Here is a 72089-nt window from a genome sequence, read left to right as displayed (position 1 = left end):
CAAGGCATCTGCTAACTCGGTGATTCAATCACCCTCCCATTTATGAGATTACGGAGAGCTGCTCCTGGCTTTCTGGCAACGAAATGGCAGTCACTGTGTGGTACATTAAGACAGTCCATTCAGCCCATCAAAGCTGCTTCGTCAATCAATTATGTTTAATCCCGGATCACCTTTGATGCCCTGACGAATCAGGAAATTCTTTATCTGCTCTTTATCTCCACATGCTGGACACCAGTTATCCATCAACCTGCTCCTCCCACTGCTTTCTGCAGAAACTGTACAAGCAATCAAGTAACCTTGTGAAAGGTAAACAATCAGCAGAGGAACCATAACATCATTCTTTCGAGTAGTTTCACTCTCTCTCTCATTGCTCTGGAAGCCTCTCCCTCTCTCTCTCTTAAAAGCAGCACCGTTTATAGTGTCTATTCTGGACCCCTTCCCATACTAGGGTGACCCCCAACACCCCCTCCTTTTAAGACATTTTTACGGGGGGAAAAATTTCAGGTTAAATGTGAATTACAGAGTTTATAACAATACATGAGTAATCATCAGATTACAGAGTAAAAAGGGTACAGTTTCAAACTTAACATCTAAATAAATAATCGGCTATGATGTTGTCAGTACCTTTGGCATGTCTAATTTCGAGGTCACATTCTTGCAATATCAGACTCCAATTCAACAACCTTCTGTTCTTATTTTTCATATTAACCAGATACACTAAGGGATTATGATCTGTGTAAGCTATCTGTGGCTTGTGGGCAGGACAAATATAAACTTTGTAATGTTGCAAAGACAGAATAAGTGGCAGTAACTCTTTTTCCATAGTGGAATAGTTTTTTTCTGGTGTACATTAAATTTCCTGGAGAAAAAGTCACTGGGTGTTCAATGTCATCTGCACCTTTCTGCAATAATACGGCTCCAGCAGCCTCGTCACTAGCATCTGTTGCTATGGAGAATGGTTTGGAAAAGTCAGGAGCTCTGAATATGGGATGATAACACAATATAGTTTACAGTTGCTCAAACAATTTCCCCACAGCCATAGGGTGCTCTTCCCACATGTCACTCCGGACCACTAAATCATTGATATAAGCCCCTGTGTTTTCTAAACCTCTAATTACCGAGTCAATCATCCTTTTGAATGTTCCTGGAGCATTTTTCATTCCAAAAGGTTAAACATTATATTCATATAGCCCTGAAGGTGTGACAAATGCTGTGATTTCTCTAGCCATTTCAGTCAAAGGAAATCACCAATATCCTTTCAGCAAGTCAATTTTTGTAAGGTACTTAGCCGACCCCACTTTATCAATGCAATCATCTACTCTCGGGATAGGATCAGCATCTGTCTTTGTGATGGCATTGACTTTCCTGTCGTCAGTACAGGATATCACGTTACCGTCCGATTTCGGCACAAGAACACAAGACGCTGCCCACTCTGAGGTAGATCGCCAAATGATACCAGCTGCAAGCATGTACTCAATTTCTTTTTTCCACCAGCTTGCTTTTCTCCAAGTTCATTCTGTCGGGATGCTTTTTAATGGGCTGGGCTGACTTGACAGTGATGTCATGCACTGCCGTCGTGCACAGTCTGAGAATATCAGGGAATAAACCTTTATGCCAGTTAATTAAAATCTTCAATTTTTTTGCTGCTTTGACTGCAAATGTTGAATTTTCCCATCAATATTTTTCAAAAAACATCAGACTTTCTGAGTCTTGTGAAAACTACAGGGAGTTCAGTAAAATGATTTTGTCCTCCAGTACTAGCCACGACAAACTCCTCCGTTGTCATGACAGTACTCACTAGTGCGAGGTCGGAGTCATGATAAAACCTAATCACATTTACATTCTGACCTGACCATTGCTCTCTGAGTAAGGCCAAAGGAGACACAATATGCTTAGCCCTCAACTCTGTAACTATCCCCTGGAATGTTCTTGATGTAAATTTACTACCCTGGTCAGATTGAATTTCTTTAGTTAGACCTGATAATTGTTTCTTACCTTGATGTTCTGCAGGGACACCATTCCATGGAACCTAGATACAGCACACATACTCGTAGCCAGCTGCAGTCTTTGGCAATAGACCCATTCAATCCATGACCCTGGAAAATGGTTCACCAAAAACAGGTATCGGCCTAAATGGTGCTTTTGGGATCTCCTGATTAGGTTTTCCTGCACCCTGAATGATATGGCAAGTCCTGGACAAGTTCACAACCTTCTTCCTTAAATTAGGCCAGTAGAATTCCTTCAACAATTTCATTTATTGGCTTTCCCACTTCAAAGTGATCACCTAAAGACATACTATGAGCCATGTTTGAAATTTCAACCCTGTAAACTTCCGGGACCACCACTTGATGTTCAATAGACCGATACTCATCTGCAAGCACAATAGGTGGTCTCCACTTCCTCATCAACACCCCATCTCTATGATAAATTACTACTGACTCTCTCTGAACCTCCTCTTCTGTGAGAGCTCTCTCCTTTAAAGTCACAATTTCTGGATTTTTATTTTGCTCCTCTCTCTGCTTTTCTGCTTCCTCAGCCGCCAGTTTCTGCTTTTTTTTACTCAGAACTCATGTTCTTACTTCATTTTACCTGCCTGAAGCTGAACCTCAGCCTCAGTAAGTGATTTACCCTCAGCAAACATCTCCAACGCCTCCTCTTCGAATTTCCCCTCGGCTACATTATGTTGTGTTTTTAACAGCTGTACCTGAGCCCTCCTCGTGCGAGCGGTCACTTTAATCTTTACCTTACAAGCAATTCCCATCACTACATCCCTCTTAGCCTCATTCAAAGCATCAGGGGTTGGATCCACCATAAAGATAGTAACCTCAAATCCATTTCTGCTGTTTTTCCACACAACCAAATCAAAATAAGGGAATGTACCCCATTCAATTCAAACAATCCCCCACACAGTTTTGTTCAAAGCCCCGGACATATGCCCCAATTTGGGATGCGTCCACAGGGACGGGGTTAAAGAACCAGCAGAAATGAAAAACACACTGGAGTCCGGTATTGCTATAAACGAATAATGTTTACTAGTAAATTACGCAATACAGTAATATAAATGCAAATATATCAAACAGGTTAGCAATGATATAGATATATATGTATGTGTAGAAATAGGAACAAAACTAGGCTCTTTCAAGCCCAGGGGTAATTGGATACAATCTTACGATGATGAAGAGAGTTCAGTTCACTTCATCATATTTAGTTGAGTAACGTTGGAGGGAGGTAGAAAGAGAGAGAGAGAGAGAGAGAGAGGGGTGACAGGTGATGCCGTTGATCTTCCCGTTGTCTTCCGAAGTCCTGTTGTGGTCACTGACTATGACCATGATTCATACAACCGTTCTTCAGTGGTGGAATTATCACACAGGCAAGGGTGGACACAAAAATAATTCCCCACCGGTCGCACTTTTCACACTGTGATCCACTGATTGATTTCCCTGAAATGATCCTCCAAAACTCCACCTTCACGTGGGTGCACAAAGCTCATTCAGTGTCCGACACAGTGTGTGTCTCGTGGTGTGTCTGTCTGTGGCCCGGCGGATCTGCTTCTTATCTCCACATGCTGGATATCGGCTGTCCATCAACCTGCTCCTCCCATCACTTTCTGCAGAAACCGTACAAGCTGGCAAGTACGGTTGAAAGGTGGAAGGTGAACAATCAGCAGAGGAACCTTAACATCATCATTCTTTCAGGCAATTTCTGTCTCTTTCTCCCCCCCCCCCCCCCCTCACTCTCTCTCTCTCTCTCTCTCTCTCTCTCTCTCTCTCTCTCTCATTGCTCGGGATACCTCCCCCTCTCTCTTAAAAACAGCACAGTTCATAGGGTCTCTTCTGGACCCCTTTCCAAACCCCTAACACTAACTTCAATAATAAGTATACCGTCTTGGATACTGTTGCTGGGGACGGTTGTGTTTCCGACACCGAGACTGGTCCCTCAGCTCAGAGGGGAAGGTGGGAAAGGACATAGTACATAGAACATAGAACATAGAACAATACAGCACAGTACAGGACAATAGGCCCACAATGCTGTGCCGACCCTTAAACCCTACCTCCATATAACCCTCCAGCTTAAATTCCTCAATATACCTGTCTAGAAGTCTCTTAAATTTCACTCGTGTATCTGCCTCCACCACTGACTCAGGTAGTGCATTCCACGCACCAAACACTCTCTGTGTAAAAAACCTTCATCTAATATCTCCCTTGAACTTTCGTCCCCTTACCTTAAAGCCATGTCCTCTTGTACTGAGCAGTGGTGCCCCGGGGAAGAAGCGCTGGCTGTCCACTCTATCTATTCCTCTTAATATCTTGTATATCTTTATCGTCTCCTCTCATCCTCCTTCTCTCCAAAGAGTAAAGCCCTAGCTCCCTTAATCTGTGATCATAATGAATACTCTCTAAACCAGGCAGCATTCTGATAAATCATACCTGTACCCTTTCCAATGCTTCCACATCTTTCCTATAGTGCGGAGACCAGAACTGGACACAATACTCCAACTGTGGTCTAACTAGAGTTTTATACAGCTGCATCACTACCCCACAACTCTTAAGCTCTATCCCTCGACTTATGAAGGCTAACACTCCATACACTTTCTTAACTACCCGATCTACCTGTGAGTCAACTTTCAGGGATCTGTGGACATGTAGCCCAAGACATGCTCCTCCACACTCCCCTGTATCCTACCATTTACTTTGTACTCTGCCTTGGAGTTTGTCTTTCCAAGGTGTACCACCTCAGACTTCTCTGGATTGAACTCCATCTGCCACTTCTCAGCCCACTTCTGCATCCTATTGTGTCTCTGCAATCGTCGACAATCCTCAATACTATCCACGACACCACCAACCTTTGTTTCGTCTGCAAACTTGCCAACCCAACCTTCTACCCATATATCCAGGTCAGTAACAAAAATCACGAAGATAGAGGTCCCAGAATCGAGCCTTGTGGGACAATACTAGTCACAACCAGCCAATCTGAATGTATTCCATCCACCACAATGCTCTGCTATCTGCAGGCAAGCCAATTCTGAATGCACCTGGCCAAACATCCCTGGATCCCATGCCTTCTGACTTTCGGAATAAGCTACCATGTGGTATCTTGTCAAATGCCTCATTAAAACAATTTAAATCACATCCACTGCACTACCCTCATCTATGTGCCAGGTCACCTCCTCAAAGAACTCTATCAGGCTTGTTAGACACGATCTGCCCTTCACAAAGCCATGCTGACTGTCTCTGAGCAGAACATGATTCTTTAAATGCCCTTAGATTCTAAGAATCATTTACATACATAAGACTTACTGGTCTATAATTACCCAGACTATCACTACTAACTTTTTTGAACAAGGGGATAACGAGGACATAAAAATCCTAGCCAGAGGCTCAGCAATCTCTTCCCTCGCCACGTGGAGCAGCCTGGGGAATATTCCGTCAGGCCCCGGGGACTACTCCGTCCTAATGCGGATATTCTCCCTTGATATCAACATGCTCCAGAACATCAACCTCACTCATATTGTCCTCATCGTCATCAAATTCCCTCTCATTGGTGAAAACCGAAGAGAAGTATTCATTGAGGACCTTGCTCACTTCCACAGCCTCCAGGCACATCTTCCCACCTTTATCTCTAGTCGCTCCTGTCATCACATAATTGAAGAATGCATTGGGGTTTAGAAGGGGCAGATTTTATTGAGTGTGTCCAGAACGGGTTTCTGTCACAGTATGTTGACTAGAGGGAATGCCATACTAGATCTAGTATTAGGAAACGAACTGGGACAGGTCACAGATCTCTCAGTGGATGAGCATCTGGGAGACACTGACCACTGCTCCCTGGCCATTATCATTATCATGGAAAAGGATAGAATCAGACAGGACAGGAAAAATTTTAATTGGGGAAGGGCAAATTATGTCTATAAGGCTAGAACTTGCAGGTGTGAATTGGGAAGATGTTTTTGCAGGGAAATGTACTATGGACATGTGGTCGATGGTTAGGGAGCTCTTGCAGGATGTTAGGGATTAATTTGTCCTGGTGAGGAAGTTAAAGAATTGTAGAGTGAAGGAACCACGTTAACAAGTGAGGTGGAAAGTCTAGTCAGTTGGAAGAAGGCAGCATAGGTGAGGTTCAGGAAGCGAGGATCAGATAAGTCTATTGAGGAATATAGGATAGCAAGAAAGGAGCTTAAGAAGGGGCTGAGGAGAGCAAGAACGGTGTATGAGAGGGCCTTGGCGAGTAGTCTAGAGGAAAACCCCAAGGCATTCTTCAATTATCCGAAGAAGAACAGGTTTACAGGAGTGAAGATAGGACGGAATAGAGATAAAGTTGGGAAGATGTTCCTGGAGGCTGTGGAAATGAGTGAGGTGCTCAATGAATACTTCTCTTCGGTATTCACCAATGAGAGGAAACTTAATGATGGTGAGGATGATGTTCTGGAGCATGTTGATATTAAGGGAGAAGAGCTGTTGGATTTGTAAAAAAAAATGACGGTTTATGGGTCGGCACAGCATTGTGGGCCGAAAGGCCTGTATTCTGCTGTATTGTTCTATGTTTCTTAGGCGACAAACCTATCAATCACCCCTGCAGATGAGCAAGATCCGTATGCTCCACGGCCGCTGGGCAAAGTGTGTAAATGTAGGACGGGACGATGTTGAAAATTAAATGTGTTCGGTTCTCTAAAATTGACTCTTTCTACATCAGGCCAGGAACTTATCAATCACCCCCCGCCCCCCCACCGTACAGCACATCGCCGGATACTGCTGCAGGTTCACTCAATCTGACAATTTACACAGGTACAATTAAGTGGCAATTATCATTCATCAAAATCTAGTTCTAAGAAATAAAGTCATGTAAGTGTAACACCCTGATTAACATTCTGTCTGCTATGCTGTAGGCATTTCAGTTTATCAATTTTGTGAGAGAAGTCTGTTTTAGTATAAGCTTGTAGGGTTTGATCTGAGATAAGGGGATTTACTGTACAACTTAAGAATGTAGTGTCATCCAGTCAGGATGGTAGAATTGATAAGGGTTCTACAGAATGCTGTGAGGGCAGCTCTTTGATGGTGGGAGCTGGGAGAATGCAGGAGGGAAGATGGATGAAGACGCCGCCCCTCTTGCACAAGGTGCTTTATGCAAATGAATGTCTTCAGGAGGAAGGACCAATACTCTGGTATTCCAGCCCTTCCTTTGGTAACTAGGTGCTTAAGTTAACATTCGTAAATATACTTCTTTATAATTTTTTATTCAGTGTGAGAAATGTTATATCTTGCCAAAGGACGATTGCCGGGGGTAGAAAATCACACAGCATTCACACAAACCAGTGGCTGTGGGTGGGCGAGCGAGCCATCCCAACCTCATGGACTTTGCGGTACCACAGTTGTATCACGCTATACGTGTGAAGCCTGACAAAGGTGAGTTTCTCCCCACAGTGTCCAGTGGTTGTTAGCAAGTATTTTAGTTGACAACCCAAATCTCCTCATACTCAGAGTGTAATAAAGTCCCTGAATTGTATTCTTTATACCTATACAATATTTTGTGTCCATGTTAGGGCATCAGAGATATTGACGCCCAGGAACTTTAAATTGCTCGCTCTTTCCACTCCTGACCTCTCGATGCTGTTTGACTTTGCTCCCTCTTTTTAGCCCTTCCTGAACTCCACAATCAGATCTTTGGTCTTGCTGAAGTTGAGTGCAAAGTTGTTGTTGCGGGACCACTCAACTAACTGGTATATCTTGCTCCTGTACGCCCTTTCCTCACAGACCTAAATTCTGCCAACAATGATTACATTCACAGCAGTTTACAGTTAATATTTGAGATGTCCCTAGACACATAGTCATGAGCATAGAGAAGGTAGAGCAGTGTTAAGCACACAAAATTGTGCTGTGCCGGCCATTACCCTATATTTTCCATAGGCATAGGGCGATTCACAGGTTGTTGATCAAGCTCCCCTTCGGGCCACCATTCCCATTCTAGTACCCAACACCATTCTATTTACAAACACTTCGTCCGCAGGCGGCAATGCCAATGTTTCTGTATGTTCACCTGGATAATGGGGATGGACAGTCAGAATCACTGCATACATCCACTGTCTACGCCCCATGACAGTGTATTCCTGGTCCCAACACCCCTCACCACCATACCACCACCTCTGGGTGACATTGCTCACAGTCCGTCTGAACCTCTTGCACGGCCACGTCAATCTGTCCTCTGTACTATTGAGAACTGTGCTACAAGGTTGATCGTTCACACTGTGTAACCCATCCATACTCCTCCACACCTATCGGTCAGAACACCCCAGTTAGTCTATTCCGGACTACGAGGATCAATCCAGCCTGAGCAGTCTGCCTTAAAGAAAATGGAAATGGACGATCTTGAAAGAGGTTCTGGAGAGGAAGAGGAAGAGTGTGGAATGGGGAGAAGCTGATTGGGAGTAAAGGAGGTGGAGGAGAAAGAGCTGGTGGGAGAGACCATGCAGGAAGGGGACCGTGTTTTGTATGGTATTCAAAACAAACTTTTCACTCACCCTCCATATCACGGGAACTGGACATGTGCCCCCCTCAGTTCAATGGCTGTCATCGCTGGGAACTAAGCACAACCGCCGTGATTTCCCACTACTCTCAGCCTGTCACCTTTCCAGAAATTAAATTAATCCCACTGTCTGTTGTGTAATCATTAACCGAGTCTCCGCTTTTAACCTAACCAACATCTCCAGCAAAGTGTTCTGTCAAATACTGAGTTCCTGTAGGTGACATGAAGGCGATGTGGAGGGCAAAGAGCGCGACAGATATCCATATTAACAGACTAATGCTGAGGGATATGTGTGAGAGAGAGGGAGAGAGAGAGAGGAAGAGAGAGAGAGAGAGGGAGAGAGAGAGAGAATAAGGAAAACAAGGGAGCATTGATGAAATAGTTAGAGGCTGGAGGGACAGTGGGAAAGAGAAGGGAGGAAGCGCTGAGAGCGAGATATTGCAGTGTGCGTTAGACAGATACAGTGAAGCGCAAAACCCAGAGAGAAAGGGGAAAAGAACAATAGATGTAGTATGATTTCTTGTCTCTCATACCTAATGATTACAATTTCTCTGAGCTCTCATCTCCAGAGTTCACAGTTTCACTGCAAAGAACATGAGTGGTCCGCATTCCCTCTGTGTCACCTTGCTGTACAAGGTGTGTGATTGTCCGGCGCCTGTACATACCGAGAGATAACACGGGATATTGATATAAATGAGAAGAAAAACAACTCATGATTTTAGTGTCTCCAGCCGCAGGTTTTGCATCATCCAATGGAGCTATCTTGTGCAAACAGAAGCTCATTAATTCACCGGGAGACACTGCATCAGTAGCACCTATACTAGTGGATCCAGAGAACAGATGAAGCCACCACCTACTTTGCCTATTGGGAAGACTGTTTCTGAAGCACCTGGCCATTCTGCTCAAAGCTTCCAACTCAGCATGAACCACATATGCAAAGCTGACAAGGCATCTGCTAACTCGGTGATTCAATCACCCGCCCATTTATGAGATTACGAAGAGCTGCACCTGGCTTTCTGGCAACGAAATGGCAGTCACTGTGTGGTACATTAAGACAGTCCATTCAGCCCATCAAAGCTGCTTCGTCAATCAATTATGTTTAATCCTGGATCACCTTTGATGCCCTGACGAATCAGGAAATTCTCTTTTTTTTTGCTTTCAATATTTCCACGGACTTGGCTTGCACACCTGTCCGTGGCCGAGCATTCCACAGATTCACCACTCTCTGGAAAAACAATATCCTACTTAACTTTGTTCTAAAGTGATCCCTCTCAAATCTGAGGTTGTGTCTACAATTTCTGGAGACTCTGTATATGAAACATCGTCTCCACATCCACCTAAACAAGTCTTTTCAACATTTGGTAGGTTTCAATACAATCTACTCGCATTCTTCTAAATTCCAGTATGTACAGGGCCAACGCTCTTAAATCTTAACCCTTCTTTCCCAGAATCATCCTCGTAATCTGGACTCCCCCCGATGTGAGCGCATGCTTTCTGAGATACAGGGCATAAAACAGTTGACAGTATGCCATGTGCAAACAGTGCGGACTGTTGCTTATAAGTATTCAGCTACTCTCGCTGTTTTTATATTATATTCCACTTTGAAATGAATACCAACATTTGCCTTCTTTACGACCAGCTCATTTCTGAACATTGTATTCAACCTGCCAATTTTTTCCCATTCTTACAAATTTTTATATCCTTAGACCATAAAACCATTAGACAAAGGAGTAGAATTAAGCCATTTAAACCAGTAAGTCCTTCTACAATTTCATAATGGCTGATCCCAGATCAATTCAACCCCATACACCTGCCCTCTCATCATTTCCCTCGATGCCCCACTTTCTTTCTGTAATCCCATTGCTTCTTCAGAGCTACATACCCCTCCAACTATCTTCATAACTTCTGATAACGTTGCTGCAAAGCCATCAATTTCTTTATCTAAATCATTGACAAAAGTATAAAAAGTAGGTTTCTAATGCTGGCCTCTGGAGAACACTACTAGTCACTGGCAGACAACCAGGAAATGCCCCACTTTATTCCAGTTGCTGGTCCCTCCCTGTCAGCCATCCCTCTAACCATGTCAGCATCTTCCCTGTATTTCCATGTGATTTTATCATGTTAAGCGGCCTCATGCGTGGCACCTTGTGAAATGCCTTCTGGAAATAAAAGTAAAGGATTGGAGGGTTGTGAATGTTGTTCCTTTATTAAAGAAAGGGAGTAGAGATAGACGAGGAAATTATAGACCAGTGAGTCTCCATTCAGTGGTTGGCAAGTTGATAGAAAACATCCTTGTAGACAGGATTCATGAATATTTGGAGACGTATAATATGATTAGGAATAGTCAGCATGACTTTATCAAAGGCAGGTCGTGCCTTATGAACCTGATTGAAATTTTTGACCATGTGACATTGATGAAAGCAAGGCAGTAGATGTAGTGTATATGGATTTCAGCAAGATACCCCTTGCAAGGCTTATTGAGAGAATAAGGATGCGTGGGATCCAAGGGGACATTGCGTTGTGCATCCAGAGTTGGCTTGCCCACAGGAGGCAATGAGTGGTTGCAGGTGGGTCACATTCTACAAGGAGGCCGGTGACCAGTGGTGTGTCTCAGGGATCAGTTGTGGGACCACTACTCTTCATGATCTTTGTAGATGATCTGGATGAGGAAGTGGAAGGTTGGATTAGTAAATTTGCTGATAACACAAAGTTTGGTGGTGTTGTGGATAGTTTGGAGGGCCATCAAAGATTACAGTGGGAGATTGATAGGATGCAAAACTGAGCTGCAAAATGACAGATGGAGTTCATCCCAGATAAGTGTGAGGTGATTCATTTTGGTAGATCAAATAGGATGGCAGTATATAGTATTAATCGTAAGATTCTTGGCAGTGTGGAGGATCAGAGAGATCTTGAGGTCCGAGTCCATAGGGCACTCAAAGCTGCTGCGCAGGTTTACTCTGTGGTTAAGAAGACAGACTGTATTGGCCTTCAATCGTGGGATTAAGTTTAGGAGCCGAGAGGTAATGCTGCAGCTATATAGGAACCTGTTCAAACTCCACTTGGAGTACTGTGCTCAGTTCTGATAGACTCACTGCAGGAAGGATGTGGAAACCATAGAAAGGGTGCAGAGGAGCTTTACAAGGATGTCACCTGGATTGGAGAGCATGCCTTATGAGAATTGTTTGAGTGAACTTGGCCTTTTCTCCTTGGAGGGACGGAGGATGAGAGGTGATCTGATAGAGGTGTATAAGTTGATGAAGGACATTTATCGTGTGGATAGCAAAGGCTTTTTCCCAGAGCTGAAATGCCAGCACGAGAGGGCACAGTTGTAATGTGTTTGGAGGTAGGTACAGAGGAGATGCCAGGTGTACGTTTATTTACACAGTGAAGGTGAGTGCGCGGAATGGGCAGTCGACGACGATCGTGGAGGCGGAAATGATAGTGTCGTTTAAGAGACTTCTGGATAGGTATATGGAGATTAGAAAATTAGAGGGCTATGGGTAACCCTGGGTAGATTCTAAGGTAAGGACATGTTCAGTGCAGCAGTTTAGGCCGAAGGGCCTGTATTGTGCCATTGGCTTTCTATCTTTCTATGTAATGGCTTCTTTGAAATGTTTCACTGCTAAGGCCAAAGTAATGGCTTCTAAGTAATGTTCCCTGCTGAGGTAATTGTTTCTCTGTAGCAGCAATGTTTGGGTTATGCCTGTTAGCCCATCGGAGATTGTTGCTTTGTCTTGTGTATCAGGAAGGACGTTGTCTTCGCGGTTTTTGTCGAGGAGAGATGAAGAGGGAGGACGCGTGTGGAGAGAGCGGGTAGACCACTAGGCGGAGTGGACTGGGATGTGGAAGTTCGAAGTTCGGCGACGCTCGGAGGAGACCGATGGTGGAAGAATGACTGTTGAGTGAGCTCAAACGTGACTTTGACTTGACTTGGGCACGTTTTTTATTTTCAGTACTATATTCAGATTAAGATTCACAATGTTCTATCATTTAATTGCATATGGTGTACTATCTGGTATTTTGCGTTGTGGGTTTGTAGCTGGGGGTACAGTGCACAACATCCACACAACGAGATTACCCAGTTTGGTGGGGCTGAAGGCCGACTCCCCTAGACGAACAGGAGCTGGGCGAGCCTGAGGGTTACATTTGTGCCAAAGACATCCACCTCCCTTCATTATTTTTATGCTAATTTTTACATCCTCGAGGAACCCTGTCAGATTTGTCAGGCAGGTTAGCCTAAAGGGACTATAATTTCCTTCTTTATTTGCCTTCCTCCCTTTTTAAACAGTGCAGAGACATTTGCAATTTGACATTCCTCCGGAACCATAACAGAATTCAGTGATTCTTGAAAAATGATAACCACTGCATCTGCTATCTCTTCGGCAACCTCTTTCAGAACTGTGGGATGTCGGCCATATGGTCCACTTGTCCTATTTAATGTCCTTTGCGTTTCTTTGGCGCTTTTTCCTTTGTAATAGAAAAGGCACTCACTCATGCTCTCTGGCACTCACGGTCTTCAGGAACACTGTTAAAGTCTTTCACAGGGAGAGCTGATGTAAAGTACTCATGAGCTTCATATGCCATTTCTTTATCCCCCATTACTACATCACCAGCATTATTTCCAGTAGTCCAGTTTCAACTCTCACCGCCCTTTTACTCTTTATATAACTGTAAAACAAACTTTTAGCATTCTACTTTATATTATTGGACAGTTTGCCCTCATGTTTATTCTTTTGGATTTGTATGGCTTTCTTAGTGGCCTTATGTTGGATTAAAAAAAAAATTCTCAAGCATGCAGAGACCCTTCCTACAGGCCGAGAGCCAAGTTCCTCGCCCAGAACGTCGACTGTACACTATTTCTAATTTCTGGTGTAAAATCATCTAGAAAAATGATGTAAACTACTTTGTTTTATGTATTTATTTGATTGAACAATTTGAGCCTAAGAAGGCAGAGTCATTTTTATCAGACAAAATCCAAATTGTCTAAAGCAGTGTTAACAGGAACATAAAAATACAATGCGTTTCCCTTCCCACTCGACGCACTGATGTCGCCTTCTCCCTTCCGCAAACCTCCTCCTTCGACATATCGATCTGGTTTGCTGCCCTCCTCTGGATGTTTTAATCCGGAATTCCTCCTCAAACCTTACCGACTCTGAACTCCGCTTTCTCTGTGCGTACCCCAAATTTACAATCAAACCCCCAGACAAAGGATGTGCTGTTGGACTGTTTCCGAGTGAACTTGTGAAATCCAGCATCTCCTTATCCCTACCACATGAGGAGGACCCCACTCCAGAACTACATAAAACTGTCTCTGACACCATTAGTGACCTCATCAGTTCTGGAGATCTCCCATCCAATCACAGATCCTTCGCCCACAACAGCTTACCTTGACCCAATACCCAAGAACCACAATCCCGACTGTGCTGGGTAGGCATATTATCTCTGCCTGCTCCTGACCCACTGCACTCTTATGCTCATAGTTCGACTTAATTCTGTCCGCCTTGGTCAGTCCCTTCCAATCTGCATCGGTGAAACTTCTCATGCTTGCGATCTTCTTTCTAGCGTTCAACTCCCTGGCCACGATTACCTCATTTACACCATGAATGATCATTCCGAATACACTACTACCCCCGATCCACTACCACTTTCCTCTGTCTGTTAGAATTGGTCCTCACCCTCAACAATGTTTCCTTTCGCTCCGTCCGCATTATCCAAGCTCGTGTGTTGGCCATTGGCTACGTCCCTATTCCAAGCCTTCGCCAGAGATGTTCCCTATCTTGTTCCTCCAGCACATTGATGTGTTATGCTCCGGTCCCGAGCCGGCGTTCCGGTTCTTGTTCCGGGCTGCAGACTCCGGGTCTTGTAGCCATCCGCCTTTCACCCTTGAGCCTAATTAGTCACACCTGTGGATCATCTTGGCTTGTTGGGGCTCAAGGTGGCGCTCCTGATGCCCATCGGCTGGCGGTGTATAGAGGGGCCTCTGGGACTGAGTGGAGTTGGGGGATGGTCTTGCCGATCCTGCTTAACCCTGGTTGTCCTGCTTATCCTGCTCACCCCTGGTTGTCCTGCCTATCCTGCTCACCCCTGGTTGTCCTGTTTATCCTGCTCACCCCTGGTTGTCCTGCCTATCCTGCTCACCCCTGGTTGTCCTGCCTATCCTGCTCACCCCTGGTTGTCCTGCTTATCCTGCTCACCCCTGGTTGTCCTGGTTATCCTGCTCACCCCTGGTTGTCCTGCCTATCCTGCTCACCCCTGGTTGTCCTGCCTATCCTGCTCACCCCTGGTTGTCCTGCTTATCCTGCTCACCCCTGGTTGTCCTGCCTATCCTGCTCACCCCTGGTTGTCCTGCTTATCCTGCTCACCCTGGTTGTCCTGCTTATCCTGCTCACCCCTGGTTGTCCTGCTTATCCTGCTCACTCCTGGTTGTCCTGCTTATCCTCCTCACTCCTGGTTGTCCTGCTTATCCTCCTCACCCCTGGTTGTCCTGCTCATCCTGCTCACTCCTGGTTGTCCTGCTCATCCTCCTCACCCCTGGTTGTCCTGCTTATCCTGCTCACCCCTGGTTGTCCTGCCTATCCTGCTCACCCCTGGTTGTCCTGCATATCCTGCTCACCCCTGGTTGTCCTGCTTATCCTGCTCACCCCTGGTTGTTCTGCTCATCCTGCTCACCCCTGGTTGTTCTGCTCATCCTGCTCACCCCTGGTTGTTCTGCTCATCCTGCTCACCCCTGGTTGTTCTGCTCATCCTGCTCACCCCTGGTTGTCCTGCCTATCCTGCTCACCCCTGGTTGTCCTGCTTATCCTGCTCACCCCTGGTTGTTCTGCTCATCCTGCTCACCCCTGGTTGTTCTGCTCATCCTGCTCACCCCTGGTTGTTCTGCTCATCCTGCTCACCCCTGGTTGTCCTGCTTATCCTGCTCACCCCTGGTTGTCCTGCTTATCCTGCTCACCCCTGGTTGTCCTGCTTATCCTGCTCACCCCTGGTTGTTCTGCTCATCCTGCTCACCCCTGGTTGTCCTGCTTATCCTGCTCACCCCTGGTTGTCCTGCTTATCCTGCTCACCCCTGGTTGTCCTGCCTATCCTGCTCACCCCCGGTTGTTCTGCTCATCCTGCTCACCCCTGGTTGTCCTGCTTATCCTCCTCACCCCTGGTTGTCCTGCCTATCCTGCTCACCCCTGGTTGTCCTGCTTATCCTGCTCGCCCCTGGTTGTCCTGCTTATCCTGCTCACCCCTGGTTGTCCTGCTTATCCTGCTCACCCCTGGTTGTCCTGCTTATTCTGCTCACCCCTGGTTGTTCTGCTCATCCTGCTCACCCCTGGTTGTTCTGCTCATCCTGCTCACCCCTGGTTGTTCTGCTCATCCTGCTCACCCCTGGTTGTCCTGCTTATCCTGCTCACCCCTGGTTGTCCTGCTTATCCTGCTCACCCCTGGTTGTCCTGCTTATCCTGCTCACCCCTGGTTGTCCTGCTTATCCTGCTCACTCCTGGTTATCCTGCCTATCCTGCTCACCCCTGGTTGTCCTGCTTATCCTGCTCACCCCTGGTTGTCCTGCTTATCCTGCTCACCCCTGGTTGTCCTGCTTATTCTGCTCACCCCTGGTTGTCCTGCTTATCCTGCTCACCCCTGGTTGTCCTGTTTATCCTCCTCACCCCTGGTTGTCCTGCTTATCCTGCTCACCCCTGGTTGTCCTGCCTATCCTGCTCACCCCTGGTTGTCCTGCTTATCCTGCTCACCCCTGGTTGTTCTGCTCATCCTGCTCACCCCTGGTTGTCCTGCTTATCCTGCTCACCCCTGGTTGTCCTACTTATCCTGCTCACCCCTGGTTGTCCTGCCTATCCTGCTCACCCCTGGTTGTCTTGCTTATCCTGCTCACCCCTGGTTGTCCTGCTTATCCTGCTCACCCCTGGTTGTCCTGCCTATCCTCCTCACCCCTGGTTGTCCTGCTTATCCTGCTCACCCCTGGTTGTTCTGCTCATCCTGCTCACCCCTGGTTGTCCTGCTTATCCTGCTCACCCCTGGTTGTCCTGCTTATCCTGCTCACCCCTCGTTGTCCTGCTTATCCTGCTCACCCCTGGTTGTCCTGCTTATCCTGCTCACCCCTGGTTGTCCTGCTTATCCTGCTCACCCCTGGTTGTCCTGCTTATCCTGCTCACCCCTGGTTGTCCTGCTTATCCTGCTCACCCCTAGTTGTCCTGCCTATCCTGCTCCTCCTGTTTGCCCTGGCTTGGAGTACCATCGTTAAAGACGAGTTTTTTGAGTAAGTCTGGCAATCACCCTGGACGAAGTTTCCTTTCTATCCCTTGCCTCCGTTGGGCAAGCCTGGCTGGACTGCCGTTGCCCGACGGGGGACTCTGCCTCTTCCTACCCCTTGCTGCCGTGGAGTTGTGCTCCGCAACCTACCCAGGTGCCCTGCAACATGCGTAGGCCCCTGCGTTCCTTCCTCGGAGGTCCGGGCCCTGCCCAGGAGTTATGTGCCTCCCCCAGAGAACTCCAAGTTCCTGCCGGAACTCCTAGATCCTGCCGGACCTCCAAGAACCTGCTCAGAACTCCGGGATCCTTCCTTGCCTGAATTCTAAGCCTCTCTTGGAACCCCAGAATCACCTTGAACGCCATGTCCCTCATGTACACCACGGTCCCCACATCTTGTCTATCGTTTAGCTGTTCCCATCCTGTCCCTAGTACTTCAGTGTCTGCGTCCTGCACTTGTGTCCAGCCGCCTGTCCCCTTACGACATTGATGACTGCATCGATGCTGTTTCAGGCACCTGCTCTGAGGTCGTGAATTTCATCACATTGGCCACCAACTTCCACACTGACCTTAAGTACACTTGGTCTGTTTTAACAACTGCCTTACCTTGCTCGATTTCTTTCTCTCAATCAAAGGAAACAAATTGCTGACCCTTTTCATTAGAAACATACTGGCTCCAACAGTTATTTGGTCCTTACCTCTTCCCTCCCAGTTTCCTGTAAAAATGCTATTCCCTTTTCCCCTTTCCTTTATCTCATCAGCATCTGCTCCAAGAATGTGGCCACCATTCCAGGCGATCAGAGCTGCCTTCTCTCCGCGGCCCTAAACATCGATTGCACTCTTTTCCACAGTTGCTGCTTGATCTTCTGAGTTCTTCCTGCATTTCAATGTATCAAAAATGATTAAAATATGTTCCCTTATTCGTCAATTGATATTGCACTAATCTTCTTCAATGTTAACACATCCCCTCTTAGTGGGACCAAATGGCTCACAGTACTCCAAAATTGGCCTGCCCAGCGCTTTAAAAAGTTTCATTCAGCCTTGCTTCTTGCTTTTATATTCTATTCCTCTTGAAATGAATGCTAACATTGCATTGACATTTCACAGCACTGACTCAACCTGCCAATAAACGTTTAGGTGAATCTGCAGAGATCGCAAAAGTCACCTTGCACCTCAGATTTTTTAAAATTTTGTTTTCACTCCATTAAGAAAATATGCTGTGCCGTTACTTAATCTAACAAAATGCATCGCCATACAGGGAAAGACACTGCATTTAATTAGCTGCCTCTTTGCCATTCTCCATATCCGTTCAATTCATTATGGAGTCTGTCTACTTTCTAAAAACTATCTACCCATCTACGTATCTTCGCATCATCTGAAGACTTTGTCACAAAGCCATCTATTCCACTTTCACAGATAGTTCTTACGTATTACGTAAGCGGACCCAACACAGACCGCTGTGGAACACCACTAGTCACCGACAACCTCACAGAAAAGGCTCTCTTTATACTCACTCTTTCCTACCTGCTAAACAGTCATTGCTTTCTCTATGCTAGCATCGGTCATCCAATACCGTGGATCTTTACTTTTTAAGCAGCCTCATGTCTGATGCCCTATCAGAGGTCTTCTAAAAATCCAAGTGCACACCAGCTACCGATTCTACATTGTCTATTCTGTTTGATAATCTCTCAAGGAATTCCAGTAGTTTTGTCAAGCAAAACCGATCCCTGAGAAAAAAAACATGCTGACATTTGTCAGAAATCATGTTGACTCTAATAATCGAGTTAAACATCTTCTTAGACACTGAGATCAGCCTAATTGTCCTGTCCTTTCTTCTGGCTCTCTCGCTTCATGAAGCTTTGAGTGACATTTGCAATTTTCCATTTCTCCGGAAGCATGCCGGTATCAAGTGACACGTGAAAGATGACTATTGTTGCTTCCACAATCACGTGCTCCACATATTAGGACCCTGGAGGGCATAATATCTTGTCCAGGAGACTTTTCAAAATTCGGACTTCGATATCCAAAGAACATTCTCCCTTCCAATAGCAACTTCACACACATTGTCCTTGACACTCTCGAGTTTCTGAGATATTTCTGAGATATTTCTCGGTTGTTTATATTGTATATTTGATATTTCTGTATTCACCAGGTGGCCCTGTAATGCTACAGGTGACCCCTCTGTTTCTAGGATGAGGTCTCCCGATTAGATGGAGCAAGGGTTCGTAGGTGACAGAGAATAGGTCAATATGCCTTTTATCTTATGCCGCGTGCTATTATTCCTTGGCACTGACTTTGTAAAGGGTGGCAAAGTGCATAGCATCCACACAAAACGGGGTTTGCGTTGGCAGAGCCCTTTCTATATCATGGGTTAGGCCAGACCAAAGTGTATATTAACCTAGACTTACTCAGCCAGGGAAATCAGCGGGGTTTCATGTTATTGTTTAATGTCTGTTATTCTTCTTCCCCCTTTGGTCCTTGGTAATGTTAATCTAACTGTGCTGGAGTGTATACATTTTTAGGAAGTTTGTCCTTTCGACTTATTTTTTTTTTGTAAATTTTCCAGACTGATATCGAGCCAAAATATCTTGTCAAATGAAGACGTTAATTCGGATATAACCATAGAATCATATAATAATTAGAGCATGGAAACAGGTAATCTCGGCCCTCCTAGTCCATGTCGAAAGCCTACTCTCACCTAGTCCCACCGAATTGCACTCAGCCCATAACCCTCCATTCCTTTCCTGTCCATATACCTATCCATTTTTTAAGTGACATAATCGAACCTGCCTCTAACACTTCTACAAGAAGCTCGTTCCACACAGCTACCACTCTCAGAGTAAAGAAGTCCCCCCTCGTGTTACCCCTTAACGTTTGCACCCTAGCTCTCAAATCATGTCCTCTTGCTTGAATCTCCCCTTCTCTCAATGAAAAAAAGCCTATCCACGTGAACTCTATCTATGTTTACCCCACATAATTTTAAATACCTCTATCAAGTACCCCCTCAACCTTCTACGCTCCAAAGAATAAATAACTAACTTGTTCTTCTCTGTAACTTAGGTGCTGAAACCCAGGTAACATTCTACTAAATCTCCTCTGTACTCTCTCTATTTTGTTGACATTTTTCCTATAGTTCGGTGACCAGAACTGTACACAATACTCCAAATTTGTCCTCACCAATGCCTTGTACAATTTTAACATTACATCCCAAATCCTATACTCAATGCTCTGATTTATAAAGTCCAGCATACCAAACGCTTTCTTCACCACCCTATCCACATGAGATTCCACATTCAGGGAACTATGCACCATTATTCCTGGATCACTCTGTTCTACTGCATTCATCAATGCCTTACCATTTGCCATGTATGTCCTATTTTGATTAGACCTACCAAAATGTAACACCTCACACTGATCAACATTAAACTCCATGGGCCATCTGTCAGCCCACTCTTCTAACTGGCCTAAATCTCTCTGCAAGCTTTGAAAACCTACTTCACTATCCACAACGCCACATATCTTAGTGTGCATACTTACTAATCCAGTTTTCCACCCCATCATCCAGATCATCAATGTATGTGAAAAACAACATTGGACCCAGTACAGATCCCTGAGGCACAACACTTGTCACTGGCCTCCAACCTAACAAACAGTTATCCACCACTGCTCTCTGAAATCTCCCATCTAGCCACTGTTGAATCCATTTTTACAAATTCAATGTTAATAACTAACGATTGAACCTTCCTAACTATCCTTCCTTGTGGAACCTTGTCAAAGGCCTTACTGAAGTCCATATAGACAACATTCACTGCTTTACCATCGTCAACTTTCCTAGTAGCCACTTAAAAAAATTCAATAGGATTTGTTAAACATGCCCTTCCTCGCACAAATCCATGTTGACTGTTCTTAATCAGACCCTGTCTATCCAGAGAATTACATATTCCGTTTCCTAGGATACTTTCCATTAATTTACCCAGCACTGCCATCAAACGTACAGGCCGATTATTGCTAGGTTTACGCATAGAACCCTTTTTAAACAATAGGACCACATGAGCAATTCGCCAATAATCCGGCACCATCCCCGTTTCTAATGACATTTGAAATATTTCTGTCCGAGCCCCTGCTGTTTCTACACTAACTTCCTTCAAGATCCTAGGGAATACCCTGTCAGGACCCAAAGATCTATCCACTTTTATATTCTTTAGAAGAACCAGTACTTCCTCTTCTTTAATCATCATAGTTTCCATAACTACCATACTTGTTTCCCTTATCGTACACAATTAAATATCCTTCTCCTTAATGAATACCGAAGAAAAGAAATTGTTCAAAATCACCCCCATCTCTTTTGGCTCCACACATAGCAGTCCACTCTGATTCTCTAAGGGACCACTTTTATCCCTCACTATCCTTTTGCTATTAATATAACTGTAGAAACCCTTTGGATTTATTTTCACCTTACTTGCCAAAGCAACCTCATATCTTTTTTTAGCTTTTCTAATGTCTTTCTTAATTTTACTTTCTTTATATTCCTCAAGCACCTCATTACTCCATGTTCCCTATATTTATTGTAGATCTTTCTCATTTTCCGAACCAGGTTTCCAATATCCCTTGTTAACCATGGCTCTCTCAAAGTCTTAACCTTTCCTTTTAACCTAACAGGAACATAATGAATCTGTACCCTCAAAATTTTACCTTTAAATGACCTCCATTTCTCTATTACATCCTTCCCATAAAACAAATTGTCCCAATCCACTCCTTCTAAATCCTCAAAGTTAGCCTTTCTCCAATCTAAAATCTCAACCCTGGGTCCAGACCTATCCTTCTCCATAGCTATATTGAAACTAATGGCATTGTGATACACTGGTTATATCGGAAGTCTTCATTGCACGTTTTTTCTGTTTACTAAAGAGCATTATTTGGCAGATTTTCTTAGGCATGAATTAAATTATTTGGAATGTTTGCCTTTGTAGAGTCTGATTTGTCTTTGCTTTGACACCTGAAAACCTGTATAGGTCATAGTCATCCATCTGTTGAATCGTATCATGCTATTCGGTTTTAAACTCGACGAACACTATAACATCTTTCTCTCTGCTTAATGCTCTGTACTTATTCGTCTAGATTATATGTTCCTAATTTTCGAAAAGATTACAACTATTGTTATAATTGCTTTAGCTTTATTGGTGAAGTAGCGTTAAATTTCAAATTGGCCAGGAAGGTTTGTTAAGCAATAAATTGTTTGGTTGTTTCTAATCTGAAACCCAATATTTCTCTGATTCAGTCAATTACAGACCGTGTTCAAAGAAAGTCCAAACCCGAGCAAGCATTGAGTGCCGTCGGGAAAAATGCCTTGGTTTAATTTCAAATGCACGGGGAACCGGCACCATCGTCTCTTGTGGGGTTGAACGTGCTGGGGTCATTCTTTACCGTGAGTCTACATGAACACACAGTTTTGAAGTAGTCATTTCTCTAAGGAGGGTTGTAACCTGAGGTCGGTTCCTCACCTCATATCACTGGATCCGACGTGTGGATGGACAGTTCTACCCTGGACTCTACTCCAATAACACTCACTGAGCGTCTTTAACGGAACAACAGAACAGGTGCAGCTCCATGTAACCACGGAAAAGCAATGATGACCAACCTAGGACTCTAACGATGCTAATGCCTTCTCTTATTTGCTTAAGTGATTCTGGTTAATTTGGAAGCTTTGTGGAGAACGGTGAGGGGTCTCACATCCTGTCCTCACAGTAGGCAAAGTAGGTGGCAGTTTCAGCTGCTGTCTGGATCCACTCATGTTTGTGATATTGATGTTGTGTCCTATTTAAATAATGAGCTTTGGTTTACATGGGTCGCTCCATTCGATGAAGCGACACTTGCGGCAGATGTATTCAGAATCATGAGTTGTCTTTGTCCCCCTGCACTGGGAGTTTGGCATAGCCGTAGCCTCTGTCATTTCTCCGTATATACAGGCTGTGGATAAGCGCAGACCCAGTACAGCAAAACAACACTTAGGTAAACCGTCACACTTAGCGTCTCTGCAGTGGAACTGTAGTCACAGAATGTCAGAAAGACGTGATTCCTTATTCCTTGCCCTGGTCTGCCCCACCTCACAACTGGCCCTGTCTCCATCACCTCCCTTCTCCCGTCCCGTCTTTTTGGACCAGTCTCCTTACCCAAACATGCTTTGTTGCACAAACTCCCCCTCTCCGATCCACACTTATTATTTCCATTTTCTCCCTGATAAATATGCCGGGGCAAAATCGCCAAGGGAACAGTCCAATTAAATATTTATACTGATCCACGTTTGTAGAGAGTCATGGGGCTGGTATGCAGTCCCGATGGGTAGCGATGCAGAACTCAATGATGTACGCAAGGCCTGTAAGAAACACGGGACATTGTACACACAGCAATCGGGAGGAGAGGATCCTGGAGAGAGAAACGCGGAAGGTGGGCTAGGAGATAAGATTGGTGAGTAGGAATGGAAGGCGTGATGGATGGTCTCGAGAGTAGGTATGAAACGGGAGGTGCGCTGGCTGTAGAAAGTTGCTAAGATGGGCTGAGTATCAGCACAGAAATGAGTATGAAGCCAAGAAGGAAATGGGCTGGTAAGTGGTGAGACTGGATAGAGTACTGCATCATATCGATAGTGATGATGTGGTGAGTGCGCATGCGGGTGAAACCAATGCTTTGACATGTAGGAGTTACACATGTTTTGACTTGGTTTCGAGTGTGAATGTATTTTGTGAAAGCAGCTCGCTTCCGAGCTCTTATATTGGTTGTTGCCGAGTGTCTACCGTTACTGACGTGGCTGAATACATTTGTGTAAACCGACTATTCCGTTGTCGTCCTCGCCCCGGTCTACGTAGCAGGGAGAATCAGGGTTTACGCGCTGTGTATTGGAGATGCGAGTTGGTGCAGGGAAGCAGGGTAGAGGAGGCAGGCTGGTGCAGGAAGACGGAATGGAAGGAGGGAGGCGAGTCAGGCAGGGTCATGTCGGAGGCGGTACAGGGCAGGGAGGCCGGGCTAGGCAGGGATCGGGACTGAGCGGCAGATGTGGGACTGCGGAAGGAATGCGATTTCGCACACAGCTTACCTTTCGCTCAAGCCAGCTTCGAAGACCAGTGAGGCCGTAAGCAGAAACATGGGCAGCATAGTCACCCTGTGAAAACAGAAGCAGTCGCTACCCAGTATTTGCCATCAGCATAGGGTAATTGATAGGATCATACAGCAGGCAGCCCTTCGGCCCGTTGTGTCAATTCTGGTACCCAACAGCTTCGTATTGATTTCGTATAGTGGCAAAAAAGCCACAATTCTATTTTTTCATCTCGATACTAGGGATTGCAGGCAAGAGTATATCCATCCTGCCCCACCCAGGCACCGCAATAAGGCTCCAGAAACCCCAGCACCACTACAGCTAGCCCTACGGCTACAGAACCTGTGAACCTCTCACCCCGCCTCTTAAATCTGTATGGTGTACCTTAGAAACACATCTGCAACATGGGATAACGTTCCCAATGTGTGAACTTTCCATGCCCTCCAACGGTTAGAACAACTCAGCCAATCTCCTCCATTCCAGAAAAAGACAGAAAACCTGCACGGAACTCTCTTAGAGAGAAGGGGAAGGAGGGTTCCTCGAGATTAGGTGGGAGAGGAAGAGTGACTGGGTGAAATCTGCCGAGGAGGATTTGCAAGGTTTAAGGGCGAATAGAGGGGTGGGGTGGTCAGATAGAAGGTGCGGAGTGTTTGGTACAGTGCTTAAAACGATCTTTGCACTCTACCTCGTACATCAGATAAAACAAATTATCTACCACATGGAGTGCTCAAATCTCACCCGAGCAGGTATATTTATTTGGTTACTACTGCGCCTTCCCAACTTCTCTGCCCAGACCAACTTACTTTTCTCTCTCTCCTCAGTTCTAATGAAATGTACTTAATCGCAAATAGGTTCCCTTTCTCTGGTAAGTGAGGGGGGTGAAAAGGGGTGAGAAATCGTGAAAGGCAGAGGGTGCGTGGCATATTACAGGAAGATTGATACATCGATTTTCGTGGTGTCAGGTTGCATCTAATCAAACGGAATATAAGGTGCTGTTTTCCAAACTCAGCGTGGCCTCCTCACAACAGTTGAAGTGGTCATGGATGGGCATATCAGAATGGGAATGAGAAATGGAAGCAAACTCGGTTGCCAGTTTCCGACCCCGCTTGTTCTGGCGGACGGAACGTAGATGCTTGGCAAATCCGTCTCCCAATCTATTTCGAGTCTCGTTGATATACAATAGGTCACACCGGGACCACAGAATGTCAGTGAGGGGGGGGATGTGCCAGGTCTAGCAACTGCTCTGTGTGCCAGGAGGAAGATCGGTGGGCAGTGACGAATATACGATCCGTATGGAAAGGGACGGAAGGCGAGAGTAACTATAACTTGTTCAACCCTGCCGCATGTTAAAACGCCATCCCCTGCTCTCAAGTTCTCAGTCGCCGCCGCATATGCTCTCAGGGTGAGGCTTTTCATTCTAGTGGTCTTCCACTTCCATTCCCATTGAGGTATGTCCATCCCTGATCTCCACTCTGTCGTGATGAAGCTACACTTAGGATGGAGAAAGAGCGCCTGATGTTCTGATTGGCTCGCCTCCAACCCGATGACATGAACAGTGATCTTTGAAACTTCCAGTAATGCTCTCCAACACACGCAAACCTTTATATTTCCCATCTAGGTAGCATCTATGGAAACAAATACACTGGAGTTTTCCGACTGAAACCCTTCGGCAGGACTGGAAAACAGAAACCTGAGGAGTAGAATATAAAGTTGGGTGGAGGGGAGATAGAAACGCCGTGTGATAGGTGAATCCTGGAGAGGAGTGATGAAGTAAATAGATGGGAATTTGATTGGTGAAAGAGGATGGAGTCCATGGTAGAAAGAAGAATAAAAGTTGGGGGGAACACAAGAGGGAGGCGACGGGCGGACAAGCAAATGAAGTGAGAGAGGGGAAAGGCGATGGGAATTGGAGAAAAAGGGGAAAGGGCCTGGGCGCATTGCAGGAAGTTTTAGACAACGATGTTCTTGCCATCAGGTTGCAGGATATCCAAATGGAATATAAGGTGTTGTTCTTCAAACCTGAGTGCGGCCTCGTCACCACTGTGGAGGAGGCCATGCATGGACAAACCTGAATGGGAATGGGAATTGGAATTAAAGTCGGTGGCCACTGCAAGATCCCGCTGGTTCTGGCAGATGGATAGTAGATGCATGGCGAAGCGGTCTCCCAATCTGCGTCGAGTCTCATCGATATACAGCAGGCCACACCGGGAGCAACGGGCACAATAAGTGACCGCAACAGACTCACAGGGGAAGTGTCGGCTCACATGGAAGGACTGTTTAGGTAAGGATCTGTGGCACTTCATCTGCTTGCAAAGATTAGAAAGTCGCACACTGGGAGGTCCGTATGGAGAGCAGAACGTGGATAAGGAGAGAGGGAGAGGTGTGCTTGGTTGTGGAAGACGGAGGAACTGAGCGAAGGGGATGGTGCTCTACGCTGGTACTTGTTCTATACCTCGTCTGACACTGCTTCTTGTAAAACACCATCCCATTCTCTCAATTCCTCCACACCACGTTTTATGTCGATGCCTCAGCTTTTACTTTTTCTCCAGTCTTAGAGTAGTGTCTCGTCCCGAAACTACGACTGTACTTTTTTTTCATAGATGCTGCCAGGCCTGCTGAGTTCCTCCAGCAATTTTTGTGATTCTGATTCTATTTGTTAATATCTACTCCAGAGGACAGACCAGTACCCCTCCCTAGGTAATCTTCACTGCCCTCTCCGAGACTACAATACACAGACTGCCCACAATACACTCGGTACATCTGAAAAAACGTCGCGCACAAATCGAACAAACTTTTCCCTCTTCACTGAGCAAGCTCTTTGGGGAGAAAGCCCAGCACCATCAGTGCAGAGAGTTAGCGACTGTTCTCCCAGGCTGGGTTTCAGTCTCTGGTGTGGGGCCCTGCTCCACAAACTGGGCATCAGCACCCACAGATCACTTTCTATTTAATAAAGACATTGTCTTCAGCACAAAGGTAGATGTCCTTACAGCCATCCACATGATATTCCATTGCCACCTTCCCACACACTTACCCGGCCGCTGCATATTCCATTTCATCATCCCAAGCCCTGCTCTGCGCTCACACCTACACATGGTGAATGTCGTCAGAAACTTTGGTCCTTGGATCTGTGGCACTCCTCAGTTCATGGGTGACGTCGCTGTGTCCTGAACACCACTGACCGTGATTTCCCGCTCTTACAGACTGCCAACATGCTGGAGGTGCATTTAGACCCAGTGTTTCTTGTGTGATCAATAACCCAGACCCAGGCTTAACTTCAACAACATCTCCGGCACGGTGTTTTGTCAGATACTGAGTCTCTGCAGGTGGGTTGAAGATGATATGGCAGGGTAGAGAGCGAGGTGGATGCACATATTCCAGACGGAGACAGAGGGAATGGGACAGAACATGGCGAAATATGGACAGGGGCGGAGGGACGGATGGGGGAGAGAGATGAAATTGCTCAATAGAGTCTGCAGGAGTTGCGAGAGAGAGCAGCTGGAACAGAGATGGTGATGTAAGAGTGTGTGAATTAGAGAGAGAAAGCATAGTTGAAGAGGCAGCGAGGCAAGGGGAGGGAGAGAGACATATAGAAAGAGAGAGAGCGAGAGAGAAGGAGAAAGAGTGAGAGAGATGGAATTGAAAGAGAGAAGTGAGAGAAAATGAGAGAGAGCGAGAGAGAGAGAGAGAGAGAGAGAGAGAGAGAGAGAGAGAGAGAGAGAGAGAGAGAGAGAGAGTGGAAATTGGGGCGCGATAAGTACAGAATAACCCCTTGTTTCTAACATCCACTGACTACTGTTCCAATGCTGAGACACTAAGTACTACGGCTTAGCTCAGTGTTGTCTTGCTGTATTTGTTGTGTGTTTGCCCAGAGCCTCTATATACGGTGAGATGATACAGGCTGTTACTGTGCAGAACAGCCAGTGCAGGAGACGGAAAAAAAGAAACTCGTGATTTTAAGTACTTCGCCTGCAAATATTGAATCGGGATGCAACATTTTGAAAGGGATAGATAAGATAGAAGTAGGAAAGTTGTATCCATTGGTAGATGAGACTCGAACTCGGGGACATTGCCTCAAGATTCAGGGGAGAAGATTTAGCACGGACATGAGGAGAATCTGTGGAATTCTCTGCCCAGGGAAGCAGTTGAGGCATCTTCACTAACTATATTTAAGAAACAGTTAGATTTTTTTTTACATTGTAAGACAATTATGGGTTATGGGGAAGAGGCAGGTCGATGGAGCTGAGTTTACAGACAGATCGTCCATAAACTTTATGAATAGCGAGACAGGTTGGATGGGCCGGATGGCCTACTCCTGCTCCTATTTCTTATTTTTTTAATGTTCTTATGATCGTATGGAGATACCTTGTGCAAACAGATGTTCATTGATTAACTAGGACACCGCCGCAATGTCACAAACATGAGTGGATCCAGACAGCAGCTGACCTACTTTGCCTACGAGGAGGACAGTATGTGAGACACCCCACCGTTCTCCACAATGCTTCCAAATGAACCTCAGCCACTTATGCAAATGGATGAAGACATCTGTGTCGTTAGAATTCTAGTTTGATTGTCATCACATTTCGGACGTTACACAGAACTGCACCTATTCTGTTGTGCTACTGACCGTCATTGTCTATAATCCGAGCAGGGTGAGTCTGGAATACAACAGTAAAATCACGGGTCAAATCCACTGGCAGCACTTCTGGGCACCGACCTCAGGTTAAATCACTTCGTATAGCAACCCATACTGCCGAACTGTGCGCTCATGTAGAGTGACTGTAAGAGATGGTCCCAGCAGCTTATTCCGCCCCCTAAGACGGCAGTGCAGGTTACCCAGGCAATTCCCAGCGACACTCTCAGACTTCTGGGGTTTTGACAGTCTTCAAACCCGCTCGCTAATTCAACCGAAACAGAGGAATATAGGGATTCAGTTCAGAAGCAACCAAACCAATTACATCTTAAAATACCTTCCTGATGATTTGAAATTAAATGCTAGTTCACCTTTAAAGCTAAAGCAATGAATGCAAATAGTAGAAATTTTTTCGAAAAAATCTGCAGAGGGGAAGATGTAGTAGAGTTAGTTGAATTCAAAAATGAGTACAATGAGATGATACAACAGATGGATGAACATGAAATATATACAGTAGGTATTTAGGTGTTTACAACAAGCAAAATGGATCATATTCCGACAAATGAAAAATTCGTTCCGTATAATTTACTTCAGGCTTTCGAAAATCTGCTAAACAAAGTTCAATAGTAAACTTAAAACAAATGCAAAGAACGCTTTCGTGATATCCGTGTTAACGTCTTTCTTTTAGCAACATATTTCGTCCGAAATCATTCTCAAAAATTTACAAAGAACAGTAAGAACTGAAAAGGATCACATTCCAAAACACCCGTTATCTCTAACCATATCCCATACCCAGCTTCAACAGATTGGCCATTACATTAGCAGTGGAACCTTCATTTCAGAAGGAATAGAATATAAAAGCAAGGCGTAATTTTGAATGAAGCTTTATCGAGCGCTGGGGAAGCCGCTCATGCAGTACAGTGAGCCGTTTTGGTCCCACTATGAACGGATGTGCTATCATCAGACAAGGGCAGTGCAGCATCAATCGCAGAGGAAGGGAAAACATATCTTTGAAGGATTAAAATACTGGAAGAACTTAAAAGGCCAACCTTATTGGCAATATTTCCAAGAGCAGAAGAGTATCTTATAAAACCTCAGCAACATCTTGTTGTTTTTATATTATATTCCACTATGAAATGAATCACAACATTGCACTTTCCTTCTTTATGAAAAGCTCAATCTGTAAATCAACCTTCACGGAGTCTAGCAAGTCGTCTCTTCAGGCCCTCTGCTCCTCTCATGTTTGAATTGTCATTCTGCACGTTTGTTCCTTTTGCCAAAATGCATTTTCATTACTTTCTGAAAACTGTATTCCATCTGCTATTTTTTTCGACCATTCTGCCAATTTGAATAAGTCATTAGACCATGAAACCATTAGACAAAGGAGTAGAATTAATCCATTCAAACCAATGATCCCGTCTATCATTTTGTAATGGCTGATCCCAGATCGATTCAACCCCATACACCTGCCCTCTCACCATACACCCTGATGCTCAAATTTCCTTCCTCAATCGTATTGCTTCCTCGGCACTACCGACCCATCCAACTATCTTCAGAACATCTCTGAACGTTGCAAGAAAGCTATCAATTCCATTACCTCAATCATTGACAAGCAATATGAAGAGGTAGCATTCTAAATACAGGCCCCTGAGGAAGATTGCCAGTTACTGGCAGCCAACCAGATAATGCCTCCTTTATTCCACTTGCTGACTCCTGCTATTCTACTATCCCTCCAACCACGTCAGTATCTTTTCTGTAATGCCATGTGATTTTATCTTGTTATGAAGCATCATGAGTAGCACCATATCAACTGCCTTTCGAAAATCCAAGTATAGGACATCCACTGCCTTTCCTTTTCTCCATACTACTTGTTACGTCCTTAAGGAACTGTTTCAGATTTGTCAGGCTCGATGTCCGTTGACAGAAATCATGCTGTTTTTGACAGCTTTATCATTCTTCTCCAATTACCAGAAACGTCATTGTTATTACTGGACACCAAAATGGTCAAAGCTGCTGAGGTTAGTCTGTCAGTCTTAAAATGTTTTTCTTTATTTGCCTTCCTCGCTTCTTAAAGTGTGCAGTGACATTTGAAATTTTACTGTCCTCCGAACTCATATCAGAATCGAGTGATTCTTGAAAGATCATTAGAAATGCATCTGCTATCCCTTTGGCAACATCTTTAAGAGCTCCGTGTTGTACAATGTATGCCTTTTCATTTCCCTGGCACTTTTTCGTTTGTAATAGCAAAGGCTCTCACTCGTTCTCCCTGGCACACACGGTCCTTAGCCACAGTGGTAATGTCTTCCACAGTGAGGTCTAATGCAAAGTTCTCAATCGGCTCATATGCCATTTCTTTTCCCCCTATTACTACTTCACCAGCATCACTTCCAGTGGTCTATTTTCAGCTCTCACCTCCCGTTTACTCTTTACGTAACTGAAAAACAGACTTTTAGCATCCTACTTCATGTCATTGGCTAGTTTGCCCACATATTTAATTTTTTCGATTATTTTGAGTTTCCTGGCCACTTTTTTGGATTTAAAAAAAAACACAATAACTTATTAAACATGATGCGACCCTTCCTACAGTCAACACTTCAGTCCGAGAACCAAGTACCTCTGCTATAAAAGTCGACTGTGCAATATTGCTAGTTTCTAAAGTAAAATTTTCCCGTAGAATGCTGCAAACAATCTTTGTTTTTCGTATTTTTTTGATTGTGCAATTTGAGCCTGCGAAGGGAGAGTTATACTTTTTTTAACACACAACGTCCATATTGTCTAAGTCAGTGTTAACAGTAATAAATACAAGGTGTTGCTCTTTCTAGCCGACGCACAGATTTCTACTTCTCCCTTCTGCAAAACTCCTTCCACATATCGCATTGGTTCGCTGCCCTGCTTTGGATCTTTTAATCCCTAATTCCTGACGAGACATCAGTCAGGTACACTACCACGCCTCATTCCTCCTCATGTCTTACCCACTCTAAACTCCGCTCTCTCTGCGCCTATCCCAAACTTACCAACAAACCCCCAGACAAAGGTTGTGCTGTTGTAATGTTTGGGACTGAATTTGTAGAGTCCAACACCTCCTTATCCCCACCTCATGAAGAAAGCCCAGCTCCGCAGTGTCGCAAAACTGTCTCCGACACTGTTACTGACTTCATCAGTTCTGCAGAACTCACATCCACTGTCACCAAATTCACAGATCCTTCGCCCAGATCTGTTTATTTTGACCCAATACCCAAGATCCACAATCCCGACTGTTCCGGATAGGTCCATTTGCTGCCTGTTCCTGACCCACTGTACTCCAATGCTCGTACGTCAAACCGATTCTGTCTTCCCAGATTCAGTCTCTTCCCAGCTACATCGGTGAAGCTTATCATGCTTGTGAACTCTTCTCTAATGTTCAATTTCCTGACCACGATTGCCTCATTTTCAGCGTGAATGACCACTCTCAATACGCCTCTACCCTGATCCGCCATCACTTTCCTCTGTCTGGCAGAATTCATCCTCACCCTCAATATTTTTCTTTCGGCTCCTTCTACTTTATCCATCACGAAGGCTGTCTATGGGCTTATTAGAGATATACCGGCTGCAACAGTTACCTGGTCCATATCTCTTCCCTCGCAGTTTCCTGTAAAAATACCATCCCTTTTCTCCTTTCCTTCATCTCATCCGGATCTGCTCCAAGAATGGGGCCTCGATTCCAGATCAGAGCTACCTTCTCTCTGCGGCCCTAAATACAGATTTCACTCATTTCCACAGTCGCTGCCTGATCTTCTGAGCTCTTCCTGCATTTTAATCCTTCAAAATTAATTAATTAAATATAATTCCCCTCCTGTACAAATGATACCGCACTCACCTTCTAGCACATCCCTTCTTAGTGAGACGAAAACGGGTCACAGTACGCCAAAAGCAGCCTGCCCAGAGTTTTCTGAAGTTTCATTCATTCTTGCTTTTATATTCTATTCCTCTTGAAATGAATGCTAATATCGCATTGGCATTTCGCAGCAGCGACTCAGCCGGCCAATAAACGTTTAAGGAATTCTAAAATATTCCGTGCTTTTATTTAATCATACAGGAGAAGACACTGCATTCAATTCCCTAACTCTTTGCCCATTCTCCCAATCTGTCTAAATCATTGTGGAGCCTGTCTGCTTTTTCAAAACTATCTTCCCCTCTACCTATCTTCGCATCATCTGAAGGTTTTGCCACAAAGCTATCTATTCCACTTCCGCAGAATGCTAGAACATAGAATATAGAACGTAGAACAACACAGCACATTACAGGCCATTCGGCCCACAATGCTGAGCCGACCCTTAAACCCTGCCTCCAATGTAACCCTCCACCTTAAATTCCTCCATATGTCTGTCTAGTAGTCTCTTAACGTTCACTAGTGTATCTGACTCAACCACTGACTCAGGCTGTGCATTCCACACAACAACCACTCTCTGAGTGAAACATCTTCCTCTAATATCCTCGTTGAACTTTCCTCCCCTTACCTTAAAACCATGTCCTCTTGTATTTTGCAGTAGTACCCTGGGGAAGAGGCGCTGGCTGTCCACTCTATCTATTCCTCTTAATATCGTGTATACCTCTATCATGTCTCCTCTCATCCTCCTTCTCTCAAGAGATTAAAGCCCTAGCTCCCTTAATCTCTGATCATAATGCATACTCTCTAAACCAGGCAGCATCCTGGTAAATCTCCTCTGTACTCTTTCCAATGCTTCCACATCCTTCCTACAGTGAGGCGATCAGAAATGGACACAGTACAGCAAGTGTGGCGTAACCAGAATTTTATAGAGTGCATCATTCCCCAGCGACTCTTAAACTCTATTCCTCGATTTATGAAAGCTAATACTTCATAAGCTTTTGTAACGACACTATCTACCTGTGAGGCAACTTTCGGGTATCTGAGGACTTGTACCACCGTATCCCTCTGCTCATCCACATTCCCAAGCACCCTGCCATTTACTTTGTACTCTGTCTTGGAGTTTGTCCTTCCAAAGTGTACCACCTCATACTTCACCGGTCTGAACTCCATATGCCACTTTGCAGCCCAATTCTGCATCCTATCAATGTCTCTCTGCAATCTTCGACAACTCTCAACGCGATCTACAACACCAGCAACCTTTGTGTCGTCTGCAAACTTGCCAACCCATCCTTCTACACCCACTTCCAGGTCGTTAATAAAAATTCCAGAACCGATCCTTGTGGGTCACCACTAGTCACAACCCTCCAATCTGAATGTACTCCCTCCACCACGACCCTCTGCCTTCTGCAGGCAAGCCAATTCTGAATCCATCTGGCCAAACTTCCCTGGATCCCATGCCTTCAGACTTTCTGAATAAGCCTACCATGTGGTACCTTGTCAAATGCCTTACTAAAATCCAAGTAGATCAGATCCACTGCACTTCGCTTATCTATATGCCTGGTCACCTCCTCAAAGAACTCTATCAGGCTTCTTAGGCACGATCTGCCCTTCACAAAACCATGTGGACTGTCCCTGATCAGTCCACGATTCTCTAAATGCCCATAAATTCTATTTCTAATTTTTTTTTCCAACAGCTTTCCCACACAGGCGTAAGGCACAATGGTCTATAATTACCCGGACTATGCCTACCACCTTTTTCTGAACAAGTGGACAACATTCGCCTCCCTCCAATCCTCCGGTACCATTCCCGTGGACAACGAGGACATAAAGATTCTAGCCAGAGGCTCAGCATTCTCTTCCCTCACCTCGTGGAGAAGCGTGCGGAATATTCCATCAGGCCTCGGGGACTGATCCGTCCTAATGTATTTTAACAACTCCAACCCCTCTTCTGCCATAATATCAACATGCTCCAGAACATCAACGTCACTCATATTGTCCTCACCGTCATCAAGTTCCCTCTCATTGGTGAATACCGAAGAGAAGTATTCATTGAGGACCTCGCTCACTTCCAGAGCCTCCAGGCACATCTTCCCACCTTTATCTCTAATCAGTCCTACCTTCACTCCTGTCAACCTTTTCTTCTTCACATAATTGAAGTTTACCTTGTGGTTTTTCTTTACGAAACTCGCTGAGTCCTTCTGATGCCCCTTTCTTGCTCTCCTCAGCCCCTTCTTAAGTTCCTTTCTTGCTACCCTATTTCCTGAATAGACTCATCTGATCCTTGCTTCCTAAACCTCACGTATGCTGCCTTCTTCCATCTGACTAGATTCTCCACCTCACTTGTCACCCATGGCTCCTTCACACTACCAATCTTTATCTTCCTCACCGGGGCAAATTTATCCCTAACATCCTGCAAGAGATCCATAAAAATCAACCACATGTCCATAGTACATTTCCCTGCAAAAACGTCTTCCCAATTCACACCCGCAATTTCTAGACTTATAGCCTCATAATTTGCCCTTCCCAAATTAAAAATCTTCCTGTCCTCTCTGATTCTATCCTTTTCCATGATAATGCTAAAGGCCAGGGAGCGGTGGTCACTGTCCCCCAGATGTTCACACACAGAGATTTGTGACCTGACCCGTTTCGTTACCTAATACTAGATCTACTATGGCATTACCCCTAGTAGGAATGTCCACATACTGTGACAGAAATCCGTCCAGGACGCACTTAACAATCTCTGCCCCATCTAAACCACATGAACTAATCAGTTGCCAATCAATATTAGGTAAGTTACAGTCACACATGGTAGCAACCCTGTTATTTTTGCACTTTTCCAAAATCTGGCTCCCAATCTGCTCCTCTGTATCTCTGCTGCTACCAGGGGGATCTATAGAATACTCTCAATAGAGTAACTGCTACCTTCCTGTTCCTGACTTCTACCGATACTGACAGAGAAGATGATCCTGCTACATTACCCACCCTTTCCTTAGCTGTAATAGTATCCCTGACCAGTAATGCCCACCCCTCCTTTCCATTTCCCCTTCTCTATCCCTTTTAAAGCATTGAAATCCAGGAATATTGAGAATCCATTCCTGCCCTGGTGCCGGTCAAGTCTCTGTAATGACCACCACATTATAATTCCATGTATGCATCCAAGCTCTCTGTTGATCACCTTTGTTCCTGATGCTTCTTGCATTGAAGCACACACACTGTAGCCCTTCTACCTTACTACCTTTACACCCTTTATTCTGTTTCCCTTTCCTCAAAGCCTCTTCATAAGCTAGATCTGGCTTTACTCCAAGCACTATACTTGCAGCTCTCCCATGACATTTATCCTCCTCCACCTCACTATCTGCTCTAACACTCTGTATCCCTTCTCCCTGCAAATCTATTTTAAACCCCACGGAGCTGCAGTAACACAACTTCCCGCAAGATGGTAGTCCGCTTCCAGTTCAGTTCAAAGTAGTTAAGAAAGCTTATGGAGTATTAGGTTTCATAAGTCGAGGGTTAGAGTTTAAGAGTCGCGATGTAATGATGCAGCTATATAAAATTCTGGTTAGGCCACACTTGGAGTACTGTGTCCAGTTCTGGTCGCCACAATATAGGAAGGATGTGGATGCATTGGAAAGGGTACAGAGGAGATTTACCAGGATGCTGCCTGGTTTAGAGAGTATGCATTATGATCAGAGATTAGGGGAGACTGGGCTTTACTCTTTGGAGAGATGGAGGATGAGAGGAGACATGCTAGAGGTATACAAGATATTAAGAGGAATAGATATAGTGGACAACCAGCTCCTCGTCCCCAGGGTACCACTGCTCGGTACAAGAGAACATGGCTTTAAGGTAAAGGGAGGGAAGTTCAAAGAGGATATGAGAGGATGACTTTTTACTCAGAGAGTGGTTGGTGTGTGCAATGCACTGCCTGAGTCAGTGGTGGAGGCGGGTTCAGTAGTGAAATTTAGGAGACTACTAGACAGGTATATGGAGGAATTTAAGGTGGGGGGTTATATGGGAGGCAGGGTTTAAGGGTCGGCACAACATTGTAGGCCGAATTTCCTGTACTGTGTTGTATTGTTCTATGTTTTATGAACTATTGGAACTAATCAGGTGCCAATCAATATTAGGGAAGTTAAAGTCACCCGTGATAACAACCCTGCTATTTTTGCACCTTTCCAAAATCCCAATCTGCTCGTCCGTATCTTTGCTGCTCCCAGGGGGCCCATTGGATACTCCCAGTAGAGTAACTGCTCCCTTCCTGTTCCTGACTTCTATCGATACTGACAGAAAAGAGGATCCTGCTACATTACCCACCCTCTCTGTAGCTGTAATAGTATCCCTGACCTGTAATTCCACCCTTCATCCCTCCCCCCCCCATCCCTTTTAAAGCACTGAAATCCAGCAATATTGAGAATCCTTTCCTGCCCTGGTGCCAGCCAATTCTCCGTAATGGCCACTACATCATAATTCCATATATGTATCCAAGCTCTCAGTTCATCACCTTTGTTCCTGATGCTTCTTTCATTGAAGTACAGGCACTTTAGCCCTTCTACTTTACTACCTTTACACCCTTTACTCTGCTTCTTTCTTTAAAGCCTCTTTATATGTCAGATCTGGCTTTATTCCATGCACTATACTTGCAGATCTCACATGACCTTTATCCTCCTCCACCTCACTATCTGCTCTAAAATTCTGGTTCCACTCCCCCTGCATATCTAGTTTAAACCCCTCGGAGAAGCACTAGCAATCCTTCCCCCAAGGAAGTTAGTCCCCCTCCAGTTCAGCCGCAACCCGTCCATCGGAGCAGGTCTCACATTCCCTGGAACAAAGCCCAATTGTCCAGAAACATGAAGCCCTCCCTCCTGCACCAACTCCTTAGCCACGTATTTAGCTGCATTATCTTCCTATTTTTGGCCTTACTAACATGTAGCTTGTCCTGTCCTTCAACTTTGAACCTGACTCCCTAAATCTTCTTTGTAGGACCTCCTCCTTCTTCCTATCCACGTCATTGGTCCCTACATATACCACGTCATCCAGCTGCTCACCCTCCCTCTTGACAATACTGAGAACTCGATCCGAGATATCGTGGGCCCTGGCACCTGGGAGGCAACAGACCATCCGGGATTCTTGATCTCTTCCACAGAACCTTTCATCTGTCCCCCTAACTATCGAATCCCCAATCACTACTGCTCTCCTCTTTTCCCTCCTTCTCTTCTGAGCCAAGGGTCCAGTCTCGGTGCCAGAGATGCAACCACTGCAACTTGTCCCTGGTAGGTCGTCCCGACCAACAGTATCCAAAACGTTCTTACGTATAACTTATGCGATCCCAACGCAGACCGCTGTGGAATACCACTAGTCACCAACAGCCTACCAGAAAAGGCTCTCTTTATTTTCACTCTTTCCTACCTGCTAAACAGTCATTGCTTTTTCAATGCTAGCATCTATCATGTAATACGTTTTTAGCAGCCTCATGTCTGATGCCTTATCAGAGGTCTTCTAAGAATCCAAGAACAGAACAGCTACTGATTCTACATAATCTATTCTGCTTGATAATCTCTGAAGGAATTCCAAAAGCTTTGTCAAGCAAAACCTTCCCCTGAGGAAAACTTGCTGACACTTGTCAGAAAATATGTTGACTGTAATATTCGATTTAAACATCTTCCTAGACACTGAAATCAGCCTAATTGTCCTGTCCTTTCTTCTGGCTCTCTCCCTTCCTGACAGTTTGAGCGACGTTTGCAATTTTCCATTTTTCCGGATCCATGCCAGAATCAATTGACACTTGAAAGATCACTATTGTTGCTTCCACAATCACGTGCTCCACGTATTAGGACCCTGGTGGGGCATAATATCTTGTCCAGGAGACTTTTAAAACTTCAGGCCTCGATATCCAAAGGACCTTCTCTCTTCCAATGGCAACTTCACACGCATTGTCCTTGACACTCTCGAATTTCTGACATATTTCTTGTTCATTTATTCTGTATTTTTGATACTTTTGTATTCACCAGGTGGCCCTGTAATGCCACAAGAGGTCCCTCTGTTTCTGGGATGAGGTCTCCCGATGTGAGCCAGGCTTTGGAAGCTTCGTTGTAGACATCTAGTCTGCTCAGATGACGGACTAGTGTTCCAGGGAGGGTCATGTTCCCCCATTTGTTAACTTCTTCTCCTGTAGTGACTATGTCATAAGCTTTCTGAATTGTTCTTTCCTTTAGGTGTAATGGCGTGTACTTCTTGACAGAATGTATATGTTCACATGAGGTTTGAATTCCATTTTTTTGATGAAACTCTATTATTAGAAGTGTTATCTGACTGTTTAGTATTTAACACCCTGCAAGAGGTTCCACTGCTAATGTAATGGTTTTTCTGTAGCAGGTGAATTTGGATTATGGTTAGCGATAACGGGTGTTTTCGAAAGTGAACTGGATCTTTTGTTAGGGTAATCGTGATTAGATGGAGCAAGGGTTCACCGTTGGTCAATATGTCACTTGGAAGAGTTAAGTTTAATTATAATTGGCCCTTTTGTTTTTTTTTCTATCCTTATATTCTTTTCTAATGCTTTAGTTAAGATTCATAAATATAATTCCTTTTATCTTATGCCGCGTGCTGTCTATTATTTCTTGGCACTGACTTTATAACAGGGCAGCAAAGTACACAGCATCCACACTGAACGGGGATTGCGGTGGGAGAGCTCTCTGAGTATCACGGGTTCGGCAAGACCGGAGTGTATATTAATCTAGACTTACGCAGCCAGGGAAACCTGTTATTATCCTTCCCCTTTTGTCCTCTGTAATGTTAAACTAAATGTGCTGGAGTGTACATTTTTCTTTCAAAAAGTTTCTCCTTTGAGGTCTTATTTTTCTTTGTAAGTTTTCCAGATTGATATCGAGCCGAAATTTGTTGTCAAACGAAGATGTTATTTCGAATATACCGGAAGTGTTTATTGCACTTGTTTTATGTTTACTATTGAGCTTTGTTTGCCAGATTTTCTTCAGCCTGAAGTAAATTCTGTGGAAAGTTTTGACTCTGTAGCAGTCGGATTTTTGTTTTGCTTTGACACCTAGATACCTATATATTTCATTGTCATCTATCTGTTGTATGGTATCATGCTAATCGGTTTTAAATTCGACTAACTCTGTTACTTCTTTCTCACTGTTTAATGTTCTGTACTTACCTTGTCCAAAGTAGCATAGAAACATAGAAAACCTACAGCACAATACAGGCCCTGCAGCCAACAATGTTGTGCCGAATAAGTCCCTACCTGAGAAATTACTAGGCTCACCTATAGCCCTCTATTTTCCGAAGATCCATGAACCTACCTAAATATCTTAATAGACCCTACCGTATCCGTATCCACCACCATTGCCGGCAGCGCATTGCACGCACTCACGCATATGTTCCTAATTTTCGAAAAGGGATCTACTATTGTATTAATTGCTTTAGCTTTATTGGTGATGTAGCATTTAATTTCAAATCGTCCAGGAAAGTGTGTTAAGGTAAGATCGCTTGGTTGTTTCTGATCTGAAGCCCTATGCTTCTCCGATTCAGTCAATTGCAGAGCGTGTTCACAGACAGTCCAAACCCTAATCGGCATTGAGTGTCGCCCGGAAAAATGCTTTGGTTTAATTTGAAACGGATGGGGAACCTGCGCCACCGTCTCTTGTGCTGTCGAACATGCCGGGGTCATTCTTCACCGTGAGTCGACATGAGCGCATAGTTTCGCAGTCGGCATTGCTGCACGGAGGGTTTTTATCTGAGGTCGTTTCCTCAACTCCTGCCACTGGATCCGACCTGTGGATGGACAGTTCTACCCTGGACTCTACTCCAATAACAGACACTGAGCGTCATTACCTGGACAACAGAACAGGTGCAGCGGAAAAGCAATGACGACCAACCTGGGACTCTAACGATGTTGATGCCTTCTCTCATTTGCTTAAGTGATTCATGTTAATTTGGAAGCTTTGTGGAAAACTGTGAGGGGTCTCACATACTGTCCTCACAGTAGGCAAAGTAGGTGGCGGGTTCAGCTGCTGTCTGGATCCGCTCATGTTTGTGATATTGATGTGGTGTCCTAGTTAATTAATGAGCTTCGTTTTGCACAATGTCGCTCCATTCGATGATGCAATATTGTGGTTGGAATACTTAAAATCACGAGATGTTTTTTCTTCTCCTGCATTGGCTGTTCTGGATAGCAAGAACACGTGTCATCCCTCCATATATTGAGGCTTTGGACAAGCGCACACCCAATACAGCAAGTCGACACTGAGGTAAGCTGTAGCACTTAGCGTCTGGCAGTAGACAAGTGATTATGCTGTTCGTATCATGTTTTTTCTCTCTCTCTCTCTCTCACCCAGTCTCCCTCCCCCTTTCTCTCTATGTCTCTCTGTCCTCTCTTTCTCTCACTTACTCACACCGTCTCCTACCTCTCTATCTCTGTTCCGGCTCCTTTCTCACCTACTTCCTCCAGTATCCGTCTTACAATTTCATCTCTCTTTCTTTCTGTCTCGCTCCGCCATTCATCCCTCCGTCTCTGTCCCATTATGCAATATTCCGCACCCCAGCCGTCCGTTTCTACTAGAATATATGTATCCACCTGGAACTTCACCCTCCAATATCATCTTCATCCCATCCAAAGAGACTCTGTATCAGACAAATCAGCATGCCGGAGATGTTTGTGAGGTTGAACCTGCAGCACGGTTAATAATTACACCAGGATCACTGGGTCTACATGCATCTCTATCATGTGTGCAGTTTATGGGAAGGGGTAAATCACGGTCAGTGGTGCTCAGGTCACAGCGACGTCAGCCCTTGAACTGAGGGGTGTCACAGGTTCTATTACCAAGGTTTCTGACCACACTCACCAGAGTGACGGTATGAGCGAAGGGCAGGGCATGGGATGATGAAAGGGGATACGGAGCGGCTGACTGAGTGTGTGGGAAGGTGGCAATGGAAAACCCTATGGATTATTATATGGGTGTCTACTTTCGTACAGAAGACAGAGTCATTATTAAATGAAAAGAGATATGTTGGTGGTGATGCCCAGTTTGAGGAACTGTTGCACCATACGCAGAGATGAAAGATAATCCTAGGGGAACAGACGCTGGCCCAGTCTATGGCTGGTACTTTCCTCCAGCAGGTTGACAACACAAGCGTCCAATTTTGCGCGGTTTTTTTTTTTGCTAATGTATCCGCTGTATTCTGGACAGCTTTGGTGAAGATTCCCGAGGGAGGAAAACGGGTCTCTCTTTTGTTGGTAATCAGAATCAAAATCACAAAAAAATGCTTGAGGATCTCAGCAGGCCAAACAGCATCTATGAAAAAAGAAGTACAGTCTGAGTTTCGGGCTGAAACACTTCAGCAGGACTGGAGAAAAATAACAGCTGAGGAGTAGATTTAAAAGGTGCCGGGTGAGAGAGTGAAACACCAGGTGTTAGGTGAAACCCGTAGGGGGTGGGGATGAAGTAAATAGCTTGGAAGGTGAAAGAGAAAGAGGACCATATCAGACAGAAAAAATAGAGAGGAGCACCAGACGAAGGCGATGGGCGGTCAAGGAGATATGTTGAGAGAGGAAAAAGGAGATGGGTCATAGAAAGGAGAGCATGACGACGGCGGATTGGAAGGCAATACTGGAAGTTTGAAAAATCGATGTTGAGTTCATCAGGGTGGAGGCCACCCAAAAAGAATATAAGATGCTGTTCCTACATCCTAAATGTGCCCTCATCACGACAGAGGTGGAGGCCATGAATGGACTCCGCAATGGGAATGTGAAGTGCAATTAAAATGGATGACCACTCGAATTAAAAGGCTCATTCTGAGAGTATATGCAGCAGTGAGGGAGATATCCAGAGAAGGGGATGGCGCTTTTGCATGCAGCAGGGCTGAACGAGGTATAGCTCCTCTCGCCCTCCCCAGCCCCGCTCCTATCCATACGGATCAGGCAGATAGACCGACAGATTGGTAAATCAATAGATCGATAGGTCAGTGGATAGGCAGATAGACACACACCAATGGGCAAAGTCTCAGCAGCATGGAGTCAGCGAGGATGTTATCCCTGTCTCAGATGTTTTGGATCAGGGACCTGCTCCATCATCCGGGGATGACATTGGCAATCAATCTCAGAATGAAGTGTATCACCATTGACATATTCGGTGCAATTCCTTGTTCTGTTCCTGAGCACAGCACAGCCTGAGACTGAAAAATTGTAAATTGCAGTAAATGAATACTTAGGGCAGACATGTGCTGTCGGGGAAGGAAGGGGAGCGACATTAGATGAAGTACATTTCATTAGAACTGAGGAAGGAGAGAAACTCAAGTTGGTCTGGGCCGCAGAGAAGGTGGGAAGGCACTTCAAACGAAACATCTCTGCTCGTTTGAGGTTTGACTGAATTGGTTTATATCATGTACGATATACTTTTACACTCCGCACGAAACACTCTACTTCTCTCTGACCAGCCCTACCCTCAACCTGCTATTACACCTTTCTTACCGTGTTCGTCCACTTCCAGCCAATCACTCTTTCTCTCCCGCCTATTCTCTCGCACTCCCTCCTTCCACACCTCTCTAACGGAAACATGACAGGCTTTCTGTCTTTCCCCGGCATGGAGGAGGCTACCTGAGGTGTTCTAACCGATGGAGGACAAGGATGGTTCACACAGTGGGAACGTTATCCCATGTAGCAGAGGTATCAATAGCACACGATATAAATTTAAGAGGCGCGGAGAGAGGCTCACCAGGATTGTAAAGTGACCGGAATCAACTAGGACTCGTTCTGCTGGTGGCGAGGATGCTAGCCAGAATGCGCTGCGGCGGAGTGGGAAGGATAGTGCTTGGATAGAGATACTCCGGCACTCCATCCCCAGTATCGAGGTTTAACCAATTAAAATTGTGGCATTGTAGCCGATGTACAAAATCTTTCTCAATACAATGATGTTGGGCAGTAGAATTGGCTCGGCGGGCCGATGGGCTGTTTGCTGTATAACACTGTGAATGGCCTTATGCCAATGGCAAATGATGGATAGTGACTGTTTCTGTTTCCCACAGGATAACCATGCTGCCTTTGTTTCTGCTTGTCGTCTCGCTGGTCAGCGTGGAAGGCTTGAGCGAGGGGTAAGACATGAGCAAAATTCCTTTCCTTCTGCAGTTGCACATCTGCCGCTGTGTCCGAATCCTTTGTATCCCTGCCCAGTGCTGCCTCCGTGCCCTGCCCAGCCTCCGACCAGGCGCTGCCTACCTTGCCTCCCTCCTTCTTCAGTTTTTCTGGACGAACCTCCCTGGGTAGTGGGATTAAACATTTGTAACGAGCCACATATGTAACGGTAGACACTCGGCAATATACAATATGAGAGCTACGAACCAAGCTCCTTTCACAAAATACATTTGTGCTCCTCTCCAACACGGCGTCCTCCTGCAAACCAGCCTCCCACCAGATAGCATCCTGCATGTTTAACGCACGGCTCTCTTAACGTCGTACCTTGTTACACTGTCGGGTTTGATCTGAGAGCCCTTCTCTTCTGATGGTACACATCAGAGAATCCACAGTTTTGTGGAATGTGTTGGATGCTTGTTTGCATTGTCTATTGAGTTTCTGATTCTCTCATTATGTTTTTGCTTCTAGTCATTGCTTGGGATATGATGTCCTCTGCACCACTGCGGATTATGAGGTAACGTGATCGCTGACTATGACTTTTCGCTTCCTCCTTCCCCCGGACGTCCCGTCTCTCCTTCAACCACATCCTTTCCGCCACGTACAGATTCCCGTCCACGTCATCCTTCCTCAGGTCGTAGGGACGAATTGTCTCCGCTCCTCCGTCATTGGTTCTGAACCCTGGAGCAGATTATCCCTCAGCACCAGGGAGTCAGACGTAGCTGGAGAATGGCAGCCAGCTAACTTCCCACCCTGGCCCCCCGCCCCCTGGGAGGGAAGGCTGAAGGGTAAATTAAAGACGATATGTACGATGCGCCATTTGAAGAGATGACAAAGGAGCTTTACAAGGATGTTTACTGAATTAGTGGGCCCGTGCTCTGGTAAGAACCTGCGCACACTCGGAATGTTTTCTTTGCAGCGGCGGTAGCTGAGGCGATGTCAGTAAAGGTTTAAAGTTTTGAGAAGGAACGCTGGCATGTGTTTTACTTGAGAGGCGGTAATAGCAAAGAAGTATGTAGGAGGCCGTCAATTGCGATGTTTTTTGTTTGTACGTGGAAGGACTTCAAAAACAACATGTTAAGAACACAAAACTTCTGTGTGCTTGTCAGCACAATAGGGAAGGGCAACAAGTGTAGGGAAAGTTCATTTTCAAAAGTTATTGATGCCTTGATAAAGAAAAAGAAAAGGATGTACGTCACAGGTATGGCCAGGTAGGAACCAGTGAGGTGATTATGGAGCATAGGAATTACAAGAAAACATTTGAGAAAGGATTCAGGAGGGCTAAACGTAGGCAGAACGAGCAGACAAGGTGAATCCTAAGCGATTATACAGAAATGTTAAGAACAAAGAGATTGCCAAGGACCAAAATTTTACCCTGGAAGATTAGAATCCATGTGTGGACCCAAGACAGATGGGGGAGATCTTAAATACCTCTTTATGCATTTATTTTTTCCTAAAGCTGTGTACACGGTTTCTATGGAAGTGAGGTAAAGCTGCAGAAATATCATGAATTCTGTACAGATTACATATGAAGAGGTGTTTTCTAACCTGAGGCATACCAGTGTGGATAAATACCCAGGACCTAACAATGTGCTCCCTCGGACGCCACAGGCAGACAGCTCAGAAATTGCTTGGTCCTGAACAGAAACATTTAAAACATCCTTTGCAAATGGAGAGATATCAGAGGATGGGAGGATAGCCAATGTTATTCCGCTGTTTTTCAGGCTTTTAACATAAACCCCGAAATTATAGGCCGGAATTTCTGACATTACTTGATGAAATGTTACTGGAAATTATTACAAGAGTCCTGATGTAAAAGCATTTGGATAGTCGTTGACTAATTAAGTACCGTCGGCATGGGCTCGTGCCTGGTACATTATTTCTAACGAGGTTATAGAGTTTTTCGAGGAAGTTGCCAGGGAAATGGATGAAGACAAGGCATTATAGGAGAAGCTCTGTGGGAGAAACCAGTAGTGGCAGAAGACGGTTGTCTCTCAGACTGGGGTCTGGGAGTATCGATGTGTTGTAGACTGTGCTGTGTTCTTTGTTGTTTTCATCCATATATATCAACGCGACTGATGATAATGTGGTTAACTGGATCAGCAAAATACCGATGACACCATGTCGGGGGATACAGTGGACAGCGAGAAAGACTGTCTTGGCTTCCAGTGGGACATACACCTGCTGGCAAAATGGTCTAAATATGTCAGGAAGAACTTAATGCAGAGAAGTGCGAGGCTTTACACTTTGACAGGACTAAACACAATACGTCTTAAACGGCGAACGTCAGAACACTGAAGGAATACGGTGAATAATTCGCTGAAAGTGTCGCCATGTGTAGATGGGGTCGTGGTGGAACCGATCAGCACATTGACCTTCATTAATTAACGTATTGAGTACAGGAGATGAGATGTTGTGCGAAATAGACTGAGAAACAACTTCTACCAGAGCTGTGACCTCCATCACACCATTCCCACAGAACAATGATTGAAACTGTGAGCACACACATGCAGACACAAGGACTCAAATACTTGCACATTGTGCATTACTATGATATTCTGGTGCTGCTGCGACTTATTTTTTGCTACTTACCTATTTAATACTTTTTTTATTACTGTCTTGTTTTTACCTACCACTTTATTTAATTGCCTCAGAGGAAGCTAAACAGAGTTTCTTTGTACCTCTGTATAATGGCAATAAAGATCATTCAGAGGTGTTTCAGACGTTGGTAAATCCTAACTTAGAGTATAGGCTGTAATTGTGTTCACCTACATACAGGAAAGGTGTAAATACGATTGAAAGAGTACAGTGAAAATTTACAAAGATATTGCACTATAAGGAAATATTGAAAAGGTTTGGTCAGTACTTCTTAGAAGATAGAAGATTGAGAGTGGTGTTGAAAGATGTTTACAACATTACGAGTGATGTTCATTGGAGCAATACAACCAGGCTTTTCCCACTGGGGTTGCGTGGGACTGCAACCAGTATCCTGGGTCGAGTGTGAAAGTTGAAAAGTTTAAAAGGAACATGAGGGGAAACCTCTTCACTCAGAGGATCGTGAGAGTGCGGAATGAGCGACCAGCACAAGTGAGGCATGAAAACTCAATCTGAACGTTTAAAAGAAGTATGGATTGTTACATGGATGATAGGGGTATGGAAGTCTTTGGTCTCGGTGCAGGTCGATTGGAGTAGCAGTTTAAATGGTCATTGCATGGATTAGATGTGCTGAAGTGCTTGTGATGTATTTCTCTAAGTCTTCATGAGATTGTACGGACAAGGTTTTTCACCCCGAGTGCGCTGAATGCTTGGAGTGTGCGACCTGTGTTGTTAGACCATAAGGCCATAAAATATAGGAGCCGAAGTAGGCCATTCCATCGAAACTGTTCTGGCATTCAAACATGGGCTGATCCAATTCTTCCAGTCATCCCCACTCCCGTACTTTCACCCTATACTCTTCGATGCGCTGGCTAATCAAGAACCTATCTATCTGTGCCCTAAATACACCCAATACCTTTGCCTCCACAGCTGCGTCTGGCAACAAATTCCACAGATATACTACCATTGGCTCAAGTAGTTTCTCCACATTATATTTCAAAAACTACGTTCTACAATTCTGAAGTCGTGCCAAACTTTCCAAGAATCCACTATCGAGGGAAATAACTTTGCCATATCTACTCTGTTCTGGCCTTTTAACATTCTAAATATTTCTACGAGATCCCCCTTCATACTCCTGAACTCCAGGGAATACAGCCCAAGAGCTGTCGGACCTGTCTCACATGTTAACCCTTTCATCCCTTTCATGTTGGTGGAGACAGATACATTAGAGATTTTTCTGAGTCGTTCAGATAGGCACATGAAGGAAAATGGTAGGGTCTGGACAATGTGAAGAGAGAGGGAATTACTTTGATTTGCCAGTCGATTACCAATTTAATTGACCCTGCACAGTACTGTAGGCCGAAATGCCTGTTCCTTTACTTCTCTATGTTCTCCGTTCTATGTTCAATCTGACACAGGTACATTGTTACATACAGTAAATCCATCAATTTCATTTGCGCCCAAAACATTCTGAGGATGTGCTACGGTAGTTCGCAAGAATCGGCACGCTTCGGGTGCCAACATATCTTGCCCACAAATGACTATCCGTGACAATGCGTCCTTGTATGATGGGAGGGCACGAGAGTACCCGGAGGAAACCCACGAGATCACGGGGAGAACGGATAATTCTTTACAGCCGAGAATGATGATGTGGATGGCGGGGAATTGAACACATTTGCGAGTGTTATAAAACTCTACGTTGGTTGTTACAATACGCTGCCGCCTTGCCAGTGTACCTTCCGTCGACGAGGGGACTATTGATGCATGTGCAGAGGACCGAGTGTAACTGTTCAGAGGTACTGGTGCCACTTTAAGCCCCTTGTGCCATGATATTCTATCTGTTGCTATACTCACATTGTTCTGCCTCGTCGCATGCTATCCTTGCTCCTCAATCCCGAAACGCACATCACCGAACTCTACTTACAACTCCTTACAGTAAGAACTCCATCCTCTGTCAACAGTTACGCCGTTACAATGAATCGGTCTTTGTTGGAATACACGCCAGAGAGTTCCCTGTTGCTGTAGCGGATGTGGTACCCCTGCACCACTATTTCAGCTTGGAGAATTCGGAAGGTAGGAGAATGCACAATTTTAACCATATAACCATATAGCAATTACAGCACAGAAACAGGCCATCTCGGCCCTTCTAGTCCGTGCCGAACGCTTATTATCACCTAGTACCACTGCCCCGCACTCAGCCCGTAACCCTCCATTCCTTTCCTGTCCATATACCTATCCAATCTTACTTTAAAAGACAATACCCAACCTTCCTCTACCACTTCTACTGGAAACTCGTTCCACATAGCTAACACTCTCTTAGTAAAGAAATTCCCCCTCGTGTTACCTTTAATGTTTGCCCCCTAACTCTCAACTCATGTCCTGTTGTTTGAACCTCCCTACTCGAAATGTAAAAAGTTTATCCACGTCAACCCTATTTATCCGCCTCATAATTTTAATTACCTCTCTCAAGTACCCCCTCAACCTGCTACGCTGCAAAGAATAAAGACCTAACTTGTTCAAACTTTCCCAGTAAATTATGTGCTGAAGCCCAGGTAACATTCTAGTAAATCTTCACTGTACTCTCTCTATTTTGTTGATATGTTTCCTATAATTCAGTGACCAGAACTGTACACAATACTACAAATTCGGCCTTACCAATGCCTTGTACAATTTTAACATTACATCCCAACTCCTATACTCAATGCTCTGATTTATAAAGGCCAGCATACAATAAGCTTTTTTCACCACCCTATCCACATGAGATTCCATCTTCAGGGAACTATGCACCATTATTCCTAGATCATTCTGTTCTACTGCATTCTTCAATGGCCTACCATTTACCATGTTTGTCCTATTTTGATTATTCCTACCAAAATGTAGAACCTCACACTTCTCAGCATTAAACTCCATCTGCCATCTTTCAGCCCACTCTTCTAACTGGCCTAAATTCTGCAAGCTTTGAAAACCTACTTCATTATCCACAACGCCACCTACTTTACTTCATCTGCATACTTACTAATCCAATTTACCACCCCATCATCCAGATCATTAATGTATATGACGAACAACTTTTGATCCAGTACAGATCCCTGAGGCACACCACTAGTCACCGGCCTCCAACCTGACAAACAGTTATCCACCACTATTCTCTGGCATCTCCCACCCAGCCACTGTTGATTCCATTTTACTACTTCAATATTAATACCTAACGATTGAACCTTCCTAACTCACCTTCCGTGCGGATCCTTGTCAAAGGCCTTACTGAAGTCCATATCGACAACATCCACTGGTTTACCTTCGTCAACCTTCCTCGTAATCTCTTCAAAAAAATCAATAAGATTTGTCAAACATGACCTTTCACGCACAAATCCATGCTGGCTGTTCCTAATTAGACCCTGTCTATCCAGATAATTATATATACCATCTCTAAGAATACTTTCTATTAATTTACCCACCACGGACGTCAAACTGACAGGACTATAATTGCTCGGTTTACTCTTAGAACCCTTTTTAAAAAATGGAACCACATGAGAAACACGCCAATCCTTCGGCACCATCCCCGTTTCTAATGACATTTGAAATATTTCTATTAGAGCCCCTGGTATTTCTGCACGAACTTCCCTCCTGGTCCTAGGTAATATCCTGCCAGGAAGTGGAGATTTATCCACTTTTTTATTCCTTAAATGCGCCAGTACTTCCTCCTTAATCATCATAATTTTGATGGAATCAGCAAGAATATGCCGACTGTTAACTGGCACAGGCTGTTTCAGACATAGATGTATTTGATAAGTTGGACGCTTTGAAAATTGTCATTATGAGAGTGCAATACTTGTAAGTAAAACGTAAAGATGGCAAGTGTAGAAAATCCTGGCTATCTAGACATGTGGAGGCACTGGGTAAGAACAACTGGAGATGTATATCATATATAAGCAAGTAGGAAAAACATATGTATTTATGGAGTGACTTTAATAAAATGGAACACTTAAAAAGGAATCAGGAGCGCCAATGGAAGGCATGGGTTTTTTCAACAGACAGGTAAAGGGGAATGATCGGGGATACGATATATATGTTAAGAACAAAAGCATTGCAAAGGACGAAGCTTAGTCCTCTGGGAAAAAAAATTGTTATTCCATGTGTGGAGTCAAAAGAAGTAGAGAGATCATAAATGAATTTTCTTTTTCATCTGTATTTAGTCAGTAGACCGCTACAGCATCTATAGCACAGAGGCAAAGCGGCAACATCTTCACAGAGGAGGGCGTATTTGTTGCCCTGTCGCAACTTAGGGATGCAAGTGGAAACATCACCGGCGGGTTAAAAGTGATAGTCAGCAGTATGTGATGTATCAGAGGACTGGGGTATAGGTAATGTTGTTGCTGTAATCATGAAGCAGGAAACTATCGGGCGGTCAGCCAGGTACTAATAGTGGCAAAATTAGTTGAAGGAATTCAAATGATAATGGATACTGGATGCTTAAGTATTTGTTTTGACATCGAGGCCGTTACCACTTAAGCTGATGAAAGCAAGACTATGGACATTGTATACATGGATTTCAGTATTCCAGTTGAGAAGGGCCCACGTGGGCGTTTAGTCAAGAAGTTTTGATGCATTCACGATTAGATAGTAATTTGAATTAGACACTGGCTTTGCGGAGCAGCGAAGTACATTGTCGCGTCTCTGGCTGGAGACCTGTGACTAGTAGAGAGCCGTAGGGATTGATGCCGTGTCCGTTGTTGTTTGCCATCTATCTAAGGGATCTGAATGATAATGTGGTTAACTCGATTAGTAAAATTCAGGGACCACACTAAGATCGGGAATGTAGTAGACAGTGTCATGGCCTGTAGCGGGATTTGAGCGAGCTGGAAAATTGTGTTTAAAACGGCAGATGGAATTTAATACAGTCAAGTGTGAGGTTTTTCACTTCAGCCAGACCAACCATGGTAGATCTTAAACGGTGAAAGACAGGGTACTGAGGAGTGCGGCAAAATAAAGGGATCTGGGAGTGCAGGTCCATAATTGATTGAAAGTAGCGTCACAAGTTGATTTGGTAGTAATGAAAGATATTTGTACGTTGGTCTTAATAAATGGAAGTATTGAGTAAATGAGATGGGGAGTTATGTTTGAGTTGTTGAAACTGAGGCATAAGCAAGTTTCAAAAAGGACAGAAGAAATTTTAAGGGAATTCCTGGGTCTTGAGGACCGTAGCTATAAGGGAATATTGAATTAGTTAGAGCTTTAAACCCTGGAACAGAGAATATTCAGAGGAAACTTCATAAAAGTTTAAAAATTATGATGGGTATAGATAGGTTGATCCATTCAGGCGTTTTACACTGAGGCTAGGTGGGAATACAAGCAGAGGTTAAGGGTGAAAGGTGAAAAGTTTGATGGGATCCATCTTCACTCAAAGGTTATCGCAATGTTTATTGACAAGGCAGCAGAAGTGGTGCATGCGAGCTTGTCTTCAAAGTTTAAACGAAGTTTGGATACTTACATAGAATGGAGAGGTATAAAGGGTTAAGGTCCCATTGCTGCTCGATGATAGCAGGCAGTTGTACACGTTCAGCACGAAGCAGATAGGCCGAATGGCCACTTCTGCGCTGTTCTCTTTCTATGACTCGATGACTCCATGACTCAGAATGAACTGGATGAGGCAGTGTAAGTTGCGATATTAAGCTTGCAGATGACAAGTAGCTTTGCTGACTTGGAGATAATGTAGAGGATTGCTGTAGGCTTCAGTAGAACAATGACAGGATATGACGGTAGGCTGTCAAATGACAGGTGTTGTTCAAGCCCGACAACAGTGAAGTTAGCTTGCAGAAGGAAATTTGGGATCCACACCATAGATCCATCAACCCTGCAGCAGAAATTGACATGGTTATTGAGAAGGCATGTGTCATGTTTTCCAGGGTGGTGGCATAGGCAGACACAATAGATCACTTAGGAAACACCTTGATAAGCATATGGAGGTCTGTGTGGGAGTGAAGATTCAGATTGATCTTAAAATAGGTTATAATGTCATCACAACATCGCAGAACGTAGGGTTTTAAATTGAAACCTACGCTTAAGTATATTAGTGTTTCCAAAGAAATGTATGAAGTAATATAATATTCTACAACACTCTTAGGGATGGAGATCCAATTGACAGGACAAGTTCTCGTTTCACTGTCCGGGTTTAGAGTGCTTGCAATCCACCTGATGCTTCCCGAAGAGCTCTGGGACAATCCGCCAACACCAACCAACCCACGAGTGAGTACCAGATGAAAGCTGACAATACGTTGTATAGTGTCCGACCACACCCCCCCCCCCCCAATCGTTAGATGGGCAGGTGTTCAGGAATGAGTCCTGTAGAACCGTCTGATGGTTGTTTTCCAGGAGGGTATGGATTCAGCACTTCAAGACGCTGTTGGTGTCGATTATGAAGGAACAGTTTTGGGGGTAATTAAATGCACACGGTACAAAAGGACTAGCATAGCATGCTGAACTTAGTGGGAAATCATGCCTAACAAATGTATAGGTATTCTTTGAGGAAACGACGGGCCGGTCTGAAAGAAGGCGAGGAAGTTTATGATACATCAATGTAAGTGAATCTGAACAGTTAGCCATGGTGGGTGTGTTTCCAACCAATTGTTTATGCGCTGGATATTAAAGGGACAGGAGGTGTAGAGACTGCAGGGGAAGGTATCGCGGGTCCGGAAGCTGGGCGGCGAGTGGAACTGCAAAATGATCTCAGATATGAACTGACACCTGATTGAATGGAAGAACAGGGTCAAGAGAGGGGGGCTGGTGAATCGGAAATTCCCTGTTCCTATTTTACGTTATTTGCATCTTTCAGCTGTTCATCACTCGTTTCCCAATGATGGATGTGTTCGCCAGGTTTATCCGTGGGTTTCTCTTTACCGACGCAAGTGATTTCAACCGCACGCTCACTGAGCAGAATGCCCATGTCAACAATTCCAACTTCTTTTTGTATTTCTGCTTGGGGTAGGTCATAAAGCGACAGGTTTATTTGGTCTTTTGTGTGATCAGTGGACAACCGGTTGAGGAGCTTCTCCCACAAGTGTTTTCTAGAAGGAAGATTACCCGGCAGCCTATTCAACATTTTTCTAGAATGTGCTGGGGACAGCCCTCAGGTGTCACCATGTTTCCGGAGCCAACATATCATGCGCACAGCTTCCTCATCCGAACCCACAGATTCCCGATATCCAATGACAGCAGAATGTCTCCATAGAGGACAACAACACTCCCGTGGTGTCAGAATCACTTACTCCGAGGGTGAATCCATCACTCCCACCACGTCACCAATAGCAAACGTCTTAAACCCCATGTAGATACAGCACCGGAAAATGAAAAATAAATTTCACCCAGGTTAGCCACCAGCCTCTCTTCCCGAGAAAAAAATCTGAATGTAATTGCTGGGCTTCCGAGCAAACGGAATGTGTAAAGCAAAGCCACAATGTAGTGTCCCGTTTTGTACGCCCAGACACAGGTAGCCCGCATCTTTGTCCCGCCTTCCTGCAAAATTACATTATGTACTGTTGGATTCAGACCATTATCACCGTCCCATCTAAAGACAACACCTCGCATGGAAGTACCATTAATCCCCGTGTTGTGCGAGGCGGCATTGTGTAAGTCCTGCTGAGCGAGCAGTGAACCACGTCTCTGGGTTCACCTCGCTGCACACGACTGAGGCTTCTTCAGATTCTGGTGCCAAAAAACAATTAGCGGCCAAAGGCTCGGAATTGGCGAGTACGTGCATGTGGAACATTGTCTCACTGAACGAGGCGAAAAATAAATCAGTGGGAATTTATCATTAGTGCGCTCACGCTGACAGAGGGGTGGAAACTGTCCGGGGGTGATGTCCCTCTCCTCACGCTGCTCTTCCAAAGGGAAGAGACCATTTGAACAGTGGTGCTCGACTCTAAAAGTGAATGCCCGAATGCGATTTGATTACAGAACCCTGCAATAAATTCTTAAGTTTTTCAAATTTTCCGGACAGATTTCTCAGTCAAGATCTCCCCTGTACAAAACACTGCTGGCCTGAGACTGTTTTATCACAAGATACTCCGAAGTTTCACCCTCAATAATCACTCTAAAATCTCATCAGCGGGTAGCGGTACACGGATGATTTATAATTAGTTTTCGATAAGATCATGAGATGTGGGAGAAGTATTGAACCATTCGGCCCATCGAGACTCTCCACCATGTTATCTTGCCTCATTTGATATCCCGCTCGCCTCATTTCTCCTGTTTTAATCTCTGTACTTTGTTACCTTTACGAATCAAAAGCCGATCAAACTCCACCTTAAATAAAATCACAAACATGGCCTCCACATCCATGGCAATGAATTCTTCAAATTCAGCATCTTCTGATCCTCATGTTCTGTGCTGTACTACAGCATGTTTTATTAAATTGGGGGGTTATATGGGAGGCAGGGTTTAAGAGTCGACAACAACATTGCGGCCGAACAACATCTTCTATGTTCTAGCGAAAGGAATTCTTCATCCTCTCTTAGGCTACGCACTCCGCTCCAATCCCCAATCCCCCATAGGAAACGTCCTCCCTCCAGCTACTCTATCCAGGCCGTTCAATGGTGCATGATTTTCCAGCTCATTCTTCAAAACTACATCTATCGTTGAGGTGAGAGTCTCTCGCTAATTTTATACCTTCATCTTATCCTTGAAACAGGTCTGTAGCTTTAGGTAAAAGAGTGTAAATGGATGTGGAATGTTCTGTTTGTGAGCGGGGCGGTAAATGAACCAGAGCCATTGCAGTATCGGTTGGGTGTCCGTCCCTACGGAATCGTGGGACGCTCTGGCGCTGTCAGATAGAAGGCTCGCTTATCACACTGCTCCTCTGAGGGGTGAAACGGTGTGAAAGGCTACACTGTGTGTCCCAAGAGAGAAGCTCGGTCAGTGTTCCAGAGAACTCTCCGGTTCAGGCATCAATAGAGGGAAGGAATTTGGTGGGATTGTTGAACTTGATGTTGACTTCTAAGGGGTCAGTGTGCCCAGAGGGATGGTGGGCTGGTATCCCGGCGCTGCCGCTGAGCATCTTTGGAAGGGTTCAGGCGTCGGGTGGCAGTGATAAGGGAAGAGTTGGTCACAGTTAACTGGTTGATGTGCGGTCTCTAATTCTTTATTTGTTTTTTTCACAACCACGATTAGGAAGTCAGTGGCGTTCCGTCATTTGCCGCATGGGTAAGTGCAGGGGAATGTTGTGACTGTGATCGGGTCAGTTAATGAATCAGAGACGCTGCGGTATCAGGTGGGTGCTCATGCTGACGGTCAGTCAGGAAGAGAAAATATAGAACAGTATGTGAACACCCAGAACACCTCTATGTTCGCCGTTTATCCTTGATTGTTGCCGACTCAAGGCCTTCATTCCTACAGAGCCGTCTTTTTTTTTCTATTATCCATGTGTCTAAGAGTTTCTTAAACGTACCTGGTAGATTTGTCTCTAACAGGACTCCTGACACCGCGTTCCACACACCCACCATTATGTGTAAATACATACGCCAGGCAGCCCCTATACCTCCGTCTAAATACTTTAAAATTATATCTCCTGATAGTTATTTCCACACTGGGAAAAATGTCTTTGGCCATCCATATGACCTACGCCGTTTAACTTGTACAACCCTATGCAGTCGCCTTTCACCCACTTCGCTCTAAAAGGAAAAGCCATAGCTCGCTAAACCTTTCCTCATATGAATATCCCTCTAGTCTGGGCAGCATACTGGTAAATCTCAGTTTTTCAGTTTCGAAAGCTGTTACACACTTCCTGTAATGAGGCGACCAGAATTGAGCACAATATCCCAAGTTTAAATGAGCGGCAACATTACTCGCGGCTTTGAACTCAACCCCTCGACGACTGAGGCCAACATCTCATACAGTTTCATAACAACCTGTTCAACTTGCGTGTCAACTTTGATGAGTCTATGATCGTGAAACTAAAGATGACTCTGTTCTTGCACACCAATAATGAACCTGTCATGAACCCTGCATTTTGCATTCAAATTCGACTTTGCAAAGTGTATCACTTCACACTTTTCCACATTGAGCTCAGAGTTTGCCAATTCTCAGCCCAACTTTGCATTCCTCATTGCCCTGTTGTAACCTACATCACAATCCACACTATCCCGAAATGTCATCTGGAAATGGAACAGCCTGATCACCCGCTTCCCGAACGGATTTCTGCGGAACACCACTGGTCACCGACTTCCAAACGAAATACCCTCCACCTGTTACCACACTCTGTTTTCTGTGGGTAAGCTAGTTCTATCTACAGTAGCCACGTTTGTCTGCCTCCCATAGGTGAGAAAGTTTTCCTAAAATCTTCATCAGTGTGCTTTGTCTATTAATTAAGAATTTGATTCAGTTCCTGAGACATTTCCTGCCCCTCTCACAGCCGTGATCAGACTATCGTTCTTCAACTGTCCAGAAATACTGTCGAAATATATCCTCCAACAGTTTGACCGCACGTACGTTGGGTCTACTGGTCTGTAATTCCCAGCGTTTTCCCTGTTTCTTTCCTTGGTCAAAGAAATAACAGCTGGCAATGTCCAATCCTCTGATACTATTGCAATAGCCAGATGACACAGAAAGGTCATTACCGAAGGCGCAGCAGTATCTTCCGTCCCTTCCTGTAGAAAACTGGGATACATCCCCTCCTGCAGAAGGAATTTATGTACCCTAATGTTCTCGAAAATTTCAGCTCATCCTCTTTCTAAACATCGATATGTTCAAGCATATCAGCCTCTTCTACATCATGCTCACATTTGAAAAATTCCCTCTCAATTGTGAACACTGAAAGAAAATATACATTAAGGACCTTCACTATCTGGGCCGACCTCAGACGCATATTTCCTCTGTTATTCCTGATCGGTCCTACGCATTCATCCGTCTGATCTTCACATAGGTGTAAATGGCCTTTGGGTTTCTAAGCTCCTGCCTGGTTAACTTGTAGTTCATTTGAAACCTCTCTGATCCCTGCTTCCTAAATCTTAAGTCTGCTTCTTCCTCTCTCTGGACTATCTCATATCAACCATGACTCCTTTACTCTACCATCGCCGACCCTGTCTCAGTGGGACAAACCTATCCAGTAGAACATGCTTGCTCTTCCTTAAAAAAAAATCCACAGTTCTGTTGTGCATTACCCTGTGTATATCTCTTCCCAATTTACGTTTCCAACTTACTGACTAATAGCATCGTAATTCGCTCTCCCACCAATCAACTGATTTATAATACCATCTCTTCCTATCCTCATTCAATGCCAGGGTAAAGAATAGGAGTTCTGGTCACTGTCTGTGATAGGAGGTCTGGCAGTATCGCATCGGGAAATATGGCAGGAGACCTGGTTCATTGGTCTAATATGGCGTTTCCTTCAGATGTACTGCCACTAATGAGGCGAAACCACTTATGTGTTCCTCAAACAGATTCTGCCAATCTAAACTTTTTTCTCTAAGGAGGTTCCAGTCAATATAAGGGAAGTTAATGTCACAATAATAAACGTCTTTATGCTTACATATTTCCAAAATCAATCTCCTGAATTGTTCCTAAGTCGTTATTTGGCTATTTAACTGGTCCGTCTACTTCATACTTCCAATAGCATATCTACTCTTCCGGATTCAGCCTCCATCCACATTGACTCACTGAATGATCCGATCATGACTCCTCCATTTGTGCTGCTGTGAGATTATCCCACTCATGCACTTTTCCCCCAGTCCCGTTTGAAACAAAGAAACACTGGAACATCCAGAAGTGATTCCTGCCCTTGTAACAACAAAGCCTCAGTTATGGCCATAACTCAGTAGTTCCATGTACTGAGCAGCTCTCGAAATACAGCTCCCTTGTTCCCACACTTCTCGCATTAAAATAGGCGCAGTACAATCCAACCTACTGTCTGTAGGTTCACCGCCTCTCCTTCCTCACAATGTCCCAATACGCCACTGGTTTTACCTCTGAAATATCCCATTCCCCTCCCGAATTATGTTTCCGTTCCCCGCCACCTCTATCAAACCTGTCTGCAAGATTTCCCTCCAGTTCATGAGGCGAAGTAGTTACCGAAGCGGGTTTTGGGATACAGGATCCACCTCTATCTGGAAAGGTTGGAGTGATTAGGCATAGCCAGGGTGTCTTTGTAGAAGGAAAATCACGTTCCATAAATTTGATCAGGTGTTTTGAACAGGCAAACAAGAGGTCTGACACGGTCCCAAATTGTAAGATAGCTGAAAGGTGACATACAATGGATCCCTCTGGATAAATGTAGATGGATCGGTGGGATTGGAAACACAGACAGAGAGATGGTGAAGATGTCTGACCCGTTGCCCTGCAGCTGTAAAATCATTGGCACCCAGAGTTGGGAGGTCACCTTACAACTGTTCTTCATGTTGTTTAGACTTCACCTGCAGGATAGTGTACACCTGTGGTCACTACAATATTGAAGGGATCTGATTTTGCTTGTGAGGGCGGAAACAAAGAATCCCATGGGCGTAGGAAGTCAGACTACAGACACGGGAGTTTCTAGCTTTGAAAATTCTAGCAATAAGTCACCCGTTGCTTCTGTGACGCCGCTGTTTTTTTTTTCTTTGGAGGGGGACCGGTTTTATGATGAAGAGAACAATCCCTTCAGTAAAGGGACTGCTCTTCCACACTCAGGAACATTCCCCTCAGCTCTCTGTTATATCTTTCAGTCAGGAGATATGGTTCGTTTCCACCGGCGGATTCGACTGCCCGGCCCCGTGAGGCCAACGAGGACGCTTTGGATCCTCCGCTTGCTTCCTGTTAAACGCCGCTTTCTACATGCTCTCCACTGTTAATTCAGTCCCAACACCGCCACTCAGTAATCTCAGCACTGACCTGTTCACCCGTGGGGTAATGCCAGACATCGAATACCCGTGACCAACCCGTGTGGGATCATCACCTACTCTCACACGGGCCGCAGAGTGGCTGTATTCGGAGCCCAGTTCTGTGACGTTGGCAAATGTGGTCCTTCGGCTGACACAGGACTATCTGACCTTGGTAATGCGATGTGGCCCAGAAATGATATTACCCTGTCGGCCTGGTTCGATTTGTCACTATTACCAGACAGATTGGACGTTTCCTAGGATCTCTTTCATTCCCGGCGTAACAGTACGATAGTGAACACGTCCAAAACCGCGAGGAATCCCAGACTGACGTTTGAGGTTCGAGTGGATGTCTGTGTCTCTTATGCGAGTGCACGGCGGAAAGTCAAGAGACATTGGCCACTTTTGTCGGACCGCATGGGTTTTCGGCACCAGAGCTGTGTAAATACTGGGCAGAACAGCCGACGGATGTTTGATATGATCCACTTCCTGTGTTGATGTAACTGTAAACACTCTCGTGTACTCTGATGGTAGCAGAGGTTCTAATATTTCTTTTCCCACGGCATGTGGCAGCTCCTTCTCGGAGCTCACTACTGATCACACTGCCTTTCTGACATCTGTCCCGCGGTGGTATAACCATTTCCCAAGTTAACTGCATGAATCAATAAAGCCAACACTGTTTGCATTAACTTGGTCTGCATCTCTTGTTAAACGCTCGCTGCTGTCAAATCCGACTGTTCATTGGGAAGGTACATTCAGCCCCACCGGGAATAACCAGCTCCTTGGGCAGTGAAAACAGCATGCTGACACACCCATACTAACAGCTCACCCCTCTTCCCTTCCAACACTGAGCCACTCTGTGGAAAACTGTCAGCTGATAGTGACGCCGCCTGGGGTGCGGGGAGGGTCGTGTGGAACCGGAGCGGTACACCGTCACGGAAAATGCGAGCAGTCACATTACTAACGTGGGCCTACAGCCCAAATGGTCTCTCCCACCATATTGGTATCACATGCCGTGAGGTTAGATAGGTCTGAGTTGATGGCTCGGATAGTCAGAGCGCAGGAGGATAACCTGTCCGTGGGGTAATGCCAGACTTACCAGCTATCACTGGACAGACGCCATACCCACAACATTCCCCCTCTTAACCACCTCCATCCTTTCGCACGGCTGTCAATCTACTCGGGGCGAGGCACCAAACCCAGAACGGTATCTTGCAGAGAGACAGTGACATCTGGAATGGGAGGTGTGAGAATCAGAGAACAGTGATATTAAGAATCAGCGTGTGGAGAGGGGACATTCGATGAGGGGCGTGGTGTGGATACCGTTGGAGGTGATGTTGCTGTCGGAGGGGGTGATAATTGTTTAGAGAGAAAGGATTGGGGTGGACGAGGGGCTCGGAGACGTAATCAGTAACAGATCTGAGAAGGGAGCTGTGGCTGGGCGTGACTGTGGAAGTGATGGGGGGGTGGGGGGCGGGGAATGAGGATGAGTTCGGAGAGTCTGAATACCGAGGGTCCCGGGAGGGAGCGTCGTGTGTTTGACGGTGGGGATGTCAGAATCAGGTTTAATATCACTGGCGCATATCTAGACATTTGTCACTAAGACAGAAAATACAAAGTTATAAAATAATAAATTACATTGAGAAGTATATATTAATAATAATTATGTATTTTTCAATGTATACATAGTTCATAAAGGGAGGCGTGTACTGGGTGATGGGCATACCTAGTAATCGATGCCCTATCTCTGATCATCGGCTGTCGAAGATGCATTTGCAGCGAGAGAGGACAATGCCCGACATCAATTTAGCTGAGACTGCAACTTTCTGTAGCCTTTCCGATCCTGCGCAGTGGCCCCCTGAGGAACGGGTGGAGCGTCGGAGGGTTGATCACTGAGAGTTCAGGGAGGAGTAGCAGTTCTGGGAGATTGACTGTCCACCCATCTCGTTAACACAGTGAGGGACGCGGAGCACACAGGCTGCCTGCGAACTGCAATGGACCGACCCTGTGGTTGTTCCGTTACTCGCAGCAGAGCAAAGCACAGGAGGCCGAACGGCACCGAAAATTAGCGCTGGCAATCTGCATGACCATGCATAATCCTCCCATGTCTCAACTCCTCTCCTATGCCGGACACCATCGCCCACAGCTCCTCCATCATTTAAGTATGCACCCGTCTCCACTTTAACTAGTGGATGCAGCTGCATGAGAGAACAAATGACCCAGTGCCGCGCTCAAGCCTGAAACTTGTTCCGCTCTGAACCAATGTGAAGTGCCACCCTCGCTATCCATGCCCCTTGTCCAATTTCTGCTGCGTACTGTAATCATCACTCAACTCCCTCCCCGGCAAATACTTTTCGCCGAATCCCTCCGGTTTCCATCCTCTGCTGACACTCTGCGATCAGACGCGTCCTGTCGGGTTATCTCCCCACTGACCCTTCCGGTCTAGCTCTGTTTTAGACAATAAGACCGTAACATATACGAAAAAAGCTCTAAGCCAGTTGGATCATCGAGTCTGCTCCGATCTCTCTCAGCCCAATCTTGTCTTCTCGTAACCCTTCATGCCCCGATTAATCAAGTATCTATCAATTTCTGCCTTTTATATATCAAATAACCCGGCCTCCACAGATGTCTCCCTAAAAATAAAGATCCCGATAATCCAACCCTCCCTCCTACACCAGTTCTTCAGCCGCACATGCACCTGCCATATCATCCCATCCTTACCTTCACTGGAAAGTGCACAGTCAGTGGTCTAGATATAACTACCTTGAATGTCCTGTTTGTCCGCTTTCTGTCTAGCTCCATAAAATCTCTCTTCAGTGTGTGCCTATTTCCCCGTGTATGTTACCGGTGGTCAGATGTATCTCGGCTTCTGGTTACTCACACTCCCCCGTGAGAATGCCTTGGAGCGATCAGAGACTTCCCTGACCCTTGTGCCTCGGAGAAACATACCGTCCAGGTATCACTAACGAGTCGAGAGAATCTAGTCTCTGTTCCTCTGACTATTTCATCTTCCATCACCACCGCAGTCCTCTTCATCTCTCTGTTCTTCCATGCTACCAGAGTGCCAGACACCAGATCACTGCGACCACCAACTGCCCACCCTGGAGCAGATGTGTATATCAGGAACGCTGGAGATATCCCGGAATTCCCACATCTAACGCACAGAACAACTCCGGAGAGATGCTGCTGACATTAAGTTGCTGCACAAACACTTTTATTTACGTGGTAACGAAGACCAAGTTCAAGCAACAGTTCATCAGTGTAAAGAAATGTCCGTTTCTGTCAATTATTCCATTAATTGATAAACATGATATCTAAGTTCTTCCCGGAGGCAGTCGCAGTGTTTTTCATCTTGACACTATAGAATTGGCGCTCATCAGAGAACATGGCAGCAGGTAGAATAAAACTAGTTTAGAATCCGGGAGTGACAGAGCACCGCAACAGAACATTCGGCGAACGCAGCTCCCGAACTTCACTTCCTACCGATTACTAAACTCTTCCTCCCTTTTATTTTTCTTTTTTCGTTATATCTCCGGTATCGTCAGAACCACAACACGTTCGATAATGAATCCCATACCCCAGTGTAAATTTCCATCGGTCAAGTGACCGACAAAGCCGTAGCTTCCTGTGACATGGAGGAAAAGGAAAAGCTAGCGGAAATACTGCCGTCTCGAGGCGAACTGGCGGATTTCGCGATGAGCACTCCTGTGAACAGATCGGGCCTGGTTCCTGCTCGGACTGAGTGGGCAGCACGGCAAAGAGATTTAGCTGATTGCACTCTACATCGGCACGCCCTTCAACACGCTATGAGCAGACAACATCCACGTGCACAGAGGTCCTAACTTCAACGTTGGGGTTTACCTGTCTCCAGTGAGTTGGTATCAACTTTCTAATGTGTTTACCTGAACAGGTAATGACTCAACTAGGTCCTATTACCATCTATTACCACCTGCTCTCACCATGCAGAGGTCAGACCGCCAATCTACAACAGCAACCACTTTGACAGTGGGATCGATTGTAACTTTGACACTGATGTTGGCAGATTGGAGGGGAAGTGCATTCACACCGGGTAAGGTTCGATTTGAAGTGAGTATTCCTGATGTTGAGGCGGAGATGCCCCGTCGGCAATTAGTGATGAAGATATCCAGAGCAGGCAGAGAAACAGCGCGCTGAGTCCAAGAATAGGTGGAGGGTTGGAGACAGGAGAATGTACCGTCGGTACTGGGTGGCGAATTCTCGCCGAAAAGGTGTGCTCGGAGACAGAGCTGAATGTGAAATAAACTTACCGTCCCAGCAGCAGCTTCACCCAAACATCTGAGAAGCTCCAGTGAATTGTCTATGAAAGTGTTTGCAGAAATACCTCACAGACTAGACGTATAATGTGATGCGTATAACAATGACGTGGCATTGCTTTTTCCACTGAGGTGGAATCCCCACGCGGAACTGGGACAACCATGCATCAGAGCGTGAGAGACAGAATGGAACCAAAATCACCAATTTAGTAAAACGACCGTGACAGGACTCGAACCTTCAGTCTTCTGATGACTTCGAATCAAGCACCGAAGTCAGACGCCTTATCCATTAGGCCACACGGCCGTATTCTGTGGGAAATTCCAAGATAAAAAAATGGGGGACATGCTGACTGCTGCAAGGAGTTTTCACGTGTAGAATGGTTTCCTGAACGAGCTAAAAGTACTGGTATGCAGTGTTGTTATCCCAGGTGAACATTCGATAATTGTTCTTAATATCTCTCCATTCATTCCTGCTTTAGACTGTACATTTAAATTCAATATTCTCTTTCTGTCGTACAGAAAGGAATTGTCAAATGCCCACACCACTGTCTTTTACGGCCGCGTTATATTCTGGGACTGGAATAATTGAATATGGTTCACCACATTTAATACATAATTCATAGAGTGAGCTCGATTTCTTTTTAGATATTTCAGCCGTTGGTTTGGTAATCCAGAACCGAACAGCCATGTGTTTGTGTCGTCTAAGCATTGGGTGTTCGGATCTGCGGCTGCGCACAGCCGGAGGTGCCCTTCAGCGTGTTTGTAATACAGTATCTATCGGGTTATTGCATTTGCCCAATACACGGAAAGTCGTCATTCTAGAGCGAGGTGGCAAATTCTCTTAATATCTGTTCACTTGAAAACGAGCAATATGACAACAAAGCTACTGAAATTTTATTTAATTCAACATAAATTTATCTCATTGTACAACAGAAAACAGTCACGGGTTCTCCGAGTTGCGGAGCACTGAATGGAGCATTTTGCCACAGGTGCCTGCATTAGCTATTTCCAAGTTTCCTGTGGTTGGCACAAATCTCTCTACACTTTCCTTATCCACGTCCATGAATTCTAGTAATCACAGACAGCAAAGGAAATCGACATAGAATCTGAAAACAAATGTGTGAATCAGAAGCAGAGTCTGTAATTGCTCTGAAGAGATTCAGAAGCTCCAATCACAAGAGCAAGAAGTGGCCGAGCGGTTAAGGCAATTGACTGCTAATCCATTGTGCACGGCACGCGTGGGTTCGAATCCCATCTTCGTCGCGCCATGTTTATCTGGGAGACCATCTTTGAAGCAATCACTTCCGAGCCTCCGCCTTTTGTCCCAGAGACGCCAGACAGGTTGGTATGTGAGTCATTAAAAACAATATTCCCCATTAGTTCGTCACCGAACTTGACCACAATGCCACAAGACATAGAAACAGATTATACTATTCGGCTCACCGATGTTTCTCCGCCATTCCATCATGACAGATACATTATCCCTCTCAATGCAATTCTCCTAGCGTTTTCTCGTCACCTTTGACAACCTTACTAATCAAGAACCTGTCACCCTCCGCTTTAAATAAACCCAATAGGATGGGCTCCACAACGAGCCATGACAATGAATTCCACAGATCCTTTATTTCCGCTGCAGAATGTCCTCCTCATCCCTGTTCTAAAGGGACGTTCTTATCTGTGTCTGTGCCCTTAGCACTGAAACTGAACGGATTGTCACATGAAGAGAGTCTGTTGGCACTGGGCATCTATTCACCGGACCTCAGCAGAATTAGGGGTGACCTCGTTGAAATCAATCGAAGGCAAGGGATTGGGAGGCCTGGAAGAGTACGATCAGCCCATGATTTAATTTATTTCTCCCGTTCTTATGTCTTCTCAGCTCCCGTTTGCCTATTTCGTCCAGGAGCTTCGCTTGGCTCCCTTATTTTATATTCTGCAACTGCGCTTGGCCGCGGTTCCTTCACACTATGTTAAGGTAACCGATCAGAAATTTTTTAATTCCGCTTTTTAAGATTTTGCCTGTCCCGCCGAATGTTTAGGGTATTCTGGACTTTAGTGCTCAAAACATCCGATTTCCAAGGGAGAATAATATAGGTCCTTCAAAACATTTGTTGTTGTTGGGGTTTTTTTTCCCCAGGGATTACTGTAAGCCACTGCAGCATTATTCTAAATACATTGATGCTCATTGTTCCAGAGAGGAGTATCGCATGAAACTTATCTGGTCTGATCCCCATCGTGCATCTCTGGGTTTTCTCTTAACCCCCTCTTCAATCAGGGCATGGAAGTAAACCCTGGTTCACGAAACTGCACACAGACCCTTAATTAAATTTTCAAAGCTCCCGATGGTTCGGAGATTAACTCAGAAGTGCTGTCTGCCGCTCTCGCCTGAATCTCACCGGCGATCCGCTTCCAGCATCGCCTGTAAACCTGCAGCAATTTCGTTAATTTAAATATTTTACACTGTTGAAATGGAATAACACCAAGGACCCCGAAAAGGCTCCGAGCCCGCTGCAGTATCCGAGTTTACTCTGAGAACGGCTTTGCATTGAAAAGTCAAAACTGCCTGCCATGATTTCACAACATGAATCCATCTCCCCCATCTTCACTCTACATCCGTTTTAATTGCGAGCTTAGTTTCAGCCTAGGCAACTGATTAAACTGCAAGGGCACTTCTGACCGAGCGTAGAGTTTTCTCAGCAGTCTGCACCGCACTGACTGATACACCGGCATCACAATGCTGTCGGTAACAGAACAAGTCCGAAGACCACTCACACAGAACTGCTAATGTTGGTTCACCTGTGTTCTTACCAGGAACACCAATAACGGCAATGAGCATGTAATATATCTTTCTCACACGGTAAAATGTTTCACGTATTCTGTGTGAGATTCAGTCTGTCTTCCAGCTGCCCACGATCTCTCTGAAGAAACACTGAGCTGATGAATCACCACGGTCATTCATTTATACCCGATCCAGCACGCTGAATATTAAATACTACACAAGACTGACGTGTCTTCCGACAGCTGGGATAACAATAAACATGATGTAATTCAAGTAAAATTCCAGTTGTAATCATGTATGGATAGCTTGACACGAAATTGCAAAATCTCAAAGGCGAAGAAATGACGATGCGAGAATTCAGTGAATGTTGTTGCGAAACACTCTCAGTCTCACCTCTCGGTTTCATGATTACTATCTTTGATCTTGTCCATTCCTAAGCTCCACAGAATTTTTCATCATCGATCAATGATCTCCTGCTATTGGGAAGCTCAGTTTCACGCTGGAAATTATCTCAGCTATAGATCCTGCAATAGAAATATTTTTTAAAGAATATGATGTTTGTAAGTTAATACAGTGAAGAGTTTTAAACTAATATAGCATCCAGACTTACAAAGGCACTGAACGTATTGAACCCGTTAATTAAATTAATTGCAGCCTACACAAAATGCTGGAAGGCCTCAACAGGTCAGCAACTGGGCATGAATAAGCAGTCGATACTTCTGGTCGCGTCTCTTCTTCAGAAGAATTGAGGGTTCGTCGATCACCTGAGCTCCAGCCACAAAATAAAGCACAATTTCCCAGTGACTAACTTCCTCAATTCCTGTCTCTATTCCCGGTCCGATATGTCGGCCCATGACCGCCTTTTCTGCAGTGGAAGCTCTCTGGCAGGACGAGTAACGATAAGACCACAAAATGTAGGGGCAGAATTAGGCTACTTGGCCGATCAATCCTGCTCCGCCATTCCATCATGACTGATCCTTTTTACCCCTCCGCAACCCCATTCCCCGGCCTTCTCCCGGTAATCATTGAAGCCGGTTTCGATCAGTAAATTATCAATTCTGATGTAGTTGTGCATTAAATTGTCTGAACTGGATTGCACGTGAGAAAAAACGTTCACTGTGTCTAGAGAGACTTGTTACCACGTTCGGATATCGCCCAAGTGCGGAGTGAGAGACACGGAAGCTGGTCGAGATTCCACAGACTTTAATATGAACAGCGTTAAAGGGAAAGTATTTTAATTTTTAGAATCTTTTTATTCATACATAATCTTCCACAACTATAGAGTAATACAAAATATCAACAAATCAATATGTATACAATTAATAGAGCTGAAGAAAAAAAACTAATCATAATTAATAAAAATGAAATAAATATATATATATATATATATATATAAAGAATGGAAAAAAGAACCTCATCTAACTGAGAGAAAAAAACTACAAAAAAAAAACATTAGGAATCAGTATGCAACCTACGGGAGCAGTACGTTTAACCACCATCTAAAAATATAGAAAAAAATGTGAGTTGGCGTTTAAAGGGAAAATAAACAATAAACGCTGGGCCAAAGAGGGCCGTTAACTGAAGCTCTCAAAAGGAGTTGATTTGTAAGTCCAATATCTCAGGGAAGGCCAATGCAAAACGGCAGCGAAACGTTGCTATGCTCTGTCCAAGTCTGGACAGGTACTACGATGGCAAGTATGATGTTAAATACAATGACGAATAAGTAATATTTAGATGACACGTGCAAATTCGCAATCGCAATTGTCCTAACTGCACTGCCGAATCCGTGGTTTTGACAGGACTATGTAGTAGCAAGTGATTCCGTCGTCAGTTCTAGAAAGAAATTGATCAGTTTGCCAGACGACCATTGACGGGAAGACGAGGGTCAGTTTTGAGGTATGTGTCGATTACCTTCCATGATTGAGTAGGGCCGGCATATTCATAATGAGTGATCAGGCTCTCTAGAGGGCTGATGTAGACAAAAACAAGGAAATTGAAGTTCAAACATCATTGGAGGCAGTCAGGCAGACTGATAACGTAGTGTTCAATACATTCCGAATACCTACCTTCGCAGACTGGAAAAATCATGATGGAATAGTATATAATATTGGTCTGACTAAAGTACCATAGCGAAATGTGTTGAATTTCTCCGGTTAAATCTGACAGAAGAGACTGACAGCAGCAGTTTAGTTGCATACCTGCCGACCTCGGCTACTGCACTTTCAGTGTTAACAATGATGTCTCCAGTGCATTGGAGAACAAACATAGCCACAGGGTTCAGGTACTCGGACTGTGGAATACTTGCGCGCGGCTAACGTTATTTCACCATACATGAATGTTTCATCCACTGATATTCCAACTACTTTTCCATGTTTCTGGCCTTCTCTAACGACATAGTGAGGAGGAAAATAAACTAGGAGACGGCGTCATTTCGTCGAGCACCATCGCTCCAGCCGGTCCATGGATTATTCTTGTGCCATCGGTGAGGATAAACTCAAGACGTAGGAGCAACAATCTGATGCCATGAATGTCGGTTTTAAAACATCTCTCCTCCTCCTGTCTACCTCTATTCACCGCTCTGGCCTCATGTTTATTCTCACACGCCTATCACCTCACACGTCGTCCCCGTCCTGCTCCGTTTTCCCTGTGCTCCACTGTCCTCACTTACCAGATTGCTTCCGCTCCAGCGATTTATCTTTTATACGCATTTCACTTCTGCTTTTCCCTTCCCAAGCCATTTATTCTGGCGTCTCCCCGCTTACTTGTCAGACGCAAAGAAAAATCTCGGGTAGATGATGGAATAATTGTCAACTGTTTATTCATGTCCACAGATGCCGCCTGACCTACTGAGTTGCTCCAGCGTTTAGTGTGTTGCTTTGGATTACATCATGTGCGGAATTTCACATGTTTAAAATATTAAAATTTATGTATTTTGAAACGGTGAAATGGATGGAGACGCACGAATCAGAGAATCATTCACAAATGCTTCACACTGCATGTGATTTCGGAGAATGACTTGTCGGGGGAAATGTGAAAGGAAGAAAATGTGGCAGGAATAAATTCCAGCACAAAAATAACCAAAATACCGTGGCATGCAAAAATTGGGGCACCCCTAGTCAAAATGTGTGTCACTGTGAACAGCTAAGCGAGTAAAAGATTACCTGATATCCAAAAGACAAAAATTTAAAGATGACACGTTTCTTTAATATTTTAAGCAAGATTACTTTTTATTTTTTTATTTCAATCTTTTAGAGCTTCAAAATGACAAATTATAGCGGTGTGCTACACACAGCGCGTGATTAACGACACGCGGTCGGTGAGTTGAAGTTGCAAAAGAAATTTATTCAAACTTCTCGGCCTTGCTTTAAAGCCTTCTTGTTCTCGCCCTGCCCGTGCGCATATTCAGGGACCTGTCCCGCGCGCGGGCTTTTCCCCTTGCTGGTGAAGCAGGCTTGGCGCCCTTTTTGTGTCCGGCCTCAATGCCGGCGCGCCACTTTGTGAGCCGGTTCGAGTGCGCTGGTAAGTGGGTCGCCACATAATCCCCCACCCCCTCAGAACTGGCTATACACCCCCCAATGTCCTCAGTCTGGGAGGTCTGCCTCTGCACCGCGGTGCCTGAATCTCGACCGGCTGCGCCAAGTACACTTGAGCCGGTTTGAGTCGGTCCACTATGAAAACCGCCTCTCTCCCCCCAATGCCCAGCACGAACGTAGACCCGTTGTTTCTGATCACCGTAAACGGCCCCTCGTCGGGCCGTTGTAGCGGTGTCCGGTGTCCGCCCCGTCGTACAAACACAAACTTACAGTTCTGCATGTCTTTGGGTACGCAGGTCGGGTTCTGCCCATGCTGTGAAGTGGGTATGGGGGCCAGGTTACCGAGCCTCTCACGTAGCCTGTCCAGGACTGCTGCGGGTTCTTCCACTTGCCCCCTTGGGGCTGGTATGAACTCTCCTGCGACGACCAGGGGTGCGCCATACACCAAGTCGGCCGACGAGGTGTGCAGATCCTCTTTGGGCGCCGTGCGGATACCGAGCAGGACCCAGGGAAGCTCGTTCACCCAGTTCGGCCATTTGAGGCGGGCCATGAGAGCCGACTTCATGTGACGGTGGAAACGCTCCACTAGTCCGTTCGACTGTGGGTGGTAGGCAGTTGTGTGGTGCAGCTATGTGCCCAAACGGCTGGCCATAGCTGACCATAGGCTGGAGGTGAACCGGGCGCCTCTGTCGGAGGTAATGTGGGCCGGTTTTTTTTTTTACTTTGGTAGGCGGTGCTTGGATTTGCATCTATGCTTTTCTTGGTGCTAGCGTCGATTGATATTGACTTGTTTCTGGGCTTTGTAGTTTGGGTGGGATTTCCCCCCCCCCCCGTTATGGAATACCGGAGCATATGCCAATTATTTTTATCGTTGTTCATCTCCGCCATTTTCGACTACCATTCCTGACATGCGTCTAACTATTGTTTTTATACACAAAGTTCCATGATGATATCTAAACAGGTAAATGCTTTAAGTTGGAATGTCCGCGGTTGGAATCAACCTATCAAGCGAAAGAAAACGTTTACAGTTATTAACCGTTTCCAGCCTGATTTAATCTTTGCTCAAGAGACGCATATCAGGTTATGTGATAAAAAGCGTTTTTTTAAATATTGGAGGGTCCTCAGTTTCACGCAAAATCCCAGAGTAAAACTAGAGGTGTTTCTATTTTTATTGATTCCAATATTCCTTTTAATCAAGAGGATATTATAGCTGATATTAATTTTAAACTTTTGATTGTTAAAGGAATAATTTGTAATAGGAATATTATTTTGTGAATATTTATGGACCAAATGTTGATGATCCCTCAATTTTTAAAACAGTTTTTGCTCTATTACCTGATTTAAATCAATATATGTTATAAATGGGCGGTGATTTTAGTACTTGTTTAAATCTTTTAATGGATAAGTCATCAACCAAATATCAACTCCCTAATCGTTCTGCGTCACTTATTCCTTTTTAATTGATTACGGTTTAATTGAGGTCTGGAGGCATATGCACCCTAGTGATACAGAATACTCTTTTTCCTCACATTTTTATAATAAATATTCGAGAATCGACTATTTTATAGTTGACCCTCGACTTTTATTCAATGTTCAGAAATGTGAGTATGATGCGATTGCTATTTCTGATCATGCTCCTTTAAACTTAATATTTGAACTGAAAGATGTTGTTTCTACCAGATCATTTTGTCGTTTTCCAGAACATTTATTACAAAGTTCGGAATTTGTTGAGTTTATCGAAGCTCAGATAAAAGAGCTTTTTCTCTTTAATAATATACGAAAAGTCTCTAAGTTAGTAATTTGGGATACATTAGAAGCTTATCTATACGGTCAAATTATTTCGAATATAGCTAAACTGAAGAAACAAGCAAGAATGGAATTAGATAAAATCTCTAAACAAATTAAAGAATTAGATAACATCAATGCAATCTCTCCAAATGTTGTTTCATTTAAAAAAAGAGTAGAATTACAATCACAGTATAATTTATTACTAATATATCCTATTGAAGGATATTTGCTTAAATTGAAAAGTCAATTTTATATTTTTGGAGATAAAAATAATAAGCTCTGAGCTGCTCAATTAAGAACAGCTAGAGCTGAAAGACAAATCTTAAAGATTCGTAAAAATAATAGAGATATCGTAAGTAATCATGAGAATATTAAGATTTCAAGATTTTTTACTCTGATCTTTATAGATCTCAATTTCCTGAAGATTCCTCTAAATTGAAGGCTTTTTTTAACATAAGATTAAATTTCCAAAAAAAATCTCCTGAAGGTCAACAGATGCTTGATGCTCCAATTACCGAGCATGCAATTCAGAAAGCTATTTTCTCAATGCAATCTGGTAAAGCTCCTGGACTTGATGGTTATTCAGTGTGATTTTACAAAAAAATTGAAAGATTACATTCTCCGTATCTTTTGGAAATATTTAATGAATCCTTTGAGAAGGGTAATCTACCTTCTTCTTTTTATGAAGCATCCATTTCCTTAATTCTTAAAAAAGAGAAAGATCCTGTTGAATGTTCATCATATAGACCTATTTCGCCCAGAAATGTGGATGCAAAA

At 44.7% G+C, this 72089-nt stretch overlaps 1 protein-coding gene and 1 non-coding gene across 2 annotated transcripts; one reads left to right on the top strand and one right to left on the bottom strand.

Moving 5' to 3' along the window:
- Positions 1 to 25995: 25995 nt before the first annotated feature.
- LOC140721648 (uncharacterized) lies at positions 25996 to 59580 on the top strand. The gene is made up of 8 exons (XM_073036453.1): positions 25996 to 26132; positions 43387 to 43452; positions 43961 to 44006; positions 48046 to 48157; positions 52206 to 52327; positions 52914 to 53062; positions 55247 to 55279; positions 58771 to 59580. Exons 1-8 carry the CDS (start codon positions 25996 to 25998, stop codon positions 58820 to 58822), a joined length of 717 nt encoding a protein of 238 aa, XP_072892554.1. The 3' UTR covers positions 58823 to 59580.
- Positions 59581 to 63430: 3850 nt separating this feature from the next.
- On the bottom strand, positions 63431 to 63519 carry trnar-ucg (transfer RNA arginine (anticodon UCG)). Its single transcript is given in 2 exon segments — positions 63431 to 63466; positions 63483 to 63519. It is a non-coding gene; the product is annotated as a tRNA-Arg (tRNA).
- Positions 63520 to 72089: the final 8570 nt, after the last annotated feature.

This window comes from Hemitrygon akajei, unplaced genomic scaffold (genome assembly GCF_048418815.1).
Source record: "Hemitrygon akajei unplaced genomic scaffold, sHemAka1.3 Scf000059, whole genome shotgun sequence".
NCBI lineage: Eukaryota > Metazoa > Chordata > Chondrichthyes > Myliobatiformes > Dasyatidae > Hemitrygon > Hemitrygon akajei.
Note: the sequence above shows the minus strand (reverse complement) of the source record. Positions and strands in the feature narration are given on the sequence as shown.

Excerpts from the sequence above, each read along its gene's own strand:
- LOC140721648 (XM_073036453.1), top strand. The coding sequence starts at position 25,996 with ATGCATGGCGAAGCGGTCTCCCAATCTGCGTCGAGTCTCATCGATATA. Across the intron at positions 26,133-43,386 it reads CACATGGAAGGACTGTTTAG|GATAACCATGCTGCCTTTGT; the intron begins GTAAGGATCTGT and ends TGTTTCCCACAG. Across the intron at positions 48,158-52,205 it reads CAGCTTGGAGAATTCGGAAG|GGATGGAGATCCAATTGACA; the intron begins GTAGGAGAATGC and ends CAACACTCTTAG.